Consider the following 72,089-nt stretch of genomic DNA (forward strand, 5'->3'; position numbering starts at 1 on the left):
TTTTTTTCTTCTTTTTAATGTTGTTACCCTAAAAACAACCATGCGATGTTTTGGTGAGCATTTTCATCGTTTTTTGGCTGGCTAGCATATTTCCTGACTCTTTAATTACGTTTTCTTATTTCTCTTCAGGAATGCGGCCATTTTGACTAGCTTTGCTCACCATTACATTATACTTTTTTTGAATATTTGACTTTCTCTTTTGCGCAAGCCTGGTTTTTTATTTTTTGCTGTTTCGCTAACATATTTTTGGAGTTCCTGTGTCACTTGCTTCCTTATTGAAGGCTTTTTATTTTTATATGGGCAAACTGAAGAAAATAAAAGCTCTGTTGCATCAGTCCTCCTCAGCTGACAAACTTTCGCACTTTTTTCAATTGGACACTTCTGCTGCAGCGTCTTCTTCTTCCATCTCAAAGATGTCTTCCTCATCCTCTTCTTCGCATAAAGTTCCACAGCATATTTCTGCATCCACTCATAAGAGGGTCAAACAGGACCCACCTTCACCAGTAAAATCTCCCTGGCCGATCTCTCTTGAACTTGTGCTTGACGAAATACGTGCATTGCGTCCTTTTATTGAAGAAACTAATTCTCTGATACAAAATATTGATTCTAAGTGGTCTCAAATGGAAGTGAGAGTCTCTGCTTTGGAACAAAGAGTCAGCGACGTGCAGGATGAAACAAATACAATTATTAGTTTGGAGAAGGAAGTGGCAACCTTGAAGACTCTTACTGAGGATTTGGAAAACAGAAATAGGCGCAATAATCTTCGCCTTTATGGATTATCGGAGGGTCTTGAAGGGAGTGACCCAATTTAATTTTTCACCTCATTCTTTACACAGTTGGTGGATCTGCCATTAAACATCCAAAGAGTGCAGCGCATTGGTCATCGTTCTCTGCATTCTTCCACATCTAAACCAAGAGGTGTGATTATTTTCTTTCTCGAATTGACTGACTTATTGAGAATTCTTAACGCAGCGAAAACCAAAAAACAAATTTCTTGGCAGGGAAGTAAAATCTTAATTTCACAGGATGTGTCCAAAGCTACAGCAGACAGGAGGAAAGAGTTTTTGGATCTTCGTCAACAGCTTCATGTCTTGGGAGCTTGTTTTGGATTATTCCATCTATGTTTGCTCAAAGTGATATATAAAAACAAGACCACTTCATTTACCTCTCCTGCAGTTCTTCTTGATTTTCTACGAATACACTCTACAAATTCTGTGGAAACAGCTAGTCCTTCTACACGTTGACTATATACGTCTCTTAATTTATTATGCCCTTTCACTATTATTGCGTCAGAATTGATGGTCCTTTATATGCAGTTTATACAGTATACTATATTGACGTGACTACAGACCCTTTTTTGTTAATGTATTGTTTTCTTTTCACAGGTTCCTGGTGTTCTATAATCATTATTTTTGCTCGTAACCTTTGTCCGTTGATGCGTTCCGTTCCCTTGCTGTGCCGTCTTCAGTCTGTGCTGTCACCACTCCTCCCCTATTGTTCATTCATCTCAGGTATGTTTTTGCAGTCGTCTTTATTTGACATGTACTGTCTCTTCTTTTTTTCTTGACTACTTTCCATCCTTTTTCCTGCTGTTTTCCCTTTACTCTTCTCTCCTTTAGTTTTTTCTGTTTTCTTTTCCCCCATATGTATTTTCAGTTATTTATGGTACAAGGCCTTTTGTGTACATATAGGGTTATGTGAGGTAAATTCAGGGTTGTTTCTTGGAATCTCAAAGGTTTTATTAATCCAATCAAAAGGCGGAGAATTTTATCCCACTTATCTAAATATGACCCAGATTTGGTTCTTCTACAGGAGACCCATTTGACGGACTCTGAAGCTATGAAACTTAAAAAAGGCTGGGTGGGCAATGTTTTTACTTCACCTTCGTCTACAAAGAAAAATGGTGTAATTGTGCTTTGCCATAAAAAATTATCAGTTAATGTTATTTCACAAGACTCGGATTCTGATGGTAGGTGGATTTTTGTGAGGCTTAGTATTAATGGGATTACAATGACTATTGGTAATATTTATGGTCCAAATAATTCAGACTATCTTTTCAGGCCAACTATCACTAAACAATGTATGCATTATAATGATGATTTTATTCTTATTGGAGGGGATTGCACTCAAATTCTTGATCCCTTTATAGATAGGCAATCTGTAATTAAATTTTCTCCACATAAAATGCATAAACAATTTAAGGCATTTTTTTTCACAATGTAATTTAATTGACTCACGGAGAACTTGCAATCCTGATAATAGGGATTTTTCGTTTTATTCTCCACCACATGGCTCCTTATCTAGACTTGACCATATTTTCGTTTCTAAATCATTATCCCAAAATCTTATTAACTCCTCCATTGAACCTATGGTAATATCTGATCATGCCCCAGTCATTACAGATTTTTACTTACTCCCGGTGCATTCCAAATCCAATAGGTGGCGATTTAATAACTCTTTATTATTTGACTCTAAATTTTCCACTTCCATTGTTGCCTTTGCAGACAATTTTTTTCGATTTAATGAAAACTCTCACGTTTCTCCACAATTGTTATGGGATTCGTTTAAGGCTGAGGCTCGTGGTCATATAATAAATTTTGTCTCTAATAAAAAAAATCTTTCAATGCCCAGCATCAAGCACTGCTTCTCAAAATTAAACGCTTAGAACATCAGTACTATTCTTCCTCCTCCAACTTTAATATACAAGAACTTATTCAGGCAAAACTGCAATTTAACAAAATCTCAACGAATAATGCTTCCTCTTTTCTTCTACGTAGTAGTGCTCGTTATTATGGAGGTCGGAATAGAGCTTCTGGCTAATTATTTAAAAGTTCGAAAGCAGCGCCATAATGTGAAGTCTATAGTTTCAGATACTGGTGAATCCCTTTTTAAGGATGAAGATATTTTAGCTGAATTTATTAATTATTACCAGACACTTTATACTCCTGAGTCAGTCCCGACCCCCTTACAGATTGATGATTATTTAAAGAATATTCCAAGCCCTAATAAGACAGTGATTGATGCTACTTCACTTGAAGTAGATATTACTTCGTTAGAAATTTTTAAAGCCCTCCAATCTCAAAAAAAAAGGGAAAACTCCTCGTCTGGATAGATTTACAGTGGATTTTTTTTTACATTTTTCTGACCTGTTACTTCCTAAACTTTTTCAACTTTTCCAATTCTTCATAGATTCTGGTTTTACAGGGGGCACATTTCAGGAAGCTTCGATTTGCCTAATTCCAAAGGACGGTAGGGGACCAATCTCTCTTCTTAATACAGATTATAAAATCTTTGCTAAATTATTAGCCCTACGTCGCGATACCCTTTTACCTGCGATGATAAGTAAGGAACAAACAGGTTTTATCAAAGGTAGACTTGCTTCTGACAATTCTAGAACATTCTTTAATGTACTCAGCAAGGCTCCTGCTCCGTCGTATTCTCTAGCGGCAATTTCCATAGATGCTGAGAAAGCATTCGACCGGTTAGATTGGTCTTTTCTATTAAAAGCTTTAACCTGGCATGGTTTAGGGCCTCATTTCATTTCATTAATCTCTTTGCTTTATCAATCTCCAATGGCATCGATATCAGTAATGGGAAATTGTCTAGATATTTTGTATTATGCCGAGGTGTACGTCAAGGGTGTCCGCTCTCTCCACTCCTATTTATTCTAGCTCTCGAAACATTTAAAATTAACGGCATATGCAGATGATAGACTTTTATATATCTCAAACCCTGAGCTCTCAAATTCCGTCTCTACTTTGGGAAATTGAGGGTTTTTCCTTGATTTCAGGTTACAAGATAAATTCGGATAAAATTGAAATCCTCCCTTTAACAAAATTTTGTTTTAAAGCATCGTTTGATATCACTGGTTTTCACTGGAATTCTTCCAAAATTAAACAATTAGGTATTTGGTTCACTTCATCCATTAAAAAGTCCATTGAAGTAAATATTTCAGAGGGTTTAGAGAAAGTTGATAGATCGATTCTGGCTTGGAATCCCTTATTTATATCTTGGTGGGGTCGTCTTGATTCCATTAAAATGATGATTTTTCCTAACATATCATATATCCTATCCATGATTTCCGCTTCCTTTACCTGGTACCTTTTTTACACAATTGGACTCCAAATTGTCTAAATTCCTCTGGAACAATAAGAAATCTAGATTTTCTCTTGGTCATCTTCGCCATTCTAAACAGGAGGGAGGAGTCAATTTTCCTGATTTTAGATTGTATCACAAATCCTTTTGTTTGCGCCAAGCTTCCAGGTGGGTCTCCCTGTCAGACTCTAGGTTTACTCCATTATGGTTGGATATTGAGTGTTGTTTTCTTTTGCCTTTTTCCCCTAGTGAGGTGGTATCCTTTTCCTATAATATTTCACTTATCTCCTCTCTGCTTCTTAAACATACTTGATCTCTTCTGCGTTCTCACTATTTACCTCCTTCGGTTTCTCATTCCTCTTTTCTGAATTCCCCTATTTGGCATAATTGTCTTATCACTATTAATAAAAAACCCTTATTTTGGAAATCCTGGCGACAGAGAAATATAATTTGGGTCAAGGATTTATTCTCCAATAATATTCCACTTTCTTTTTCACAATTCCAACTTCTATTTCATTGTCCCATTTCATTTATGCCTAAATATCTTCTTTTTATTAATATTATTCTTGATGTACTTTTTTCCTTGCCTTCCTCTTCTTCTTCTTCGGAATTACCCTTTTCTTTTTCCTCCTTTCTTATCTCATATCCTAAGGCATCAAATATCTATAAACTTTTTCAGTCTCCTGTTTTGCCGCGCCCTAAATCAAAAATGTAATCTCAATGGGAATTGGATTTGGGATGTGCCTGGACTGCTTCCTTTTGGAATAAGGTGTGGCATCGATCTTATAAAATATCCAGATCAGCTTCTACCACACAGTCACTTTTCTTTCTTTATCACAGACTTTATTTTACCCCTTCTACTATAGCAACATTTTCTGTATCCTCCACTCCAAGTTGCTGGTCCTGCAATAGCCCAAAGGGAGATCTTATGCATATCCTTTTTCAATGTCCTCCTACTGTCTCCTTTTGGAGAAAAGTTTGGTGTCAGCTTACCTGCATTTTTCATTTGCAATCCCAATTATCTTCGCTGGTGCTTTTTTTAGGTAGTCTCTCTGCTGAGATGATGATAATTTAAAATTGTTGGATCTCATGTTAGCTTTGGCTTTTCAACAAGTTACTCTCAATTGGAAAAATTCATCCAATATTTCCTATAAAGCTTGGTGGAATAATGTTTGTCACTACCATCAATTAGATATTGCTTTTACCTCTTTATGCTGCCCTTCCATAAATAGAGATTTGTACTGGTTACCTTTGACTGATTATCTTAATGCTTTTGCTTGTAATTCTACTAATTGTACATTATCTGAGAATTTTAAGCCACCATGAATTCTTTTTTTTCTTTGTTCTTGAGTGAATTTTAACTTAGCTTACATATATGCTTTTTTGATTATTACTTTCTTATATTTAACTGTTGAAGTTCCTATGCATTTTTCACATTGTAAATGGTCTTGTCCCCTTTTCCATGTTTCCTCCCCTTCTTTTATACTTTAAAATGTCAAACAGCTTTTACAACTCGTTTTAAAATGATATCATTATCATTATGATAGATATCTTGTATTGTTACTATATAACCCATATGTATTTTGATTTTAATAAAGCTGATTTACCTTAAAAAAAAACAATTAGAAAAACTGATGAGAAGAGACTTGTCTAAGTGGTGGGAGATCGAATCACTCCAACAATATATCGACATTGAACGGGTTCCTAGGAGCCTACGGATCTATACAATTCCATCTTATGAAGAGCCAGACCCTGTCTTATTAGAAGAATGGGCTGAAAATGGGAAAGTGAGCTCGTTGAATATGATGAGGCTTCTAATTAAATATGCGTCCAAAGAAAGGGTCAACATTCTTGAGGAAATTGACCAGATAACTAAACTAAAGAAATCCTTACAATGGTTACACAAGTGAATTTTGATGAGGTGAAAACAAACCTTGATACAAAATGTATTAAATACAAAGAAGAAATTAAGCTAAAAAACAGAGAAAATTTCTGAGGGATTTAAAAGATTATCAGTCTGGCAGAATCCTGACTTTTCACCGGAAGTACGACTATATATATACTGAAGAGTACAGGGAACCAGTATCTGACATCGGGAAAGGTACTACTGGAACTGGCGTTCATGAATCAGAGGAAAGTGATGTTTCAGACAGCAACTTATCAGATATGACAGTTGCCTTTCATTCTTGAAAGATTGTGTGGTCTGACAAAAGTACTGATTTTTTAAAACAATTTCAGCTACTCAATCAGGGGAGGACAGACCAAAAGAAGGATTCATTTCAATCATGCGGCAGAGGCCGTGGCTCGAGAGGCAGAGGAAGAGGAATCGCACAGCGAAAACACAAAGAAGAAAAAGAAGGGTCCATGCCAGGAAGAATGACTACAAGGGCACGAACAGACACTTAAGAACTGTAGTTAATTTATCTAGGAGACACCTGACGGACGAGGAAAATAGCCTATTGGCTTTGGGCTTATCTTTTTGTCCGACCAGATGTTTAGATTATGTACAGACCAGAATTGATCTTTTTCAGTTTGTGAGAAAGCTAAAACTGAAAAAATGGTTTCAAACCAAGGTGACAACACATCCAGCGATAGTGGAGAGGGCCCAAATTAGCAGACTTCTGATTTCTGATATTGACATGTTACATACATTATCCATATTGGATCGGAACACACAGGCACATGATGACCCCATTATGAATTTGAGGGTCTTAGGTTTAGATGTAGATGTTACATGTCCCAGTCCCTTTAAACCTAACTCTACCTTTTTACCAGCAATACAAAATGATGCCATTGATGTGTTTGAAAGGGATGTGATTAGCCAGTTGAAGAAAATCAGGTTTGGCAACATTAGCTAAGGACTCTAATATTGTGATACGTGAATCTGATAAAGGTGGTAATGTAGTAGTCTTGGATAAGACTTACTACTTGAAGGAGAGAGTTAGACTATTGAGTGTAGCTGAATGTTATGTCAAAGCTGAACAATCTGATTTAAAGAGGTCCACTATGAGATATCATGACATGTTGATAGAATGGAGGGAGACAGGTCTGCTTGAATGGGAGGAATATTATTTCCTTAAATGTGATCATCCTAAAACACCAGTCCTGTACTTATTACCTAAGTTTCATAAGGATAGTCTCAATCCCCCTGGTAGACCCATTGTGTCTTATTGGAAAACACATCTAGATATATCGATTATTTCTTGCGACCTTTTGTTGAGTGTTTGTCCTCGTATGTTAAGGATACTAAACATTTTTTGAAATTGATAGATGTTCTACATTGGGAAAAGGATTTCCTATTATTAGCTATGGATGCTACCAGTTTGTATACCTGTATCCAACATGACTTGGGTCTTAAGGCTGTGAGGCATTACATGAGGGCTCGGTCCATTTCATATTTGGGGCACACAGAGATGATTTGTGATATAGTCTGGTATTGTCTCGCAAACAATTTTTTTCTGTTTGACAATACAATATACAAACAACTACAAGGGACAGCAATGGGTACTTGCTTCGCTCCCAGCTACGCAAATTTATTCATGGGCTGGTGGGAGGAGCAAGTATCCCAAGATTCAAAAGATTTTGGGGACAACGTGGTATTATGGTGTTGTTATATTGATGACATATTTGTAATATGGAGGGGAGATGAGAAGTCAGCTAGTGAATTTGTAACGTTATTGAATACGAATGAGTTTAACATACAGTTAAGTGCACAGTACAGTAAGACTGTAATACAATTCCTGGATGTTGAAGTGAGTATTGATAACGATCGGGTGGCAACTAAATTGTACAGAAAAGCAACAGCTGGGAACAGCTTGTTAAATGCAAGTAGTGCTCACCCTTCAAATCTTATCAGAAGTATTCCATATGGTGAGTTGCTACGTGCTGAAAGAATTTGCAGCACCAACGAAAGTTATCAACAGGAATGTAATGTAATGTGTCAAAGACTTTCAGAAAGGGGTTACAGTGACAGGATGATCAGGACAGCAGTTGGTAAGGTGGATCTCAAAACCAGATCAGACCTCTTATACTCCTCTAATACAATGAAGGATGATGAACAGAAAATAAGATTTATTACCACTTATTCAAATCAAGCTTTTCAGCTGAGACAAATCTTAAGAAAAAGTTGGCATATCCTGCAAACGGACTCCCATTTGAGAAGCGTTGTGCAGGATCTGCCTTCTATTGCATTTCGGAAAGGGAGATCTGTACGTGATGATTTGAGCCACAATATGGTAATGAGTTCTGGCAGCATGATACAGACTGGGGTTCCTATTAAGGGATTTTACTGCTGACAGCGTTGCAAAGCATGTAGATACAGTGTTAACTGCACGGATGTCATTTGGGGGGATGGACAAATCAAACATAAGATTACAGGTCACTACAATTGCAATACTGAATTCTGCGTGTACTGTTTAAGATGCCCATGTGATAGATTGTATGTGGGCAGTGCAATTCATAAGGCCAAAAAGAGAATTCTTGAACACATGAGAGCTATTCGGAATAATGATTGTAATTATCGTGTAGAGAGACATTTTCAAGAGGTACATCAAGGAAATGAGAAACTACTTAGGTACTTGGTATGTGATCATCTCAAGAGTAATATGCAGGGTGGTGACAGACAAAAAGCCTTGCGTATCCTGGAGTCCAACTATTTCATTAGGTTTATGACACTCTCACCTGGAGGGTAAAACTTCAGCGAGGAGATGAGTAGCCATCTTGGATAGTTACTTCTGTGTAAAAGTTGGGTAAGAAATGTGGAGTATTCAATTCAAATACATTTTAGGTATATAATAATGTATATTTATTGACATTATTAGTAACAGGTTTTTATGCACAGGGTTTTTTTGTCATTTAAGTATGGGGTTATGAGCACATGTTTATTTTTAATGTATTATAGTGGATTCAATTTGAGCACTAATATGGTACATATTAAAGATAATAGGATATAAAAGTATTATAAAATACAATCGTAATAATTAGGATAACATTAAATATGAATTCAGCTAATATGTTTTGCTATATAGTCAGAGTAATATTAAGATAAAGAGCAATGTCAATTTGTGAAAGGTATCCTATGTATCAGTGACTAGCTTAATATGGCCATTTCGTTTTTTACAGCAAATTGTTGTATGTGTTGCAGTTGTCTGTCTTTAGTTTTGTTGCATTAGGGTATTTGTATGCTAATGTGCTGAGTTCCCCCATCTGTGAACAAGACTACAGCTGAAACGCGTTGGGAGGAAGAATCTGAATGATAGTAAAAGCTTCAATTTCACTGGAAGTGTCCTGACCTTTCTTGTTGTGACAAGAATCTTGCTTGATTTATTTCTGGCTTTTTCCGAAACCATGGTCGGACCGCCACTTTTTTGAGCCTCAGTATCTCGGGTTTCCTTGGTGAAAATATATATATATATATATATATATATTTTTATATATATATATTTATATATATATGTATATGTATAAATCTAAACAAAAATGTAAAATAAATACTGCTATTAATTATGTTGCAGTATATATATATATATATATATATATATATATATATATATATATATATCCATCCAACGTTAGCCTGAACACCACAAGATATTTACCCCACAATGAAAAGCAACAAGCCAGGACTCAGTGCAGCATAACGTGCTTTACTAAACAAAAGAAAAGAGAAATCTAACGTGTTTCGGAGAACTCGCTCCTTGTTCACAGATCCAAATCACCCCTGTTTTTACATGTATTTAAATAGCCAAATGCAAGAATCAGAGAATTAACAGAGAAAAGGGACTTAAACCCTAATTCATCATACAAATATTCTAAAAGGTGTCGGCCATTTTAAAATAGGCAAATATCTACTTATAATCAAACACACAGATTAAACTTATGCATGATGATACACAATCAAACTTAATATCAAGTATAGTATATATAAATATATATACTATTCTTTAAACTCATTAGTTTTCTAATAAGCACAATGCACTGTTATAGCACACCCTTATTTTTATACTATCACTTATCTGAATGTAAGATGTCAATCCTCATAGATATAATAGCTCCTTGCATTTCACTGACACCCCACTAATATTTTTCTGATATACCTATTTAGAAGTGGTTGGATTAGGTTAAGCGTCTACACAACACAAGGCCTTAATAATGATGTTGATGGGGCAGGTGTGGAATATTATATAAGGTCATACAGTCAGTTGGTGTCGCTTTCACCACATCCACCCTAGCAAGTGTGTGATTCCTTCATGGTGTAAAACTAATTAAGTCACATCTCAATAAATCACATTATTCCCGCGCTGTTCTTCTCAAAACATGAGATCCATTTCCTCGCTCCATCCAGCAATTGCGGTAACTATGTCCGTAACCCTTCTTTATCTACTGGAGCCATTGGCACATAGATCATCCCTGATGTGCCCTTCTGTAGTAATGGGTACATCTTTACTTTGTGAAGCTCTACTGGTTTCTTCTCAACATGGCTTTCCAATGTTTTAGGCATTCCTGCATGTAAAAGAGGTTTCGCTTGGGATCGCCTCTCCCATGTTGAGTGCAATCTTCCACTGTAGCGATATCCTCTGGTTCGAAGGATCCTTCCTCAGGCCAAGATCTATCGTACTGGTCTTTTCCCTCAGTCCAGTGGGCTAGCAGTTGGCATAATGGCTGCACAAAGATCTCTCCTTAGTCTCTGGCTACTATCTCCCTTGGGGTCAGTCTATCTATCTTTTGTGTTCTGGTGGAGCAGCGTATGTCTTCGTCTACCTTAGGAATGATATATATATTAAAAGGGAAGGTTTAGGACTGGCAAAAGGTTATTTTGCCAGAACCACATGGCAGTGTAAACCTCACATACAAGCTCTGTAACTGCAGGCCTGAGCTATGGTTAGAGGACTACTTAAGTGGGTGGCACAATCAGTGTTGTAGGCCCTCTAGTAACATTTAATTTAAAAGCTCAGGGTGCTATGCACTGGTTTAATGTACTTTTTTTTACAAAGTAACAATAAGCCACATAATTAGGATTTACAATGATTCATAAATACCAAATAGATTTTGAGTTGGTCTGAGCCAAAAAAAGTGATGCAACCCTGATTCAAAATCTTATTAAATCATTATTTATTCTTCATCTGCCTCCTTGGAGTCGGGGTAGAAAGTGAAAGGCATTTGGAGAAGAGTAGGGCTGTTGGAATTAAAGATAGATACTTATCAACTACAGCTGCCCCAGTTGCAAACAGTAGCAGCATACCTGAAATGCTGGCTAGCATGCCTCCATCAATTTAGCAGCACAACAACTCGTACTCCATAGTGCATAATGCCTTACTCATAAATGAAAGGAAGTTTATTTTTGTTGAACCAAGGCTCAGCACAAACTTTATCCAAAAAGTGAACAATGGAAGACCTCCTTGGACATCTTTTTGTCCTTGGAAAGTATTAAGGGAAATACCCGAGTGCTAAGCTCAAAGTTCAGATGTACTGTGGGACATTTTAAGCAGCAGGTGCTAGTAAGTAATGTCTCTGAAGGCAAAACCAATCAAGGTTTTGTCAGGCAAAGAAAGAGACTTTTGTTCAGGAGTTAAACTCTATGAGCAGGGCAAAGTGAGTAGAGGGTCCCATGAAAGAATAAGGCATCTGTCTTCGAAAGAGTAGATAGCAGTCGTGGCTCGTGGGAGGAAAAAGGGGTGGGACGGGGTGGCGCAGTGCATGGCAGGGAGGGCGGGGGAAACAAATCCTTCTCAACAAACATACATGGTGAAAATCATTTATAATACTAGCTTACTGGGTCCTGCAATCTTCACAGTAGACAGCAGAGAACTAAAAATCTGTTTTTAGTCTTACAGTACACAAAATATATAGGGGAGAGGAAAAGATTTCCAACAAAGTAGATGGAATCTACAGACTAGTACAGACCGGCAAAAGTCTGCTACGAAAAAGAAACATGAAAAAAGGGGAAAAAATAATTTTGGAATAACAGGAATTAAACACAATTTGGATAGTGGAGCTGAAAAAAGAGACAGTATAAAAAGATAAACAAGGCAAAATGTAGAGAATTATAGAAGTGTGCAGAGGCAAAAGTTAGGCAAATAATAATAATAAATAATAGGAAGTGCTGTGATAAGCAGAGCCTTCAGCACTGGGGCGTCCTCCCCGCCCTTGGGTGCTCATGTAAAAAATAAAGAAGATAAAAAACTAGATTAGTTATACAGTTAATCTCAACATAATTATTATAACAGGCAAATGCAGTTCCAATGTACTTATCTAAATCAGATCACCAATGGTACCAGTATTGACTGCCCTTGGGTGCTCATGTAAGAAATAAAGAAGATAAAAGAATAGATTAATGGTACAATTAATCTCCCAAAAATTATTATAACTGGGAAACACAGTTATATTGCATTTATGTAAATCAGATCGCCTATGGTACTAGTATTTAATATTGTTGAGTTGGCCTTACTTCTCAAATCCCTATTTCAAATTTCCTTAACCAAAACTTCATTTAGAATTAATGCATTGCAATGAGTGATCTAAGATTTGTTACTCATTTTAAACCCAACTCCCTTGATGGACCAACTCAGTCTCTATTTTTTGCAATGCATAGATGCATAAAAGTACTACATAGTGTAATATTGCTTGGGACTGTACGAGCTACATAAAGAAAGTCACAAAGAACACTAACTCACTGATATCACAGGTGACAGGACAGAGGAGTCTGCATTGAAAAGGTTTCTTAAATAATCAGCCAAAGCGAGTTCTGGCGAGTACGATGAGGTAGAGCCCACAACCTGCCTAGCTCAAACTGGATAACTGTAGGAGGCTGGCTTTGTTTGAAGTGGGTACCAAAGGTACTTACACCTTATACCAGGTCCAGTTATCCCTTATTAGTGAAATGTAGTCATTGTCTAGAAGCCAGGCTCACTAGGGGTAGTGTGGGCGAGTCATGCAAAGCTCATGCAATACCACTGTAGTCACACAGTACTTGAACACATGAAAGACAATATTCAGTGTTACCAAAAATAAAGAGACTATGCTCCCTTAGGAGGTAAGTAATATACACAGTATGTACACACTAGAACAGTGGTTCCCAACCTGTGTGCCGGGGACCCCTGGGGGTCCACGAAGACTCTTCAGGGGTCCGCGACTGTTAAAAAAATTAAATGATCTTACTAGAGTAGGCCCCTAACTTTCAGTAATGGCTCAGTGGGGGGTCCCCAGATTCGAATTATGATTCAGTGGGGGTCCTCGGGTTCCATTAATGATAAAGTGGGGGTCCACAAAAGTCAAAATGTTGGGAACCACTGCACTAGAATGCAGTAATAGTTGTAAAAACAGTTAGAAAACAGTGCAAATAGTGAAAATCACAATAGATAGCAATGAGCCAGGGGGAACGCAAACCATATACTAAAATAGTGTACTGTGAAAGTCGGTTTCCCATCTAGGCAAGTGTAATGTGAAGAGGGGCACTGGGAGTGTAGGAAAACACCAACGGTAAGTAATAGACCCCATCCCAGAGCCCAGGAAAGCAGAAGTAACTCACAGTAAGTTTCCTAGAACACACAAGAACATGTGATAGAAAATTATGCAAGAACCAGAAGAGACTACAAGACACCAACAATGGATTCCTGGGCCTGAAGATCTGTGGAAGAAGGGGAACCAAGGGGACTTGCGGTTAGTGTAAAATGGTGCTGCCAGGGACCAGGAGGGACCTGGTAACCTGTACGCTGGAGGGGGAGACATAGGGGGCTTTCAGAAACTCAGAGAGCCCTCAGAAGACCAGTAAGCACGCACAGGAGTCCCACAGCACGGGGACAAAGAAGGTGCAAAAGGAGGCCCATGCAGCACTACACAAAGGGATCCCACGTCGCAGAAGAACCACTCAGGAAGTTGTGCATCACAGGACAGAGTGCTGGGGGCTGTAGCTGCACAGTGCACAAAGAACTTTGTGGAAGGATGCCAAGAAGCATTGGCAACTGCAAAACACATGTACTGGGGTACTGTCTTGAATGGGGAGGCAAGCTCTACCTCCACCAAAGTTGAACAGCTGGACCTTAGGACCATCAGGACCACTTCAGTCCACCACTCATGTTGCTGGATCCATGCACTTCTTCAGGAGAGGGGGCCCATGCCACCGGTCGTTGCTGCAGAGAGGTGCCTGCTGAAGTAGGGAAGTGGCTCCTTCACTTCAAGGGAGATTCCTTCATTCTTTTGCAGGCTGAAGACTGGCTGTCCTCGGAGGATGTACAACCTGGAAACCGTTACAGTTGGGAGCAGGAGCTGAAGATGCAATGTTGCAAAAGTAGTCTTTTCTTTTTTGTTGCAATTTGTAGAGTTCCTGGAGGGTCCAGATGCAGTTTTGTAGTAGGAGGTGAAGTAAAGGATACTGACGATTCCTGCTCGAGTCTTTCAATCTGAATTTGAGGAAACACCCAGAGTAGAGACCCTATGTAGCCCTGACAGGGGGATTGGTTAGCTCCACAAAGGTAAGCACCTATCAGGGGAGGGCTCTGACATCATCTTCTGGTACTGGCCACTCAGATGCTCCCTGAGTGCCCCACCACCTTGGAAACCAAGATGGAAAAACCCAGGGACACTCTGGAGGAGCTCTGGTCACCACCCCTGGGGTGGGGATGGACAGGAAAGTGGTCACTCCCCTTTCCTTTGTCCAGTTTTGTGCCAGAGCAGGGACTGGGAGTCCCTGAACCAGTGTAGACTGGATTATGCAAGGAGGGCACCATCTGTGCCCTACAAAGCATTTCCAGAGGCTCTGAGAGGCTACTCCTCCCATGCCTGTAACACCTATTTCCAAAGGGAGAGGGTGTAACACCCCTCTCCCAAATGAAATGCTTTGTTCTGCCCTCCTGGACTTGAGCTGCTTGAGCAACAGGAGGGCAGAAACCTGTCTGTGAGGTGACAGCAGCTTGGGCTGCCTGGAAAACCTCAGAAAGCTGGTATGGCAGTACTGGGGGTCCACTGTGGAGCCCCCAGAGTGCGTGGAATTATAGAACCAATGTTAGACTCAACATTGGGGTATAATTCCATGATATTAGACACCTTACATGGCCATATTCAGAGTTACCATTGTGAAGCTGGACATAGGTATTGACCTACGTCCGGTGCACACGTAAAATGGCATACTCACACTCACCAAGTCTGGGAAAGTGGTCTTGGATGATGTGGTAGCACCTCTGCTAGTTCAGGGGTGCCCTCACACACAAGTACTCTGCACTCAGCCTTAGGGGTTGGAAGGCCTGACATGTAGGTGACTTATAAGTGACCAGGTGCAGTGAAAATGACAGTGACAATGAAAGGGTGCTTGCACCTTTTCACGCAGGCTGCAACGTAACTTACCTCTGAGTTTGAGCAGCATGCTATTCGGAAAAAAAGTTAGCACTGTAGAACACAAACACAAAAAATATAGGTGATACTCACAGAGCCCCGGAATCTCAATGCCTATCAAGTCAAGCAGGGCTTGCTCCCGGTCGAGGATATTTACCCAGCGATGTGTCAGCTGCTGGGTAATGTGCTGGACCTGACTGGTTCACTGCACACACCTGCACACCCTCCCGCAATACAGCTGATTCTCCCACAGAGGGTAAACACTGCCAGGCCTGCTGAAGGCTTGGAGGGAAGGTGGTGCTGCAATTACAAGAAACAGTGTTGCCACATCCATCTCACATAAAATAGTCCGGACTGTACAACTTGGCGGCACTGCCATCCACAAGGTAGGCGTCTGCTGTTGGCTGTTCAGGGGGGGTGGGCGGCTCCGCTGCTTTCCTGTTCGCTGCCCTGCCCTGGTACTGGGAAGGGTGAAGAAAAGAAACAGGAGAAAGAAGGAAGGAAGAAAGAAATAAGAAAGTAGAGGGAACAAAACAACAATACAAAAAGACACAAAAAAACATGAAAACAATAAAAAAAACATAAAAATACACAGAGACAAAAACACACATTAATACAGTAAAGAAGCGCGTTTTCGGAAGGAGGCAGGAGGCGGACCATAGGGCAGGAGCCCTTTAAACTCGGATCGCGCTCCCGCTGTCGCGGGAAGCGCGTTTTCAGAAGGAGGCGGACCATAGGGCAGGAGCCCCTTAAACTCGGATCGTGCTCCCGCTGTCGCGGGAAGCGCGTTTCCGGAAGGAGGCAGGAGGCGGACCATAGGGCAGGAGCCCTTTAAATTCGGATTGCGCTCCCGCTGTCGCGGGAAGCGCGTTTTCGGAAGGAGGCAGGAGGCGGACCATAGGGCAGGAGCCCTTTAAACTTGGATCGCGCTCCCGCTGTCGCGGGATGCGCGCGGGCGAAGCCCGGGCCAAGGGCGGGCCCGTCCTTCGCCCATCAGCGCCCGGAAGAGGCTGGGCTGAGCCACCCCCATGAGAACTCACTTGGGACTTCCGGATCAGGCTCATCGGACTCTTAAGAGGTACTGCATTTTTCTCTCCTTTGATTGCTCTTCCATAACCCCCCTTATTTGGGTTTCACGGCTCAGGAGGTCCTAAGTAATTGGCATCTAAGCAAGATCCGCTAAGAGAGCAGTTCCACTTATCTATTTACTATTTTCACACTGCCATTACTTCCCTGTATTTTACTCATATCGGCTTAGATTGGCATTTTGCCCCATTATTACTTGCAAGACGATGGGTAAAAGAAAGACCACCACACCTGGGGCCGATGGAGCACATGCTATGCCCGTCCAATCATCAATAACTAGCTACTTATCTTCAGTTATTGGGGCCATTGAAACTGAAATTGTCCAAGTGGAAGAAAGAATTGGGGTGGCAAACAATTTGACCCAAAGAACCTCTTTAGAACCTACGACTTATATACAGTCCGCAGTCTTTCCAATTGCTCCCCGTGAGTTTATTTTGCCTCTGCCTGAAGATGACGTTAATGCTTCACATTCTTTACAGCCCTTTAACATAGCTAACAACGAACATTTAGCTGACACTCCCCCTCACCCAAAAAAAAGGAAAGCTGGAGGATTCCGTAAGTGTAGTAAGTTACTCAAACACCCAACGAAGGTTAAGGAACGTATTTCCACACCAACGGATATCACGGCCGACCCTTTTCCAAAGGAAACCTCAATATTGGGCGATCTAGGCTCAGACCGCAGGATTCTAAGAGATAATCATTCGACCAACTTAGACTCAATCCTCAAACCTTTTTTTTCGGCTTTAGAGGAGAAGCTAACATTACTTATTGATTCCAAATTTGAGCAGTTATAAGAAACTATTTTTAAATATCTGCCTCAGCAGCGCACTCTAAAATCTAGTTCAAACTCCCCTCCCTCTACTCCGAAATTGGTGTCTGATCTCAATGCTTCTCAGCAGGCTAACCGTCTAATGAACTGCAACCAACTCCCGTCCCATCGCATACCTACACGCAATCCCCATGATGACTTATTAACTGATTCCCTGTCTACTCTGGCTGGTGGCGCGATTGACTTGCCGAGGCCTGAAACTGCTTCTAAACCTAGATCTTCCACTAGCACAAAGGAGGTTCTACAGCTTCCTCCGGATAGCTTGCCATATGTTTTAGTTTTAGCAAACGTTCCACCTCTTGATTGCGCTCAGAAGGAAGATACTCATGCGCTAATAAGGAAATGTGCACATTGGATGAGTCAAATACTTAGACATCAAGACGATTTAAATAATAGAATAATTATGGCTAGAAGGGTGAAGTGGTTAGGCTTGTCTAAAAAAGCATATGAAGGCGATTGCATAGTGATTAATTTTGCAAATTCTCATTGTGTTAATCATTTGTTGGCGTCTCTACCATCGAGTCCAAAAGGGGAAGGTGGAATTAAAGTCTATCCATTAAGCTTTTTCTACAGGCCGCCCACTTTACCACTTCCTCCTACGAGGGCTTCCCATGGTAAAAATATTCTAACAAAGGCACCTGTACAGAACCCCACTCTTGACTCTGGGGTTACTCAAAATCACTCTTCCCTTGACGCAATTGATTGACAATTGCAATCACCCATAGGGCCTGACGAGTTAGTTAGCTTTCCACATCTTACAACAGACACGGCCATAATCGAGGAGTCTGGGAAAAAGCCCCAGCAAAGTAACGCATTGGTATCCTTAATTAGTTGGAATATTGCTGGGTTGCGTTCTAAAGTTGAACATTTGGAATGGCTGGAATTTATATCCACATTTGACATCATTTGTTTTCAAGAAACTTGGCTTACGGCACCCTTCCATTTAGACGGGTACTACTCCGTATCTCAGCCAGCTACTCCATCTAGAGCAGGCAGAGCAAGTGGCAGCCTTCTGGTACTTGTGTCATTATTACTCCCAAAAATTGAGGTTTCATTGATTTGGTCTTCTGCTTTTTTTTTTGGTAGTTTTATTATCAATATCCGGAAGAAAATAAATTTTACTCTTAAACTTTTATAATAACATTCGAAGTGCTGCTCTGCCAGGAATTCTCGAAGAGCTTACAGACCAACTAGACTCAGCCGGGAAACTTCAGGACAGGGAATTTGATACGATCTGGGTTGGAGATTTTAATGCTCAGTTATGCAAGTATGAATTACCTCATTTATGTGGTGCCGCTATAGAAGGCAGAGAGTCACTCACTCATTTTATTCACTCTAATTTAGGAAATGCCTTGAACACTCTTATCTATAAATTTGATCTTGCTTTTGCAAGGGATATGGCAAATAGTCAGATAAGAGAAACACCCACCTATACTGGAAGTATTGACTGTAGCATTATTGATTTTATTCTGATTAATTCCTCACTTTCACGTTCAATAGTGGATTTTAAAATTAAATCTCACTGTGCTAGTGACCATAACCCTTTGAGTATAAAATTATCCTTTAAAACTAGAGTAATCTTACCTAGGATTGCATATAAAGGGAAAGAGGTGTTCAAAAGAAATTCTGGCCCTCGCATAAGGTGGGAGAGAGTAAACTCTAGCACTTTCCATACAAACCTTATTACTCAAAACAAGGCTGACATAAACACTTGCTTGTCCCTGCAACCCACTCCATTCCACCTTATAAATGCCTTTGAATCTTTAAGCTGTGCTATTTCTCAGGCATTGTTGTGTGCCCAACTTCCCAAAGGTGTAAAACCTCAACGGTGGTTCAACTCTGCCTGTACGGCTACCCATAGAGATCTAAAGTCAGCGATCAAAACCATTCCATGTAATCGGGTTTAATTAAACAGGCCAGGGGCTGATATAAATCAGTCCTAGAAGAGAGAAAGAATGAAATACGCACTAGCGCTTGGGAAGACCTTATGGCAGCGATGGAACTACGGGATCCCTCTCAATTTTGGAAGGTGGTTAATCACCCATATTTTTCAGGAAAGGAAAACAGGGAAGATGACTGTTTGATACCAGAGGGGGTTTGGGTAGACCATTTTTCATCTGTATTTCAATCTGCAAATAATCCCAATGACGGAGGGGAGGTATGTGGCCCCCCACGTTTGGCTACTCCTATTCCAGTTAAGAGCGGCATTTTACTTGAGGCACATGAGATCAGTGCAGCAATAACTAAAATGAAACTAAGGAAAGCTCCTGGCCCTGATGGGATACCGGTGGATCTATTTAAATCTCTACCTGATCTGTGGGTTCCATTAATCACAAACGTTCTGAACAGTGCTATTCAAAGCGCTATTCCCTCCTCATGGTTAATGGCAATTATCGTTCCGATTTTCAAAAAGGGTAACAGGCTTGACCCCTTCTGCTATAGACCCATTTATTTAATACACTCCACGGCAAAGATAATGGGGAGTGTCATCCTGACCCGGCTCGAGGATTGGGTTGTAAGGTCAAACATTTTATCACCAATTCAATATGGGTTTAGGCCTGGATTAGGCACAGTGGACCAGGGCCTAAATTTACATCTTATCCTCAGTAAATATGTAATTGCCAAAAGGGAACCTATCCATTTAGCATTTATAGATCTGTCTAGTGCATTTGATATGGTGAACAGAGCAAAACTGTGGGACATAATGGATACAATGGGGATTGAGCAAGATTTGTTAATTTTGATCAAACTCTTATACTCTGACCTCCATATTTTAATTCAGTTTGGACAACACGGTGAAAGGTCCCATCCCCTTGTTTCCATTCGAGGTGTTAGACAGGGCTGCACACTGGCACCTTTCCTGTTTTTACTGTACATAAATGGCTTGCATAATTGTTTGGTCCAAAATGGTAAGGATTTCCCAAGGATGAGTTTTAGACAATTGCCAATTTTATTATATGCCGATGATGCTGTTTTAATTACCGGCACGGCCAATGGTCTACAGACTCTCTTGGATCTTTTTTTAACACACACACGAGAGCTGGATTTGGAAGTCAATTTAAAAAAAATCACATGTTATGACCTGCGGTCCTAAAAATACTCGTACCAGATGTTTTAGAATGGGGGGGAATACCCTGACAAAGGTAAAAGACTTTTGCTATCTAGGTCTGTATCTAAGTTCTACTCTGTCTTGGAAATCCCATTTGAATTTTAAGCTTCAACAACTGGCAAGAAATGTTGAGGCAATCTTTCGCTTTGCCCGCAGATTAGGGCATAGACCGGTCCACCAGATCCTCACGCTCTACAACTCTAAATGTGTTTCGGCGGCGATTTATGGGGGTGGCCTTTGGGGATATACCAGTCCAAGCACTTTACAGCTTGCAGAGAATAAATTCCTTCATCGGTTACTTATGGTACCTAAGAACACAGCGAACATTTTATGCCATGAGGAACTGGGAATCCGCTACATTACAGATTTGATAGATATTGCCCCACTTTTGCTATGGATAAAAGTATGGTCAAATCCGGCCGTTACTTCAACACACGATTGTGTAAAAGATTGTTTCTCATTATCAAACTGTAACAAAATTCCATGGCTAAATTTTGTTCACAGTGGCTTCCGAAACTTGGATTTGGAGTATATGTATTTTAAACCAGAGCTCCTGCCAGCTAATGCGAAATAAATTGTTAAACTTCGACATAAAGAGCATGTTATGAATCTTAGATACCAATTGGCAGAGAAATTGAGCTCTTTTAATTCATATATACAAATTCTATCATCAGACTTGTTAGAACCTTATTTTGTTTGGTTCCCGACCCCTTCTTTATACTCTTTACTTGTATCTTTTAGATTTAATCTGATCCATTTTAGAGTGGCGTTCCCGATGTGTGTGGGAAAAAACACTACCCCCATGCCCTTGTGATAACTTTTCAAAACAAAGCACTTGCCACTTTATTTTATTTTGTAAACTTTATTCAGTTCCCAGGAAATCCTTTTTATTACCCATTTTGCGCAACTTGCACACTTCTTCCTACAAAGAAGGATTGATTGGCATCCAAAGCCTCTCATCCAAACAAATCTGCATTTCTATTCTTAGTTTTATTAAATCCGCTATCACCATTAGAAATCGATATGAACTGGTAATGTGACTATTTATTAAGAGAAATTAGGCATTGTCCTATTACTATATTGTCTTATTATTATATACGTTTTTATAAGTATTTATTATCTTACTGTTTTAGTAAGCTTGGGTGGTAAGCTTAGATTTAATAGACTTACTTTTAATGAATGTCATAAGTACTGTATTTTATGATGATTTTTATGTATGCATGTATACTTTTATGGCTAATCACCGAATAAAGTTATTTTGACTGACTGACTGACAGTAAATAAAAATGAGGGGTAAATTAATTAGGAGGACAGAGGATTGTAAAGATACGAAAGAGATTTAAAAAAATTAAGAAATAGGCCCAGCACTATAAACAGAGTAAGAAAACAAGACGGCCATGCCCATGCGAACCACGTGATGCCGTTTGCGTGAGATTTTGAACACAAGGACATTTTCCGTGTTGCTTTTGACATAAAACTCAATGCGAACAGACGAAACAGGAAACTCCACCCACCTGCAGAACACCGCGTAGCATGGCAGAGCTTTTAGACTACTTCATGAGTCCCACATATCATGACTCCACAAACTTAGCCCAGGGCTATGAAGGACTGCCACTCTGCTGCACTGCTGCCTTGCTGACTCCTGCCTTCCTGTGCTGCCCTGCTGCCTGCTGCTCTCTTGCCCGGGTGAGAAGGACTGGACCTTCATCATGTGAAATCAGAGTGACTCCTAGGGCTGGATGACTGGCCTCCTGATCCAAAGTCTCAGGTACATAAAAGCCTTCTACCCACCCTGCTTCTGCACCTGGACTCTGCCATCCTGGACCTATGGAAGTGAGCCTAAGATTTTTGCTTCAGTGGAACTGACACATCCCCTACTGCGAGAGTAGAACCGATTCATCTCCCTGCTGCGTGGAACAGAACCATTGCATCATCTCTACACCATGGGTCAGAACCAATGCAACCGCTTTGCCTCTCCAGCACTCTGATAGAGCAGAAATGCACCATACCATAGTAGATTTGTTTCAACACAGCACAGCAACTTCCCTTGCTACATTGCATTCCCTTGAAGTTTAGGAAATCTTCCTCCCACTATGAGAAGCCAAAGAACATGTAGAGCAGCATTCTATGTACAAACACCTGTGGCACAACTGGGGGGGGGCTGCAAAAAGAACTGATGATGGACGGAATGTCAAAAAATATCAAACATTCACCCCCATCACAGACCATACCAGTTTGAACCCAGCAATATGCAAATCAGTCTTGACACTGCTCCCCTTAGGAACAGTGCAGGCCGAACTGCCAGGCCAGGTCCTCCTTGGACCAGAATCAAGCATCCTGGGCCTTGTTTTGGATCACCACCCCCATCAGCCAGGCTAGCTTGAATCAGGAGACATAACGAGCACTAGATCCACGTCTGGGCAAATCCCTCCCACTTAAGTGATAAATGCAAAAAGAACAGATGATGAATAGAATGTTTCACAATGTCAAACATTCACCTCCAGTCAGAGATCTGGTCCTCAATCCATTGTGGACTGGCAGTTTGGGCTGGACTGCCCTCATGGGGAGCAGGGAAAGACTCATTTGCATATGGATAGGCCCTAACTGGGGTGCCATGATGAAAACAAAATGATGGATTACAATGCAGCCCGAGTGAGGGCCAGTGGCTGAGATTAATTCATGCATTCCATCCATCACCTTGCTGTTTTTATAACTGTGTAGCTGAGCACAAACTAATTACAACTTATAACATGAAGGGAGTTAGAAAAGCACCCTTGTTAACCAAGGAATGGGTGGCGGGGCAAGTGAGCCAGTCATAGCAATGTCATCGTTGTGTATTTTCTCTTTTTAAGGGTAATTCTAGCTGGTATTGAGGAGAGCAAATCATTTTTTTAAAGCTGTTGGAAGTAAATGTCTAAGCTGAGATAGGAAACTCGGTGAAGAGGCAAAGCCCCCTGCAAAGAGACAGATTATTCTAAAAGGGCATGCAGAGCTTAAAGGTGAGCGTCAAGGAGAAATTGTGGAGCAGAATGTGAAATGACAAGAAGAGTGAAGATGAACTGGAAAAGAAAGTCCATGGATGTTTCAAAACAAGAAAGGAGCTGAAAAGAAAAAGGCAGGCAGTGTACAACAATGGGAAAAGAGGGATGATGTTTTGAACGAGCATCTAATGGGTGATGTAAATAAAGGGGAGTTGGGTGCTGGAACTCATTTGAGGGAACAGATATATACAAAGAGAAAGAAACTTCAAAGGATAGTTTTTGTGCAGGAAGTTATTGTTCTATGGCACAAGGGCACTTTCATTGGCGATAGACATTCCAGCGTGTGACAGTACTGCAAGAGAGAGAACTGTGCCATATCTTTGTAAATACGGCACAGTTCTGCCCTATCCTTTCCACGTAGAGTAGTGCAGCAACTGCTCTTGCTGCATTGTACGAGGGAAAATCTTAGTAAATCTTCCCCACTGTCCTCATTCCATTGTGCTCAAAGCACTGAAGAGCTTTCTTTTATCCTGATCTTGACATCAACTGTTCTATGTTGCTGTGTATTTACGTTTATTTATTTTACAATGTCTCTGTCATTCAATAACAACACTTAGTTAGAAATAAAAGACAAAGGGCCAGATGTAGCAACCCGTTTGCGAGTCGCAAACGGCGAAAATCGCCGTTTGCGAGTCGCAAACGTGGGTTTGGCATGCAGAAATGCATATTGCGAGTCGTTACCGACTCGCAATATGCATTTCCAACTCGCAAATAGGAAGGGGTGTTCCCTTCCTATTTGCGAGTCGCTGTGGGATGCAATACCATTTGCGACCGCGTACGCGGTCGCAAATGGCATCGCAGTTACCATCCACTTCAAGTGGATGGTAACCCACTCACAAATTGGAAGGGGTCCCCATGGGATCCCTTCCAGTTTGTGACTGGACCCCAAAATATTTTTTCAGGGCAGGGAGTGGTCCAAAGGACCACTCCATGCCCTGAAAAAATACCGAAACAAAAGGTTTTGTTTTTTTTGCAGTGCAGCTCGTTTTCCTGTCAGGAAAACGGACTACACTTAAAAAAAAAAAAAATGCTTTATTTAAAAGCAGGTCGCGAACATGGAGGTCTGCTGACGTCAGCAGTCCTCCATGTTAGCGAACGCCCATACTCGCTATGGGGCCGCAATTTGCGACCCACCTCATGAATATTCATGAGGTGGGTCATTGCGACCCCATAGCGAGTTGCAGTCGGTGTCTGAGACACCGTACTGCATTGGGAATTGCGACTTGCAATTTGCGAGTCGCTCCGACTCGCAAATTGCAAGTCGCAATTCCCAAATTTCGTACATCTGGCCCATAGATCCATCACAGAAGTAGCTGCATAAGCAAACGTGTATTTATTTTTTAAACATGAAGTATAAAAGAGTTCTATGCTGTATTTCTATTATGGGTTTTGCTACAGCACATCACCTACTGGTTGCTGGATTACAGAGCACATTAAAATTTAGGATATGAAAAAATAATCCTGTGTTCTAATCTTTTGAGATCACCAACAAAGGGAGAGATATTTCTCTTTATTTGATGTTAGAATATGTATTCCTCTCTAATTTCAAGGAACACCTCGTAATGTCTCACTGATAGAACCTGATTCTCCAGAGAGTGATCACTGATTGGAAGAATGAAGCACACAAGCTCAGACCCCAGTGGCTGATTATCCACAATTCTGCTTCAAAGCGTCCAGCTGCATCCCAGATGAAAGAATAAACCTTTTTTTGGATGGCTCTGGGCTGTATCTATTCATATTTAAATTGTGCTTAGTGGTGGAAAGGAAACCATAAAAATGATGGGGTCAGAAGTAAAATAGTTAACTAGTGTTTGATGATGCTGCAGTTGTTACAGTGCATACGTCTCCTATGACAACATAAAAACTTGATATGTAATTTGTATGTATATTTATTGCCAGGATATACATTGATTGTATGGACACGTATATGTAAAGCAGTCATACCCTTAGGTGGTGTTAGAAGGGATTGTTATTTTAAATATTTAGGTAACCATTGATTTTTAATTTACTTCATAATTACTCAGAAGGAGCTCTATGTCTGATCACGAGCCAATATCTCCGGGTGGTTACAGGGCCTGGGCTAGCATCACTCAATAAATTAGGCAGAGGAACCCTCTGAGGTGCCAAGGTACCAAAGATGTCTGAATAGAGATGCCAATAGTCTGCAAAGAACATGGTGGCCTTAACAATACATTATCTTCTTGGATTATGTGTACGAGGGAGTCTGTCAGGCATTTATCTGCCTCATTCTTACAATGTTGTGCATCGGAAGATCAGACTCTGAAGTCCGGGTACTTGTATTGTATTGTATTGTATTGTGGTATGGTGCTGCTGTCAGCTACTTGGGTAGGTGTGCATCGAAGATGTGACCGATGGTCTCAAAGCTTCTCCGCAGGAAAACACATTAAACCATAACTGTCAGCAAGTTGGAAAGTCCACATTTGCAGAAATCTGGAGTAGTGCATGCTTTCCCGATATACTGTCTCAAGGGTTCACCTACAGCAAAAACACACAACAATTAAATATTAATGATGATACATTAATATTATTTGCATTTAGGAGGGAATGGATTCCCATCCCAATCCCCACAGTCTCAGATTGTCCACTAAGAAACACAGTGCTGATTATTGGAATCCACCAGATTTAGGTTTGAGGGCCTGGGATTATGAGTGTCTCAGAAGGCCCCTGGGTGTCTGTGGTATGAGAAATAAGAGTACTCCATGGGACAAGGACAGTGACATTCTGACTGCTAAATTGTAATTTCAGCTTTTTATTGTCAACAATAAATGTAATCATCCATTTTATTATTATATGATTAGCCAATAATCCATGTTAGTGTGTACCGTCTTAGGAGTCCATGTTTACCTTGTTCTTTTACAATGAATTCTGAACACTTTACTCTTTTAAATCAACTGAATACCAATACCCAAGTGAGCTCAATTGTTTTTATGTAAGTGCAATCATAACCTGTACTAACGTCATTTCAGAAAATGCATTTTATTGCAATTTTTTATGTCTTTGTATAATCTCTGCGGTTGGAGTTAGGCATCCTGCCATAGTATTTAATATGCTATTTCACCTCAATAGTGTGTCTAGGAGTGTGAGTTCATAGCACATAATCCATCACTATGATTATTTCTACCACTATCCTCTAGGCTACCGCTGTTGCAAAGTGAGGATATATATGAGCCATCTCTCTTTTTGCAGAGGCTACAGCAGCATCAAGTGAACCCATGGTGCCTGCTGGCTCTAACATAAAATTTGAAAGAAGCTGTCTGGGCTTTGCCACCTTAGAGGAGTTGCAATCTGACCTGCATTTAGGAGATGGTCTGGGGGAACCTGTCCTCTCAAATAGCTGAAACATGCACACATGCCCGAAATGTAGGTACTGTATCCTTGGTGCTGTTGGCCGTGAGGTGTGCTATTGCTGCGTCTCTCACCAGTAGTGAAGTGCAGAACCTGATATGGTGAGAATGTAGCTCACTGTGCTTCCATAGAGTAAACTGTCATGATGAGCACCACCACTGTTAGGAAATCTGGATCATCTTCATCCTGCTCTATTGCCACTCATTCCCATCTGTAGTACTTAACCTTTTTAGTGCGGGCGTCGGCCAGCCCTCCCTGGTGCGGGTCACGACCAGTGGCCGACACCAGGGAGGGGGTTAAAAATCCTCCGGTGCACTGCACCGGAGGATTTTGTATTTTTTTTTCCCGTCGGAGGCGTGGAAGAACTTCCGCGTCTCCATCCCGCCCCCCTCCCGCCCCCTTATGACGTCACAGTTTTTCCCCACCGGAGAAGAAGCGAAGCAGGTAAGCGTTCTCTTTTTCTCCGGTGGGGAAAAAAAGGCCAATACGGCCTCCTCAGATGACAGGGAGGCATCGATGGAAAGGGGAGGCTCTCCCCTTTCCATCGATGCCTCCCTGGCACGTTTCCTGGCCATGGATCGCAGCGCGGCTGCGATCCATGGCCAGGAAACGCCCCTATGCACCAGGGATCTTCTTTGGGGGGGTCGGCCCCCTTGTAAAAGGGCGGCCTCCCCCCCGGGGGCAATATTTTTTTATTCCCACTGTTTTGGGGGGTGATCGCGCCCCCCACAATGAAAAAATATATATAAAATAAAAATAAAAAAAGAAAACAAAATGGCGAGGTCGGCCCTTAGAACATGGGCCGACCCCAGGGGCAAAAAAAAATCTGTTGTTTTGCCTGGGGGGGCAAGGGCAAGCACACATGTATAAAAAAAAAAAGGTTTGTGACATGAGTGTCTTGTTTTCTCTCTCTCTCTCTCTCGCATATATATGTGTATATATGTATATATATATATCTATATCTATATCTATATATATATAGATATAAATATATATATATTTCTTTAAAAAAAAAAAAAAATACGACAAGCATTGCAGCGCCCATGCGCTGCTTTTCTGACTTGTTGGTGTGTATCTGGGCTTCTAACAACGCCCACCTCACGCCCATCACTACCACTCGTTTGTGGGCTTGCCATTCAAAAATCCTTTGATTACATTGGAAAATGGTTTACCTTTGTCCCTCCTTGGGGAGGTTTTGTTACCGCCTTGGCCATCGCCCCTGGTACATGGCTAATTGCACTTTTGCTGTTATGTTTAACTGCGAGCGAACTTCTTTTCCTTTTGTGTATCTCTTCACATGATGCTCATGGTGGCCGTGGCGCTGTGAATCGGCTCTCTTATGTGAAAGAGTTTAACTTTCAATTATCAATTTATGTGGCAACAAAAGTTGGGTTAGGAGTTTATAACGCTAATAGCTCTAACTCGAGCAGATGCGAGACCCATTGCATTGTAAATGCTTGTTTTTCTTTTGTGTGTTGTTTTATAATGGTGAACAATTTCACTGCACTCCACGAGGACCGTGATCAAGACTCCTTGGTGAGTTGAAACAGGTTGGTGGTTATTGACTGCAATAAAATACACGTTTATTTGTACCTCGTGGAGTGCAGTGAAATTTTTCGGCATTACATAATTTCTAGATTGGTCTTCTCTGTCACTGGGCACCGGCAGTGGAGTGTGCCGCCCAGCAACCGTTCAACCACTTTGTTTCTAAATATATATATATATATATATATATATATATATATATATATATATATATATATGCAACACAAATTGGTTAAAAGATTGTTGCGCAGCGCACTCCACTGCCGGTGCTCAGTGATGGAGGAGAGCAACCTCGAAAATATTTTGTGAACAAGAATCTCACCGCACTCCACGAGGTTCAAATTGACATGTTTTTTTGCAAGTATAAACAATGAAAGAAAAGAGGGACTCATTTACTGTGATCAAGACTCCTTGAGAGTCGAAACGCGTACGTGGCTGTTGCTTGCAATAAAAGATGCCAATTTGAACCTCGTGGAGTGGGGTGAGATTCTTGTTGACACAACATATATATATGCATGCATGCATGTCTTTTCTGTAGTGGCAGTTGTCATAAAGTAGCTGAGTGGATTAGTAAAGGCAAACGTTACCTGCGCTTTAAAACAAATGTAATGCCAGGGGGACTATGGAGATATGAGTGGCACTTTTGCTGGGTAGTACTGAGAGAATTAGAAGAGGAGGTAATGGGAGGCAGAGCACCAAAAATGACTGTTGCACAGGGTGTGTGGTAAGGTGAAGTAATACATTATTTTTTTGTATTTTTCAGTGTTTTCAGAGAATCTGCAGAATTGGAGAGGAAGCGAAGGTAAGGTGACGACATTTCCTGTTGTACACAACAAACATACCCACAAGCAATTTTGTGACTATCTGCCTTCTACATAGGCTAGTAATTTAGAGGGACAGTTTAGCCAGTTGCAGAGATGGCGTCTCATTGGATGACTGCTGATCAAGCAAGGGTTATGGAGGACAGTTCTGATGTAGGCTCAGAGACTGAGACAGCAAACACTGAGACAGCATCTGAGGGAGAGGACAATGGGGCAGATTCTGGGAGTGATTTTTCAGTCGCCGGAGTCCCATCCGACGACAACTCTTCCAGTGAGTCTGAAGGAGACAATGACGACATCTGTGCTGTCCCATCGCAAGCACATTCTGGGCAGCAGGACCACATTGGGTTAGGCGAACCCAGAGAGCACGTGCTTGCTGCCGCAAGCACAGAGAGAGTGCTCTTTTGGCAGCCCCCCTGTTCCGTTCAGCCCCAAATTCCACCTTTTACTGGTGACGCTGGATGTAAAGTCGATACAGCTAACTTTTTGCCAGTCGACTACATCTATCTATTTTTGGATGTTGACTTTCTTCAGAAAGTTGTGCAGCAAACAAATTTGCGTGCAGACCAATTTCTGAGGGAGTGCGGAGGCACTCTAGGGCCCCGTTCTAGGGCACGCCAGTGGACTCCCACTTCGCTGGCGGAGTTGAAGATATTTTTGGGCCTTACGCTCAAAATGGGGTTAGTGCAGAAACCCACCTTGCAGTCCTACTGGACGACTCGCACGGTTTGGGTAACTCCCATCTTCGCACCATACATGAGCAGAGATCGTTTTATGCTTCTGCAGCGCATGCTGCATTTCAATGACAATTCTGCTGCATTGCCCCGGGACCATCCAGATCATGACAGGTTGTTCAAAATTCGGCCTGTCGTGGAACATTTGTCTGCCAGGTTTCCAGAGATCTATACTCCTGGAAAGAATATAGCAGTCGATGAGTCCTTGATCCTGTACAAAGGATGGCTGCTTTTCAGACAGTACATTGCGAGCAAAAGAGCTCGCTATGGCATAAAGGTGTACATGCTGTGTGAGAGCTCTACTGGCTATGTGTACAGCTTGAGAGTGTATACAGGGAAGGATTCTACCCTAAACCCTGTAGGTTGCCCTCCCGCGTTAGGGGTCACAGGTAAGATTGTATGGGAACTTGTCCAGCCACTTCTTCACAAAGGTTATAACCTTTATGTGGACAATTTCTATACAGGAGTAGAGCTGTTCAGTGAGCTCTACAAAGCTGGCACTGTGGCCTGCGGTACAGTTTGTTGTAACCGCAAAGGATTCCCGCAGGAGCTTGTTTGCAAGAAGCTCCAGAAATCACAGAGTACTGCATTGCGTTCTAACGAACTGCTCGCAGTCAAGTTCCTAGATAGGCGTGATGTATACGTGCTCACTACAATTCACGATGAGAGCACTTCTCCCATCACGGTTTGGGGTCAGATGGCTGAAGTCCACAAGCCCATCTGTATACTCGATTACAATAAGTACATGGGTGGAGTGGACAAGAACGACCAGGTTCTTAAACCATACAATGCGTGTCGTAAAACTCACACTTGGTGCAAGAAACTGTTTACCCACTTGATTCAGATGACAACATATAATGTGTATGTTGTTTACCGTCAGACAACCACAGGAAGACTCATGACTTTCCTTGACTTCCAGTTGTCTGTAATTGAAAGCCTCACTGCTGTTACAGAAGAAGCAGCAGCCTCCACCTCATATGTTCTGGAGGATGTGGCAAGGCTGCAGGAGCTACACTTTGCTGATCGCATACCTAAAACACCCAAAAAGGATCGTCCATGTCATCGCTGTAAAGTGTGCTCAAAGCATGGAAAGCGGCAGGAGAGTCGGTATTACTGTCCCCAGTGTCCATCACAACCAGGCCTCTGTATCCCTACTTGCTTTATGTTGTATCATACTAAAGAAAAGTTCTGGGAAATCGACTGAGGTTGAGCTGCTGTTGGGTAATCCTTTCAGTGGCAGTGCATGGATACCGAACGTCCATGGGCCACTGCTTCGTTAGGCAAGGAGCCACAGAATTTTACTTCATCATGGACTTCCTTTTGGCGTGGTCGGTGTTCTGTTAAATTAACATGCATTATATTTCCCCTACTGCATATACTAGTGGACAGAACATATGCCACATTGCCACGGAGTACCCTTTCTTCACCTGCATGTCTACCTTACTTTCAACTGTAGATATGCTCTCTCAGTTCGAGGAATCACTTTGTACGGCATACTTGGAAACCCCCAACTTGCTTCCACAAACTAGTATAGGTTCACTTGGCTATTATACAGGATTAGCCAGGACTCTGATGAGAACAGAGACATGGATGGGTAAGGAAAGCTTATGGTAGGAGTGCCTTCACAGGGTTATTGCACAGGTAGAAGGCAGATAGTAAAGGTAGTACAGATGTACATCATCTACACCTATGGATTCAAACCCATTGGTGCCATCACAGCACTGAAGAAGAATGACTTGTATAGGTCAGTGTTTGACCTGCTTTTCATGTTCATCCTCCATCAGAACTTAGTAGATGTTCAGTTTGCTGTATAAGTGCATTATAGTCAGATCACTGCACATAATGTTGGCTGGGACATATGCTACGTTCTCATGGACTCCCCTATGTACCAAACACTACCCTTTTTCATAGCCTATGACCTTCTCTTTAGGGAACATCATGAGAAATCCCCAGCATGTCTCCCTTAGTTTCAAAGGTAGATATGCTCACTCAGTTTGAGGAATCGCTTTGTACGGCATACTCGGACACCCCCAACTTGCATCCACAAACTGGAAGGAGTTGGATTTAGCACAGAGAGTGCGTTAAAGGCGCATGAAAAACATGTCTTCCTGAGCCTCAGGTGGCTGTCACAGGAGTCATTAGTAAAGGTTGTTACGCATGCATTTGGTAATGTTAAGGAAGAAGGAGGCAGTTAGCCTATGACCTTCTCTTTAGGTAACAGCATGAGAAATCCCCAGCATGTCTTCCTTAGTTTCAAAGGTAGATATGCTCACTCAGTTCGAGGAATCGCTTTGTACGGCATACTCGGACACCCCCAACTTGCATCCACAAACTGGAAGGAGTTGGATTTAGCACAAAGAGTGCGTTAAAGGCGCATGAAAAACATGTCTTCCTGAGCCTAAGGTGGCTGTCACAGGAGTCATTAGTAAAGGTTTGTTACGCATGCATTTGGTTATGTTAAGGAAGAAGGAGGCAGTTACTTGACAGGTGGTAAAATGTAGTCAAACTTATTCCGTTCTGTGGCGTGTGAATGTGATGGGCCCTTGTCTGGCAGCGGTAAGTTAATGTGAGTGCAGTGATTGGTTGGATTGGGCCCGTGGCTGGCGATATGAAAGGGTTGTTTGTTGTGCGTGGATGGCGTGTGAATAGATCATAAAGAGGTTGGTGTCTGCACGTGGCTTTATGGCCTACCTTCAGAAGGCTTGGTTTCAATATTCAGATACTTTGATAAGTAATCATGCTTTGAAACCATAATTTCTGGAGGTGCTAAAACCAACCAGTGTGAGTGGTGGATTAACTTTAACAAACTAGTACCAGGGGAGTCCAAGGGTGCAGGACTTGCGTGGCTCTCACCAGTTTTCCTACACCCAGAATCCCCTTGAAATCACAAAATGTGCTTAAAAAACACATTTTCCTTACATTCCAATGAGCAGAAGTCCAGGGATCTGCAGGGATCCTCAAAATTCCTACCACCCAGTGTTTCCCCACTTGTCCTGATAAAAACACAACCCCTCTTGTGTGCCTGCGCCTAGTGCCTGCTTCAGGAATGAATCACTCCACGGTTAACAGTAGACCTCAAGCAAGGACTACCATTGACCCTTGTGTGATCCATTCCTGTCGCGGGCGCTAGGCCTACCCACACAAGTGAGGTATCATTTTTATCGGGAGACTTGGGGGAACGCTGGGTGGAAGGAAATTTGTGGCTCCTCTCAGATTCCAGAACTTTCTGTCACCGAAATTTGAGGAAAACTTGTTTTTTAGCCACTTTTTAAGGTTTGCAAAGGATTCTGGGTAACAGAACCTGGTCAGAGCCCCGCAAGTCACCCCATCTTGGATTGCTCTAGGTCTCTAGTTTTCAAAAATGCACAGGTTTGGTAGGTTTCCCTAGGTGCCGACTGAGCTAGAGGCCCAAATGTACAGGCAGGCACTTTGTAAAAAACAGCTGTTTTTTTTGTCAAAAAATGGGATGTGTCCACGTTGTGTTTTGGGGCATTTCCTGTTACGGGCGCTAGGCCTACCCACACAAGTGAGGTATCATTTTTATCGGGAGACCTGGGGGAACATAGAATAGCAAAACAATTGTTATTGCCCCTTATCTCTCTCTGCATTTTTTCATTCCAAATATAAGAGAGTGTGTAAAAAAATGTCTATTTGAGAAATGCCCTGCAAGTCACATGCAAGTATGGGCACCCCGGAATTCAGAGATGTGCAAAAAACCACTGCTCCTCAAAACCTTATCTTGAGCCAATTTTGGAAATGCAAAGGTTTTCTTGATACCTATTTTTCAATCTTCATATTTCAGCAAATGAATTGCTGTATACCCAGTATAGAATGAAAACCAACTGCAGGGTGCAGCTCATTTATTGGCTCTGGGTACCTAGGGTTCTTGATGAACCTACAAGCCCTTTATATCCCCACAACCAGAAGAGTCCAGCAGACATAACGGTATATTGCTTTAAAAAATCTGACATCGCAGGACAAAATTACAGAGTAAAACAGAAAGAAAAATGGCTGTTGTTTTCAGCTCAATTTCAATATTCTTTTATTTCAGCTGTTATTTTCTGTAGGAAAACCTTGTAGGATCTACACAAATGACCCCTTGCTGAATTCAGAATGTTGTCTAGTTTTCAGAAATGTTTAGCTTTCTGGGATCCAGTATTGGTTTCATACCCATTCCTGTCACTTACTGGAAGAAGGCTGAAAGCACCAAAAATAGTAAAAATGGGGTATGTCCCAGTAAAATGCCAAATTTGTGTTGAAAAATGTGGTTTTCTGATTCAAGTCTGCCCGTTCCTGAAAGGTAGGAAGATGGTGATTTCAGCACCAGAAACCCTTTGTTGATGGCATTTTCAGGGAAAAAACCACAAACCTTCTTCGGCAGCCCTTTCTTCCCATTTTTTTGGAAAAAACGATATTTTCACTGTATTTTGGCTAATTTCTTGGTCTCCTCCAGGGCAAACCACAAACTCTGGGTACCATTAGAATCCCTAGGATGTTGGAAAAAAAGGACGCAAATTTGGCGTGGATAGCTTATGTGCACAAAAGGTTATAAAGGCCTAAGCGCGAACTACCCCAAATAGCCAAAAAAGGGCTCAGCACTGGGGGGGGGGGGAAACGGCCCAGCAGCTAAGGGGTTAATTATTTCAGATGGTATTATTCTTGTATGCCTTCTCTTGTGATGTCCTCTATGATGGGTATGTAGCCATAGCAGAAAAGTAAGGACTTTAGAAGATGAGGGATTAATATAGTTTGACATCAATTTACATATCCTTTAATTTCTTCTACCAATATGCAGGACATACACAAATAAGATGAAAAACAGTACTCTGGATTTATCACACTTAGGTGCAGTTTTTAGGCTTGGAGTTGACTGGCATTTGATAGTTTTGGCAAATAATAAAATGTAACATGACATATTATAATCTTTATCAAAGACATTATTGGGTTGCTTCACCTGATGAAGCTTTGACCTCTATTCCTAAATTTAGTATGGATTTGACACCCTTTCACCCAGCAAAAAAAACATCCCTCAGGGTTTCGGACATTTTGGCAGCTATACATAATCAATATTTCAATCACCTTTAATTCTCTGGATGATTAGGCTAAATGGACACCTTATGAGTAGGGTTCAGTGAATGTATTTTCTCAAATCAGGAAGATTGGGTGTTCAGTGCCTGATTCACAGACGTAAGCTTACACTTTAGTGTAGGTTTAAAAATGTTTGGAAATTCACAAACTACAATTCAATAGTAACTTTATGGCTTCAGAGAACACCGTGATATGGGGGGAGGAGACAGTGCACACAAAAAGATGGGTCTAATATAACCTCTTATGTATGGAGTTCTCCTCCCCAAATGTGGAGTCAATGCAATCATTAAATTATTATTAAATCATAGGTTGTGAATACAAATAAAAATAAACAACTTAAACAAAACTGTAAAGTTAACTTTGTGAAACAGGCCCTATTTTCTAATATCCCTACTTGTCATTCAACGTACTTAATGGTTGATATGCCCTTCCTTGAAATTCACTTGTGGAGTGAGATCTGACCCAGAAAAAAATAAGTAAATTGATTCTGCCTTTTAAAAGGTCACCAAAATATTTTAACCATCCCTACTTATGAAAACACATTATAGTAATGAGTTGATGTCCACTGGATACCCTCCTTGGATTGATGAGCTTAGTTGTTTGAGCAGTATTAATGCAACCTTGAACAATTGCTTGACTCACCCTAGTTGAGTTAGTCATATTCCTATATCTGCTGATTTAGATTATCTAAAATTGTCGGCATGCATCCTCAGCATAGTTATGTATTGAAGTTTGCCAACTAGCTTCAGGAATACGAACCACCTTTCTACCTACCATTTCTTCATGCAAGCAAAACAGGCCCTGGGGCACATAGTGCACTTTACTAGGGACTTATCAGCACATTAAATATGCCAATTTGGTATATTCCAATTCAAACCATGTTTTAGGGAGAGAGCACATGTACTTTAGTACTTGTCAGTAGTGGTGAAGTGCTCCGAGTCTTAATACCAACAAAAGAAATCAACAAAAAATGTGAGACAAATAGGCAAAAAGTTTGGGGGAAGTCAACCTTAAGGCTGTCAGGTATAACACATTCCCCCCAGCTTAAAGTAGGGAGAACTACCCAACCTCCTGGGAGTTCTCATCATTGAGGTGGAAGAGCTTAGAGAGACCATTAGCACTGGTATGGTCTGACACAATTCTGTGCTTCTCTGTAAAGTTCATTCCCTTTAGAGAGATGGACCACCACAACAATTTTAGATTCTCACACCTCATTTGCCTTAGTCACCTGAGGGGCCTTTGGTCTATCTGAATCCTGAAGTGAGTTCCAAACAGGCATGTTATCATCTTCTTCAGTGCCCAGGCACAGGAAAGGCTTTTTTTTCAATAGCACTCCACCTCTATTACCGTGGCAATAACCTCCTGGAGATTAAAGCTACAGGCTGGTCCTGCCCCTAATCATTTAGCTGTGACAGCACTGCCTCTATGCCATGCGGCATCTGTTTGAACAATACATTCCTGAGAAAAGTCAAGGACCCTGAGCACAGTGGCTGTGCACATAGATTGTTTTTAGGAGACAAACGCTTTGTGGCATGCCTCAGTCCAAATCACATTTCTGGGCTGCTTCTTGGAAGTTAGCTCAGTAAAGGGAGCAGAAATTGTCCCAAATCCCTTGACAAACCTCCTATAGTGCACTGTCAGGCTGAGGAAGGCTCTTACTACTGTTTGGGTTTTATGGGGGGAACTAGGCCATGATAGTCTCTATCTTGTCCTGAAGGGGCTACATCTTACCCCTCTCATCAGGTGTCTGAAGTAAACCATACACCCCTGCCCTATCTGACACATGCTGGCCTTAATGGTCAGGCCTGTATTCCACAGAGCCTGAAGCACTTCCTACATGTTAAACAGGTAGTCCTTCCAGCTGCTACTGAAGACAGATATGTCATCCAAGTATGCAGCACTGAAGGCCTCCATACTAATCAAAGACTTGGTTCACTAGCCACTGGAAGATGGTAGGCACATTCTTGAGTCCAAAGGTCATCACTTTGAACTGTTAGTTGCCCTCTGGAGTGGAGAAGGCTGACCTCTCCTTGGCTCCTTCAGTTAGGGCAATCAACAAGTATCCTGAAAAAAGATCAAATATACTCAGGAACTGGGCAGCCTTTGACTGGTCAATTAGCTCATCAGCCTGAGTGATAGGATTACTGCCCTAAGTGGGAAGGGGTATGCCCAGACGTGGGTCCCTTGCTCACTGTGCCACTGGATTCAAGCTAGCCTGGCTGATGAAAGGTGAAACCCTGAAACCGGTCCCAGGAAGCGAAAACATCACACAAAAAGATATCACACCTGGCCAGAAGACTAGGACTTAATTTATTGAACATAACAAGATTAAAACAACAAAAATCCAATAAGTACCTAAAGACTTATGAATTTTAAACAAAAATAAAGAGTGGACTAGTGCTTAAAAGCAATAAGCACTTACTTTAGGTATCTTGTCATGCTGGACAGGTACAAAGTCAAGAGTTCAGGCAGACCTCTTTGGAGTGCAGGGTAGCTACAAGGACCAGTGAGGGCTGCTGAACAAAAGTGTCCTGATCCCGGTTGCATTGATGGAGATGCGGGAAGCAAAGGAGGCGATGCGCATGTGTTGATCCCCACAGCAGAGGAAATGTGTTGATTTTCTCCACCCAGGCAAGGAGATGTAGGGATTTTCCCCGTACATCAGAGATGTGGTTGTACCAAGGTGCGGTGGCTCAGAAGGCAATTCACCTGAGTCAACCCATACAATAGAGCAGATGTGTCAGTTTTCCCCATGCAGAGGCAGATATGCGGTGACTCCGAGGTTTAGCAGTTCTAAAGGCGATGTGCCAGTTCTGACCTTGCAGTGGCAGTGATACAAAATAATTGACCCTTGCAGTAGTGGTAATGCACTGGTTCTGATCCATGCAACAGTTGGCAAAGTTCAGGTGAGGTAGCAGGTGAGTTAGAAGTCTTTTGTGTCCCTGATACTTCAGCAGGACAGGCGGCAAGCGAGCAAGCCCTTGGAGTCACTCTTGTTCCCAGTTGGAAAGATGCAGGTCCATTCCTCACTACCAGGCAAGAGGGGTAACAGACAGCAGGTCAGCGCAGCACAGCGGGAGTCCAGGAGAGTCCAGCAGTGTGATGGTCCTTTCAGCAGCACAGCAGTCCTTCTTCCAGGCAGAGTATCTGCAGGTCCAGAATTGTACTGAGTTGGTAGGGTCAGAAGTCCAGTTCCTATATGTAGAAGTCCAGTTCTTATACAAACAGGTCACAGACTCAGCCCTCCATGTGCTGCTGCATCACTCTTGCACTTGTCTTGTTCATGCTTTTTCCCCTGTTTTTTTTGTTGCCTTCTCCTTGCTTTTGCCCTGATTTCCCTGGTTTCTCCTTGCTGTTTCCCCAATTTTTGAGTGCCTTCTCCTTGCTTTTCCCTCAATTTCACTGCTTTCTTCTTGCTTTTTCCTGAGTGCCTTTTCCTTGATATTTCCTTGTTTTCACTGCTTTCTCCTTGCTCTTCTCTTGTTTTCACTACTTTCTTCTTGCTTTTCCCCCTGTTTTTGAGTGCCTTATCCTTGCTTTTCTTTCATTTTACTTCTTTCTCATTCCTTGTTTCCCTGATTTTGAGTGCCTTCTCCTTGCTCTTCCCTCATTTTCGCTGCTTCCTCCATACTTTCGTCCCATCTTTTGAGTGCCTTCTTGCTCTTTTATCATTTTCAATGCTTTCTCCTTGCTTTTCCCCCAGTGTTTTGAGTACCTTCTCCTTGCTTTTACCTTGTTTTCACTGCTACCTCTTTGCTTTCCCCCCATTTTTTGGGTGCCTTCTTATTTCTCTTTCCTCGTTTTCACTCCTTTCTCCTTGCTTTCTTCCCCATTTTCTGAGGGCATTCTTCTTGCTTTTCCATTGTTTTCTATGCTTTCTCTGTGCTGTCTCCCCTGTTTTTTTGAGTGCCTTCTCCTTGCTTCCCCTCATTTTCACTTCTTTATCCTTGCCTTTTTCCACATTTTTGACTGCCTTCTCCTTCTGAAAGCCCCTCAAGACCTTGCTGTTAGTATGAGCCTCCGGGACCTGCAAGTGCCTGGATACCCTGTTGAGTGATTAGCCACGCTTTACAAATCCTGATTGATTGAACAATTGCTAACCTTTGAATTGGGGGAGAGTTCAAAAAAGGGCTTTGAAGTGCACAACAGTCCTCCCTTCCTGCCCTGGCTCCAGACTCATTACAGGGGGCTATGCTACCCTTTGTGGGGGACAGGGTATAGCCTATTCAGGTGTGTCAGCCCCTCCCTGTTGAGGATGGCCCATCAGGATGTTGATGTCCCATCAGTCACACCTAAGCTCCAATGTGTGTGGCTGTCTAGAGGGAATGCACATGTCCATCTCCCACCCCATCCCAGATATATATTGGCTGCAGGCTGCAGGCACACGGGACTAAGAGCAGGAAAATGCCAACTTTCTAAAAGTGTCATTTACAAAATTGTAATGATAAATTCAACTTTGCCATTAAAGGTACTAAACATGATAGGTTTACACCTTCCATTTCAGGAATTACAACTCCTTAAATATAATAAGGAATCTCCAAAGTTATCTTATGGGAGGGGCAGGCCTCACAGTAGTAAAAACTGACTTTGAGAGTTTTTCACTATCAGGACAAGTACAACTTGAAAGTAAGAGTCCTGCCGTTTTACTACAAAGCACCCTGCCCTCTGGGCTACCGAGGCCCTACCTTAGGGGTGGTGTACATGCAATAAAAGGGGAGTGTAAGGCTTGGCAAGAGGGCTTAAATGCCAAGGTGACATGACGGTATAATACTGTATTCAGGCTGCAATGGCAGGCCTGGTGCATGTTTTAAAGTGCTACTTAAGTGGGCGGCACAAGGAGTGCTGCAGGCCTACTAGAGCATAAAACAAACCTTCACATGAAAGTCTGTTAGTTAAAATATGAGGTCAGGCAGGAAGTTCTGCATTTGAACCAATCAAGAGCAAATATCCTGAATTTCAATGAAGATGGTGTAAAAATCTGTGTAATAAGTGCCCCCAATCTGTATGTATATTTATATATATAGTTAGAAAGTGCACCCCAAGTGAAAAAAAAACACCAAATTTAACAATTAGGATATCCATTTAGTACACAGTCATTAGTGTATTGTTACAAAAAGTAAGACAGTCACATCTAATAGTTAGACTGGTACAGCCACAGGACAATTACCCTTGTGAGATAAGCACTAGGAGGGTCTGTCTTTTAAATGTCAATGGCATTTCGACCCCACCCTGAATGCAGAGCAGGGTTCTCATCAGGACACAAGATGACCTGGGGGATGGTTGCCCAAGGTAAGACTGTAATTTTTCAAAGTAATTACAGAAGTACAATCTCATCCAACTGGGATCTTAATCCTCAGTGTTATTGGTGAGTCAGTGAATCAGTCAAAATGAAGGTACTCATGGGGCAGGTAGATAAGGCCAACGGCTGCAGACGTCAATTTACAGAATGCTGAATCTATGATTAGGTAAAGCTTCTAGTGCATGCAGTTGCATCATCTTCAATGAGAAATCCATGGTCCATGGATTACCCGCTGTTGACACTGGTCATCATTTGTCCTGATGAGACCCCTGTATTCAGGGTGGGTTTGAAATGCCTTTGACATATAAAAAGACAGATAGCAAAAATGTGAGGAAATAAGGCAATCAAGTTTGTTTTAACAGTGCCCTAAGGGTGTCAGGCCTAACATATGGACGTATCAAACATAAGAGCCACCCTTCTACACACCATCTTCATGCAAGCAAGGTACACCTGCCATTTGGGTCAGCAATGGGATCCCTGGTTTTGATTATTCTTTCAACCAGTCTCAGGTTTCAAGTGACATTCATTTCAACAGGCAGATTCTGGTTTGCTGCAATTGTGAGAGTAGGTGCAGCCAAGCATATCTACTTAACAATTTGAGTGAAGTGGTAATAAAGGTATGAAGGGTCAAGGATTTCATGCTATCCCTAAGTGGATATGATTGTTAATACTGCATATTTGAGGAGGAATTATCTATTAGAAATTAGCTAAGTGGATAATGGTGAAGATGGGTTTGCCAGAATGTTTTTTTTAATGGGAAGTACAGTCACTGGTTCAGCTACCCTCAAGCTATAGCTCTTGCTTGGTAATATACGAGTGGTTTCTGCTGATGGAAACATGATCTATTATAATGGACTGTTCTGTGAGCTACACATGTGGCATTGAAAAGTGACCTGTTAAGCTATTACAAGCCAATTACTTGAAACAAGACTTGGTGTGACTAAGGTCAGCTGTTTGACAGCCGCAGTTTTACGTTCAAGGCAGTTTCTGAACTATTAAAAGGGAAGCATCAAGATATAACCCACTGACATCATCAAGGTGGGAGATTGCTAATGACAGGGTTGCTTGGGCTTTTTGAAGAATCCATGTGAAAACTTTATTCGCTTTTTGCTCACTTAAGTTGCTCATGGTGTAAAGGTTAGATCGAAGTCTATGATCACATCTAAGTTTTTCACTTGATTGAGTGGGGTGGTGTTTAGCATACTTTCAGAGATCAATTGTCTGTAGGCTCATCCCCAATGTTTTCAAGTCAGTGAAAAATTCAAATGAACCTTTGAACATTAGAATGATATGTGCATCTTTTGCATCACTATAGCTGGTTAAATTAACAGGGGTATTCACAATGGAAACTTACAGCCATGAGAAAGATATGTGCAACACTACTCTCACTCTTTAAAGTAACTTTCTACACACACACCCTAATGGGGTACAATAGAGTGGTGTAGAGGATAGTGGAGTATGCTACAGTGGTGTACAGTGAAGTGGGTAGGATGAAGTGGCATAGAGTGGAGTTGGGTAGAGTGGTGTGGTGTACATTGGAGTGGCATACAGTAGAGTGGTGAACTTTATAGTGGCATACAGTGAACTAGCGTACAGTGTCTTGGCATTGAGTGGAGTGTGTACATCGGAGTTACATAGAGTGGAGTGGAGTAGATTGGAGTGGCATACAGTACAGTGGTGTAGAGTGTAGTGGTATTCTGTTGAGTGGCATGGAATGGAGCAGCATAGAGTGGAACAGCATAGAGTGGTGTGGTGTAGAGTGGAGTGGGACAGAGTGAATTGGTATAGAATGGAGTGACATAAAGTCGAGTGGTGTAGAGTGGAACATAGAGTGGCATAGAGTGGATTAGCATAGACAGGAATAGTAGAGTGGAGTGGCATAAAGAGAAGTGGTGTAGAGTGTAGTGGCATAGAATAGAGTGACGTAGAGTGGAATAGCAAAGAGTAGAGAGGTGCAGAATGATTTGGTGTATAGCCGAGTGGCATAGAGTGGCATGACGGAGAATGGAGTGGCATGTAGTGGAGTGCAGTATAGTAGAGTGGTGTTGAGATGAATAACATGCAGTGCTGTGAAGCACAGTGGAGTGGCACAGAGTAGAGTTGAATAGTATTGTGTGGAGTGGGGCACAGCGGACTGGCATGGCGTGGCATAGAGTGAATTAGCACACAATGAAGTGGCATAGAGTAGGGTGTGATAGAATAAAGTAGGATAGAGTTGAGTATCATACAGTAGATTTGCACTATGGAGCAGTGTAGAAGGGAATGGCATGGAGTGGAGTGGCATAGAGTGGAATAGCGTAGAGTGGAGAGGGTTAGAGTGGAGTGGCATACAGAGGAGTGGTATAAAGTGGACTGGTGTAAAGTTGAGTGGGGAGATTGGAGTGACATGGAGTGGAACAGCATTAGAGAAGAGTGGTATAGCATAGAGTGGAGTGTCATATATCAGAGTGGCATAGAGTGGAGTGGCATAGAGTTGAATACTGTGGAGTGGAGAGGTGTGGAGTTGAGTGGCATAGAGTTTAGTGGCATAGAGTGGAATAGCATAGTGTGGAGTGGCATAGAATGGAGTGGCATAAAGTGAAGTAGCGCAGAGATGAATGTTGTAGAGTAGAATAGTGTAGAACGGAGCAGCATAAAATGGAGAGGTATAGAGTGGAGTGGTGTAGAATGGAATAACAGAGTGGAGTGGCATAAAGTGGAGTAAAGTAGATTGGAGTGACATAGAGTGGAGTAGTGTAGAGTAGAATAGCATAGAGGGGAATAGTGTTCAGTGTCATGGAGTCCAGTAGCATAGAACAGAGTGGTGTGCAGCTGAGTGCTATAGAGTGGAGTGGCATTAAGTCAAATATCATTGCGTGTAGTGGTTTAAACAAGAGTAGCCTAGAGTAGAGTGGCACAGAATGAAGTGGCATTAAGTGGAGTGAAGTAAAGTGGAATAATGTACAGTGTTGTGGCATGCAGTGTTGTGGTGTATAGTGGAGTAGTGTTCAGTGGAATGGTTTAGAATGGAATGGCATACAGTGGATTGGCACTACCATACACATTACCTTAGTTACAGATGCCAGAGTCATATACTATATCTACCCTGCACATTTCCTCCATTACTGATTATTGAGATGCACACTGTACCGCCACAGCACATTCCCTGCACTTATCTTCTCTTAAAGATGTTGGAGTCATAGACCATACGTACCCTGCAGATTCCTTCAGTTATAGATGTGACAGCCACAGACTGCACATACTCTGCGCATCTTGTATGATATACATGTCAGAGTCACAAACTGTACATACCTTGCACATCCCCTCCATTGCAGAAGTCAGAGTTGCATCATGTTCTGCTGATCTGGAAGGAGACCATTGAGTTTTGAATTGACAACTCTCTATCACAGGCTATGTTTTTTAGGAGGGATTCAGACAGTCCTTGAATGCAGTCAGAACAGCATTGCTCCCTGTTGGCAAAAATGCATATTTTGGTTTAACATAAAACAGATCTCAGCATTATTTCCAGAGCAGACATTGTTCTGCAGAAGAAGGAGTTGGGCAAACTGGTACACACAGAAGAAACAAGGGCTCAGTGTGTTAACATAGCTTTACATAAATGTTTTTCATCAAATGCCATTTTTAAGTAGAAAGAAAACTTCCATTTGAAGATTTAATGAATGGGTTGTCACACCTATCCAATCCCACCATGATGCCTACTCAATGATATTCTGCCAATGATTTTTAACTCGCATGCTCTGTATGCCCTTTTACAATTGATTTGCATATATGTTCTATTATGTGTTTTTAAAAACCAAGTTGTCCCTCTCCGAAGGGTATTCTAGCATTTACCAGGTGTGTGTGCTTGCCCCTGCCCATGGTAAGTTGTTTAATTGAAAAGCTAGGTCTTCAGCTACTTGTAAAGATTTCGGTTCTGATAAGGAGTAGGAGACTGCACGCTGTAGGAGTTATGTAAGAAAAGGCCCATCTTCTTAATCTCGTTCTGTGTATTTCTGGGATGTGTTGTAGGATTCCTGTTGAGGTGTCTGTGTGGTTAGTGGAAAGAAATGGGACTACTCAGGCATGTGTGGCCTGAGGTTGTAGTGCCTTAAATATGTGTGTGTGGAGCCTGAAATGAGTGTGTCTGTGTATCGGGATCCAGTGAAGCTCCCTGAGGCGTGGTTTGATATGAGTTCTGTATGGAAGGTTGAAGAAGAGTCTGGCTGCTGAGTTCTGGAAGATTTCTAGTCTTCTAGTGAGTTGCTAGGTGATCCCAGCATTACGGGTGTTGCTGTAGTCCACCTTGCTGGTGACATGGTCATGAGCGACAGTTTTTCTAGGGTTTCTTGGGACCGATTTGAAGATCTTCCTCTGCATCTTCAGATGTGGAAGCAGGATGCAGTGATGGTGCTGACTTGCCCCATCATGTGCTCTTTGCTGTTGATATTCCAAGCTTCCCGGCTTGGGTGCTGTGTATAGGTCCTAGTCCATCCACCAGCTAAAGTCCCATGGTGGGGTGTTCTTGCCAAATATCACTACTTCTGTTTTGTCAGTTTTGAGCTTGAGGCAGTTGGCTTTGATACAGTTAGCCACTTTGGTCATGCAGACGGGAAACATGTTTCTTATATTGGGGATCTTGTTCAAGAGGGAAAGTATGAATTACATGACATCAGTTTTGGAGACCATGTTTATGTTGTGTGAGTTGATCAGATGGATCATGTATGCATTGAAGAGGGTGGACTTGTGCAATCAAATTTGAGGCACTCAGCAGATGAGTTTGCAGGCTTCCAAAGAGTAGGACTCCAGGTTGACAGCATGTGTTAAATTTTTTCAAAAGGAACAGACCCTGCAGAGAGCTGGTCCTTAGATGTTGATCGTGTGCAGGTGCCTCATGAGGATGGGATCTGAGACTATGTGTAATCCTTTAGAGAGGTCCAACAGGATGAGGGCTGACATGTCTTCTTTCTTAAGGATCATGTGGATGTTATCTGTGGTGGCCATGATTGCTGTTTCAGTGCTGTGGTTGGACATAAATCTGGATTCCATGGCATCAAGGTACTGGTGGTTGCTGAGGGGTCAGTAAGGCAGTGGTTGATTATTTTCTCTAAGACCTTTGGTGGGTATGGTAAGAGGGAGATGAGTTAATAGTTTGGACCCATGGCTGGGTAGGTAGATGGTTTCTTGAGCAAGAGCATGACAGTGGCATGTTTCCAGGTGTCCAGGAACGTGGCTGGGCCAATGGAAGCATAAAGGATGTGTGTTAGTGCTTCACTGACCAGTAGGGCTCCTTTGGTAAAAGTACTTTGGGTGCAAGAGTCAGATGTGGACACTGAGAGGGTGGTTTTAATGGTTGCAGTTCTTTCTTCGGTCATGACGTTTAGTAGCAATGGTGAGAGGGTTTGTTGAAGAATTGAGGTTGCTATATATGAAGGTGATTCTGTTAGAGCAGAATTCTGAGCTCTTGTTGCAAATGTCTTGTGAGGGGGCATGCTTATGGGATAGCAGGAAGGGCAGTGAAATCTTTGAATTTGATGAGCATTTCCTTGCTGATGTTCCATTGGCCTGAGATCCTTTATGTACCAACCTGGCTGTCGTTGGGCTCCTGCTGTTGGGTTCCACTTGAGGGGTGCTAGGGTGTCTGTGCATGCAGCAACACAGCTGTTGAGGTTCTTGATGCTTTCATAAAGTTACTGATGTGCTCAGGCTGGAGTGTGGATGGGGACGAAGGTGACTCTTCTTCTATGTTATATTTCTGTCTGTTGTGGGTAGTTCCAGTGGTGGTAGGTCTGTGGTGGTATGAGATCGGTATGATGAATTTGAAAAGAGCATGGTCTGTCCAGCTCTTAGTTGCGGCCTTACCAACTAATATATTGATGATTGGGAAGAAAATAGGGTACAATAGGTGTCTGGTAGTGTGGGTGGGTTTGTTAAAGTTCTAAGTGAGGCCAAAGATTCTGATGTTTTCTAAAAAGGTCTATAGAGTTTGGGTTAGTGTGGTTTTACTTCTACCACAATTTCACCCTCCCTTTGTTTCTTTCCTGTTATAGATTGTTTGCAAATTATCACTTTAAAAACCTGCAGGCAATAGAATTGGGGTTGGCAGGTTAAGGTATTTGTACTGTTGTGTAGACATTTTAGTTACAACTCCATGCACATTATTTTAACATACTAGGCCTGTCGCTGTGCACTTTATTGTAGATATATTTTATTCGGCTTTGCTTTATTATTGTTACAGTAGCTGCTTTTATGGTCTTGTTTTATTTTCTATCTATCTAACTGTTTTTACCTCGGCCAGCACTCTGTTCTCAAACAAGACATTCTTGCTCACTCTATGCTTATTCAAAGGCTGCAGCAAGATAGGTTGCCGGTGAACGTGGTATAAGTTTAGTCTCTGACATTCGTAGAAAACATATATCCTTACGTAGGGACATTTTCTCAGAACATCAACTGTTTTATTATAAAAACACTTCCCTGTCCCTTACACGTTAGAGGGAGAGTCCTCCTAGAGAACCACGACCATATGTTGATTGCTGATTGCTTCGCTACAGCTGCTTTTGCAGATTCCAGGGCTTTGCTCAGGTATGGGGGATGATGTCTTCCCAGGAGAACCTGAAGGGCAGATTAGAGTTTAACATGCTGTGTTCTATTATAGCTTAGGTAGGAATTAGTGCATTGACTGTAGTGGCAATATGGTAGCGTTATTTCTTTGCTTCACTCTCCTTGTCATGATATTAATCTTGTCATGCTGTATCATTCTGGTTATTGCAGCTCACACTTTGCTATCTAAGATGCAGTCGCTTTATTAAAAACTTATTGAAACACTCACTGCCTCTGTTTGTCATTGTAAAAATGAGACTAATGTAACTGAGAGAAGCAGATGAGACCTGAGTGACCACGGCTTCCCTGAGAAACCAGTTATGTCATGAGCTCGGCTGCCCAATCATCCCTGCCCTTGGGAAGAGATGAGGCACTGCTAGTTACCCGGAGCAGAACCTGGATTGGAGCGACAGGTGTCACCTATAGTGGGTCAGACTCAGTTTCCCACACTCGACATCCAGTAGTCTCATTATAATAATGAGAGCCTACACGACAGTACCAGACAGCACATATTAGCCAGTCACATTTGTACCATGTAGAGAAGGTCATTCTGGAGATCAGCCAGGAAGCTTACAGCCAACCCATAAATGGCTGAAATTTTGGCAATGGGAATCACATGTTACAGGTATGTGGGAAGTAACACTTACCAACTGTGTTGTTCTCTAGGCCTTTGGCACAGTGAGTGGCATCAGGAGGACATTGCTTGAAGATACCTGAGCAACTACTGTCGTGGACAGTGACACAATGCTCACAAAGTAGGCAATCTGCAGAAAAAAAATAATACAATGTAGATTTCTATGTGTAATTTATTTTTCATTTCAAAAGAGCAGAACAAATGTAAAGAACAGACACAAGTCTGGTTTTCGACTTAGACTCTTAAATTTAAATTGTTTTAGGAATGAGGAGAAGGAAAGATAGTCTTAGTGCTCAATGATGCAAAATACAACGCAAAATAATAGGTGGACAGAGGATGGGATTTAATGTGGCAGAGAATTCCATTTTTTGGAGAGCAGAAAAATTGGGTAATCTAAACATGTAAGGAGGCATGGAGGAGAGCGGAGTACCAAAGATAAGCTGAAACGGAAGCAGAATGAAGATTGCAACTGACAGACAGAGATACTTAGAGACAAGTGAAAACAACAGTGCAAAGTTAATAACATTTGATGCAACATAGAGGAACAACCAAAGTCATGCTCTGCTTTTTGTTAAAGTGAGAGAGCAGAACATTGTCAGAGCTACTAAGATGTGGCACTGTTTCACTCTTTTCCCTCTACTGGAGCACTTTGGACTGCCTTTTGCCAGGCACACTTCACTTGCACCATAGTGCTATGTTACGTAATTGTTATTTGCAGTGCGCACAATACCCTGGAAGGGTATCCTGGCACATGTGAAGGAGAGAGTACTGGCCTGCCTGGGACCTAATAGAAAAGAAATAACTATTTATTTTTGCATTTAAGGACAGAGCTGGAAGCTCTGATGTGGTGGGGGAGATCTTTCTAATTTTTGGACAAAGGTAGGAGAAAGGCCTGACCTCCCACTCTGGTTAAGCAGCTACATTTGTGAACAGGAGGCTGGAAAAGCGAAGGTATCTGGCTGGGGAGACGAAGTGGATGTGTCTGTTGAGGTAAGCTGGGAATTGGTGGTAAAGTACATTGGAGTTGTGTGAGGTGCTTGAAAAGGGCATGTTTGTGGATTGAAAGCCAGTGGAGGTCTTTGATGTGGTTAGATAGATAAGGGTACGTGATATGGGCTTTCGTGAGTGTATTACTATTATTACAATAATCTATTACTTGGAGATTATTGGTGAGTTGGGCTTTAATGCTGACGTATTGCATAGTTGAGCCTTCTGGTGACAAGGGCTTGCATGACAGATCTTTTAGTGTTGACAGGAGCATGTGAAGACTTTTCTGGGCATTTTAAGGGTGCAGAAGCAGGCGATAGAGCTGACTATGGGAATTTGGCTGTCAATCATTTGACCCAGGTTTCTGGTAGCATTTAATAAATGGGGAGTAAGATAAAGAATGATCAGTGAACAACCGGAGAGAAATGTCTTAGCCAACTAGGATCACTTCTGTTTTGAGACTGAGGTGAGTTTTATTTCACCCAGTGTGCTACAATGCATGTGCAGCTAATGAAGTTTATTTGGGTGGTAGCAGCATCTTTTGTTAGGGAAAGGATGAGCTGAGTGTTAGCTGCATAGGAGATGTTGTTGAATTCATGGGAGCTATTGATGCTGGTGAAGGAGGGTCTCTAGGTGCTGAAGAGAGTAGAGTTCAGGGAGGAGGCTTGAGGGATGCTGCAGATCAGTTTAGAGACATCAGGCAAGTAGAAGGGTATGCTTATCATTTGAGAGCACCCTGCGAAGAAAATGTTGATCCATAGAAATGCTAGGCCAGAAAGTGCAGCCTCATAGAGGCATTAGATGAGTATTGGGTGAGAGACAATGTTGAATGATGCAATCATATCTGACTGCTGCTAACTCTCTTTTGTCCATGATGAGGGGAATGTTGTTGGTGGCAGCAATGAGGCCAGCTAGTGTGATATATTTTGGATTGGGTCCAGGTAGCTGTTTGAGTTGAGGTAGTTGTCTAGTCTTGTGTTGTTCAGCTTCTCCACAACCTTGGCTGTGTAGGGGGGGGGAGGAGAAGGGCCTGTCGATGGTCAAGTTTACAGGGCCCATTTATGGTTTTTTGAGGAGCAATAGGATGGTGGGTTGTTTCCAGGAGTCTGGACAAGTGGGAAAGGAGAGTGAGGTGTTAAGGAGGGGTATGAGGACTATGCAGATGGAGTCAAGTCCTTTGGAAAATATGTAGTATGGATACGGGTCCAATGGGTCTCCTGGTTGACTGAAGTGCATGGTGTTAGCGGTTTTCATTTCTGAGATGTCTGGCAAACAAGCTAGTGCTGTTTCTGAGGTGATTCTCTCTGCAGAGTTATGGGCTTCAAGAGTAGAGTGGTCTTACTGGGAGCTAAAGAAATGCAATGAAAATAATATTTCTAAAGCACACTACTATCCTAAGGTGCTCTAGGTGCTAAACTCAGCAAAAGGGCGGCCACAAAGACACAGAGAAAGTAAAGATAGAAATATTGTTTACAAAGCCAGGCTTTTGGGGCATTTGTAAAATCTAACACTTGAGTCTCTTTCTTGAGGTAGGGTGGGGAGGGAGTTCCATAGTCTGGTAATAAATGTCACAAAACTCCTCCCACTCCAAGAGGATTTTCGTAAATTTAGGGACTATTGGGTTGAAGGTCACAGAATAGTGCAGTGATCTAGGTGAAATATGCCAGTGAAAGCTTTGTCTGAGATATTTGTGGCCTATGGCTTGGAGTGCCTTAAAGGTGATACAAAGAGACTTGAATTCATTGTGCTTATGGACCGTAAGCTTTTGAAGGTGAGTGAGTGCGGAGGACACCGGCTTGTGTCTAAGAATGCCAAGAAGAAGGTGAGCAGCAGCATTTTTTAGAATATGTATTTTGCTAAGGCATCTTTTTTGAACGTTTGTAAAAATGGTGTTACATTAATCGATTCTTGACAGAGAGATAAGCTGGTACAATATCCATTCACCTGGAATGAAATTAACAACGCAGGTATATAGTCCCAAAGATCTCAAAGTTACGGTCATCAAATATCGGTTATGTATAACATCCTAATATTCTCCTCAAAGGCCTATTCAAACTAATGCTGTGCAAACAATAAGCTTGCATTATAGGAGCTCACCTAATAGCCAGTCAAATGTATGTGCCTGATTATGACCTTGGCGGATGAGATGCTCTGTCCCAAACATGACGGATATCCTGTCAGCCGTTTTACAAGTTCCACAGAATATAATGAAACTTGTAATACGTGGTGGAATATCAATCACATTTGTGATGGAGTATCCCATCTGCCAAGGTCGTAATCAGACCCTAATGTGTCTTGCTAGAAATATCATACCAGCTTATCTGCCTTACATTTACGGATCTTGATCGTTCCTTATCATTAATATCCTTTACTCTTTTTATACTTTTTTTCTTCTTTTCTTTTGGGAAATATAGTGGTGAGTGTCAATCATCAATTAATTACCAAACTCCAATCTATGTTTGTATTTTTCTTTTGACACAAGTTTGATCCTCTTGGAATTTTACAGTGTTTAAATGTTTTCAATTGTGGTGATTAGGTCAGCCTGACCTAGGTGATGGTTTTGCTATATGCCTGACTTGGGAGTAAATAAAAGCTAGTGTAACTGTATTGTAGCCCTGATGAAGTCTGCTGGTGTACTTCCAGCATAAATGAAATTCAAATTGGCTAGAAAACGTCAAAGACTTCTGAAAAGTTATATGAAAATAAAGTATTTTGGTGGAACTTTCAAAACGGAACTATTATTATTTTATGAGTGCTTGAAATTTTGTTTATGTTCTGGACTTGTTCCTACAGAAGAAGAATTAGTGGCTGTTAGACCTGCAGGATTAGGGTGGTCATCCCTCAACATTTTGCCTGCCTGCCTCCCTCCATTTTTCTGATACTGTTTTTGCTGGTTTTAGGACTTTGCACACTTTACAAGTGCTAACCAGTGATTAAGTGCATGTGCTGTCTCCCATCAACATGGTAACATTGGTTCCTATCCGATTGGCATATTTAATTTACTCGTAAGTCCCTAGTAAAGTGCACTACATCTGCCCAGAGCCGGTAAATTAAATGTTACTAGTGGGGCTGCAGCACTGATTGTGCCACCCACATACGTAGCCCCTTAACTTTGTCTCAGGCCTGCCATTGCAAGGCCTGTGTGTGCCGTTTCACTGCCACTTCGACTTAGCATTTAAAACAACTTGCCAAGCCTTAAATTCCCCTTTTACTACATATAAGTCACCCCTAAGGTAGGCCCTAGGTAACCCATAGGGCAGGGTAGAGTGTAAGGAAAAGGCAGGACATGTACATATGTGTTTTACATGTCCTAGTAGTAAAATAATCACACATTTGTATTCAATTACTGTGAGGCCTGCTCCTCTTATAGACTAGCATTATCACTGCCCTCATATACTTTTTAGTGGTAGATTCTGATCTGGAAGGGGTGGCCATGTCATATTTAGTATGGCCAAAATGGTAAAAGAAAAATCCTACTTACTGGTGAAGTTGGATTTAATATTACTGTTTTAAAAAATGCCACTTTAAGAAAGTGGGCATTTCTCAGCACCTACTACCATCTGTGCCTGGTCTGTGCTTGTTGACAGCTTCCCTTGTGCGTTCCACACAGAAAGCCATAAAAACAGGACACTCAGTCACATCTGCATTCAGATGCATCCTGAATTGATCTCCCTGGGCAGGAAGGGCTGAGGGCCTTTCTCTTACATTTCAAAAGCCAGTGGACTGCCCTAATGCAAAGAACGTATAACACCCCACAGGGATTTTGGCAGATAGGACTGGGTTGAAAGGGAAACTTATGCACTTCAAAACCACTCTTTGAAGTCTTCCCCACTTCAAACACATTTTTGGGTATATGAAATGGGCTACTAACTCCACCAAATCAGACATTTCTGGATCTACACCTGAACTCTGTCAGAGGAGCTGCCTGGCTGCCCAAAGATTGCATCTGGACAGCTTTGTTGAGAAGGACTGCTGCTCTGCTGTTGCCCTGCTGCCCTGCTGGCCACCGACTTTACTGGAAGTACTTTGCCTTCCCCAAAAGTGCTCTCCAAGGGCTTGGATTGAGCTTGCCTCCTGTTCTGAAATCTCAGGGCCAACAAAGACTTCACCAGCTAGCTTTTATCTAGTTTTCTGACTTTAGCTACACCAGGAATTACTTCAGTGACGCCATCACCGACGCCGCAGCCTGCTCTCACTCCCGAGGACATCGCTTCATGCAACAACCGGAACCTGCAACGCAAGTTCAACATTGCCACCACACCACTGACTTCATGCAGAGTCATTGCAACACTGCGAAATCGACATATCACATCTTGGCCGAGTGGCTACATCGACGGGTCACAAAGAGCCAACGCATCATCTGTGACACTGCACCAGCTCCCCCTGCAACCAGAAGGAACTGACCTTCGCCTCCCCCTGCCTCCAATGCAGAACCAATGCCGCATCTCTCTGAATGCCGAAAGGGACTGACACCGCCGTGGCCCCAGCGACGCCCCATCTCCACAACTCTATGTGACGTCTTTTCTTCTTCATTTTCAAAAGGTACTGCACCTGGGGATCCATGCAACTCTTTGACCGGCACCTGTGGTGTCAGATTATTGGGAACTAATCTTTCAACAGTGCCACAATGGCCCCAGTTGGAGCTATTGTATTTCTAAACGGTTTGGTGGGATTTAATTTAGCTTGTGTATGTTGGAATTTCATTGTTTTGACCTTATTTTATTCAGATAAATATCATCTACTTTTGTAAACCTGTGTGGTGTATTTTTTGTGGTGTTTTCACTGTGTTACTGTATGAATTATTGCACAAATACTTTTCACATTGCCTTCGGAGTGAAGCCTGCCTGCTCTGTGCCAAGTTACCAGAGGGTGAGCACAGGATCATTTAGGTTGTGTTGGGACTTACCCTGACTAGGATTGTGGTCCTTCCATGGACAAAAGTGTATACCTCTACCAATAGGAGACCCAATTTCTAACAGTGGCTCTCATCCATTTTGAACGCCCCTTGCTAATTGCATTTAATTGATTGTGTTCTCAGAATACTTAGTGTGTGTGCCGCACCACCCAGCCACCTTCATTTGTTTAATTCATTCCTCTGAGTATTTGGTATAGGAGTTTAGGTTTAGATAATTAGGTGAATTTGTCAGTAACAACAATAACGTTTTGAATTTAAAAATCACAGAAATTTACCAGTTACAATTAGCAGCGCTAACTATAACTTGGCTCCCACCATGCACTGCCTATGATCTCACATATGACATCACTGATGGCATGTTCCATGTTCTATGTTCCATGACATAATATATGACATCACTGATGATATCTGATGATACCTCTTGGATGAGGACATCATCTAAAGTTTGTTTTCCAGTATGTTGCTACATAAATTGCTATGGCATTACAATAGCACAGTTCACATCAACCAGAAATACATGGGAAGCCCTCTTTAAGTACGTTGTTCACTCTGTATACAACTATTGAGAAAAAGACAAAATAGCGAATTCTAATCCCAAACCAAATGTCCTACTGTAGATACTGCATGAAACCCCTGACACCGACTGAACGGTCACCCACGCCCTCATTAGTAGCAGACTGGACTACTGCAATGATCTCTACGTGGGAACAACAGCTAAGCTCCAGAGGAAACAACAGCGCATCCAGAACGCCTCAGCACGACTCATCCTCAACCTCTCTCGCCACAAACACATCTCAGCCCACCTCAGAGATCTACACTGGCTCCCTGTCAACAAAAGGATCACCTCCAAACTCCTGATACACGCTCACAAGGCTCTCCATGACACCAGACCTGCCTACCTCAACGAGCGTCTCAACTTCCACATCCCGACACGCCAGCCCCACTCCACCACACTCGCGACCGTCCCCTGCATCCACCGTACCACAACGGCAGATCCTTCTCCCACTTTGCCGCCAAAACCTGGAACTCCCTCCCTATTGACTTACGTCTGACCCAGGACCTCCTAACCTTCAGGAAGCGCCTCAAGACCTGGCTCTTCAAGCAGTAGCATCCCCCCAGCGCCTTGAGACCCTACAGAGTGAGAAGCGCACTCAACAAATTACTGATTGATTGATTGATTGATTGGACCTATATTAGTAAAGTTAGTACTGTATATGTAGTGTTTACTCAATTGAGAGAATTCATTCTTAGCACACTGTTTGTAAACAGTGTAACATTCATGAGAAATGCACTACTGCTTATTAAAATATATCTGCTAAGCGCAGTGTACACTCTATGCAACAATTGTCAAAAAAGACACTATTTACTTACAATAACCGCATTTGACGATGGTAAAGATCGAACTACCTGTGCACTTCCTACTATGGTGAAAGCTTTACAAATAGCCCATCGTCTAAAGCAAAAGGAGTGCATGTACATACATTAGTAGTTAATGCAATCAGTCCTGTATCTTATGCAGAAAATGTCATGCTGACACACTCCTGTCTAATAACTGGTCTGTTTACAAATGCTACTATCTACTACAAAGAATCTTACTCCTATTGAAAACGTTTTGCTAAACCAAAGATTTGTGTAGAACATAATGAACACAACTCAACAGTAACCTGCACACAGAGTTACTCTTCAGTAGAAACATTTATAATGTGGTCAATACCTCCACACACCTATGGTGCACTAGGAACAGTTGTGTTTTGTAAACCCTTACACCCATCAACTGGCCCCAAGCTGTAAAAAGGTATATAGAAAAGTAATATTGAAGTTACACACTACTACGTAAACTATAAAACAAACTAACATTCATTAGGTGACATTTTCAGTGATGTCATCAGTGCTGTCATGTATGATGTCATAGAATATGTCATGAGTGATGTCATATGTTAGGTTGGAAGCAGTGCATGGCAGGGCACAAGCTATAGTTAGTGCTGCTAACTTTCTGTGTTTTTTAGTTCAAACTTTTAATATGGTCACTGACAAATTCACCTAAGTATAATGTTACTCTAGCCTTTGGTTATTTAAGTGATTTCCTAAGAGTTTTGTTTAAAAAAAAACATAGATCTTTTAAACACACCTAACAATAATGATACTTTAACTTTTGTTTTTTTCAGTGAATTTCTAGTTTTTTTTTTAACATAAAGTAATACTTAATTACCATACATAAATGTAACCCCTCACAGAGCATACACTTTTAGGTTGAGTTGGGCCACAAGCCTCATGTTCCTTGAAGCGTAAGAATATATAGGTCCAGGTATTGGTATGGATTTTCTTTCATACTTCACAAGAGTAACTCAGCCATCTTAGCGAATAGCTTTTTTAATTGAAGAGCTCAACTCAGGAAAATAATTATACCACTAGGCTAAATGAGGCAATGGTATAGATTTTACAGCAAAGGCAATCCGTATAATCTGGTTCATGTTTCAGAAACGTCCAATATGTATAGTTCATCTCCATTAAAGATTATTAGCAACAGTTCAGTGCTAACTGCCTGATATAGTATTGTGGAACCAGCTGTTTCCGGGTGTGTCTTGACACTGCAGGCACAGATGGCCTATCCAATGGCTAGTTACAATAGCTGCTTGCTAGCACTCAAATATACATGTCTCTAGGTCCTGCAATGAAGTCTGCTTACACCCATGTCATTTCAAGATAGAGCTGGCAAAAGTTCCTTGAAAGCGTGCAAGCTGTGGCCACCCAGCAGAAAACTACTGGACCAGTTGAAACTAGATGTCTTACCAGCTTGATACTTTGAAACATCTGTGCTATGTCTGAAAAGTACAGAAAGCCAATTGAACAAAGGTAGCATATGCTGCATTAGAGAAGCCCGACAACAATTTGATCTGGCGATTTTTTATTTTACTCATGGAGAAAAAAGACAAATAGTGAAAAAAAGTATTTCTCATGAACATATGTAGGTGTGTATATCTTCTTATTTTAAGTTGGAACTCAAAAACTGATTTCCTGGAATAGTGACATTGTCACAGGTTTCCAGCAGTATTCTTGGATACTTTTGTGAGTGCTTAAAATTCAAATCCTAAAAAAAAGAAACTGCACAAATGCAGCTTCTAAATGTACTCCTACATATATATAATTTCTAAGTTAATTGGGCTCACTGTTTTAAAGCGAAAATGTGCTAACAGAATGTTTCAAGAATGGGAAAAAAATATTAAATGAAGACAAGAAAGTTCCTTATTCAGAGATGGCAGTGTGGAAAGACAGCATCTCTTTTGTTTCGACCACTTGCTAATCAGTTTAGGTACATTCCAATAGTGCAAATATCCAACACTTTATGTTGTGCAGATTTTCCTTCTACAGAGAAACTGCTAATTATACATGTTTACTGCACTGTAAATCTAAAGTAAGACAAGTGTATTTCCTTCTGTGATACACTGAGGACAATGGAGCACAAAGTAGGATGAGGGTTCTGTCAACTTACCGAATTTGTTCTTTTTATGTGGGCAGCAGCCGACTTCCATCCTACGGTCAACTTTTATGCAAAAATAAGTTAGTGATCATCTTATGGTAACCATGACAACAGGTACGCTGAGTCTTCCATTGCACTTGGTACAATGTTTGAGATCATTATTGAAAACACAATCCTGATAATGTTAATAAAGATTTGCATTCATTAATAAACTGGTACTTGATTTCAATGAGGTTGTTAGACTGCCTTGTCACAGTGAACTAGCAGGAATGGTCCCTGGGTACAGTTACTGCAACTCAAAATCTTAGCAAGAGTAATATGGCAGTCCCTCAGTAAAGTGTGACATCCTCTGAAGACTACAAGTCATTGAGGCAAGTTTAGGGTATAGCTTACTCTAGAGTACAATGGTGAACCTAGAGAGCACTATATGTTACGTTATGGGAAACATCCATAGCAATTGAAGGGTGTTTAAAACTGAGCTAAAGAAGGAAACATACAGGAAACGACAGAGACAAAGGAAACATGGCAATGATCTGAAAGTAGGAACAGACAGCTGAGGATATTTCTCCTCACAGCAGATTTCCGACAGAATTAAGCATCATCCCGATCACTACTTTTTTAATATCTATGTACACCTTTGCGTGTTGACAAAATTCAAGCCTATAGAAGGTTCTGGCAATCTTACCTCCAGTTATCAGTGTCTGGAACATGACAGCAGCTGCAGGGATGGCCCGCATGGTGCTAACAGATTAAGAAGTAGGGTGATGGAGTCTCTGCACCGGAGCACTTGCTAGGGTCGTTGATACATCTCGTGCTCAGGACATACCTTTTTTGCTATCACAGAAGGGGTGGGCCCATACACATGAGCTCTGTACACTGTAAGCAAACAACGTGATGTGGCTGAACCTTTCATTTGTAACTGTCCTTCTCTGGTTGCTGGGATCAGCCCTAAAACGTGCTGATATAAATGGTAGGATATGATGTAATGCAAATGTATTGAGTAAATACCAAAGTGTCCTGAGAAATGATTATGAGTGCAGGGCTAAATTCCAATTCATTAGCATAATTATGATTCCTTAGCATAATCATAATAATGAATCATATGTAAGTTATTCCTGAAATAATTACCTTAGGGAGAGGTACTTATAGGGTAAGTACCACACCTCTGACACATTTTGGCTTATGAATGCTTAAATGTGTGGAGAAGAAGCATGAAGGATTTGGTGGGGTAAATATTGCATTTTCATGCTTTTCCACAGTACTTAGGGCTAAAACCTAGATAAGGTATATTTACCACACCCAGGAAAAACTTCACTTTGGAGAATTACCTTTTACAGGGTGCAGTAAATACGACATCCCAGTCCATTCCACATGTGATTGGGGCCTACGTTTTATGCTGATGTGCTGCATATGTTAATTTATATTTGTATATTATCTCATTCATACATAGATAATTTTTGCTGTATCACTACAGAAAGCTTAAGCTGTCTGATGCAGACAGTATTGCAACCATTACTTTAGTATATACTTAGGGTAAGCTTTGGGCTTGGTCTTGCTCATGATTGGATGGCTTTCTTATTTATTTCAATTCCCCAGTCCTGAACCATTGGCTTTTGCTGTAATCATTACATATCAATAAAATAATTGCTCATGACTCATTTTTTATATTTTACCCTCTCCCGTTCATCCCTCACCCCCGGCCCTTAAATTAACCTTAAAAAAGAGGTTGTCAGACAGTGAGTGTGTTCCCTGGTTGTCAATGGCTGCAGTCCCAGGGGGGCTAAAATGCTTCAGCAAAGAAGTTTAAATGAAGATCGCATGGAAGGGCTGCTTTCTTTCTTTGTAACATTTCCAGGTTGTCTTCAATTACAACAGACTTGAAGTTCATACAAAACTATAGGAACGTAATCCGAAGTGTTATTGGGGCTGGGGTTGAGTGTGGTGGCAGGGTCAAAGAAGTAGCTAAGAAGACAAGTTAAACATCCTGTGATTCTGGGCAAATCACTTATTCTCCTTTGTTTAACAAACTGAAGGTGACCTTGAGTAATGTTATTGGTGCTCATGTAACATGGAGAGGTGCCGGTATCCACTTTCCATCTCACCCCCAAGGTGGTGCCTGGTAAGAATCTAAACCTCTCTTTCCCTCCCACTAAAAGCAAATCTACAAAAATTCATCCATAGCTAGCTGTCCTTCACCCATAGCTACATTGTTCGGCAGATAGTGCTGCATGCTTCATGTGTGGTGGGCCCGGACCTACGGTCAGACATTGCCCGCCTGTGTGTGTAGATCTTGCCTTGTACTGGGGGTACTGCCTGCCTCCCATACTATACATACTTACTAATCTTCTAGGCTTGTGAATGCCTATAACGAATATCCAGATTAGAAAACGAATTTCCCATTAGTATGTGAATGTCACCTAGAGACAAAAACTGAGGGTGCGAGGAGATGGCACAGTGATGACAGCATACATATGCACCACAGTGGACCTCGTGGTTATGGAGCTTTGGCATGACTAAAGAAATTTGAGTTAAGGAAAACCAAAAACAACATTGCAATTGACATTTGGACACACCTTGCAGGCAGCCATAGGCAAACTGTCCTTTGAACAGCACAGGGGCATATTGGATTGCCTAAGTGAACCAGACCCTGAACTAGCTGGTGTACTGATGACAGACTGGAGGAAATGGTACTGATCCTTAGAGAAAAAGGAACTGTCTGATATCAGGATTCAGACAATGTCTTGCACACTGATTTAACTGCCATGGTACAGGATGCTGCAAGGATGATTCTGGAGACCAAAAACTCTTGCACGCCATGGGAATCAGATTGCGCTGTGCAATACCTGCAAGGTTGCATGTGGAGCTCAGGCGAAAACCAAAATACTTCATAGACCTCACAACTGCATTGAACTTTGCTAAGGGGCGTCACTGAGCAGGAGATGAGGCAACCTGCCAGGTCTCATAATTGCTGGCCAGGAATATAAAACCAGGCAAAATGCAACAATTGTCATTGAATAAAGCTTCCAATACACTGCACTCCATTGATTAAAGCTTCCAATACACTGCAATACATATAGGACTAAATCAGACATCTAGGTGAAATGTTTAAGTTGATAATATAGCAGTTATTGAGTTCTGGCATGTGCTATTTTAAGAACATATAAATATAAAGGTGTGTGAACTTTGTGTTTTTGCTTTTGCATAATTATGTGAAATTACATCTAAATGACTCAACATTATATGTAATTCTGCGAAATGTAAATCCGTAATTTCCTGATACATTTTAGCGTGAAATTGATCCTCCATCAATTTTTGATGCAAGGGTAAATTTCATTTTGTGTTCCCTAAGTGGCTAGGGTATGCCCAGATGTGGGTCCCTTGCTTGCTGCCCCACTGGATTCAAGCTAGCCTGGCTGATGAAAGGTGATACCCTGAAACCGGTCTCAGGATGTTTGTTTCCTGTCCAGGAAGGACCTGGCCTGGCAATTCAGGCTGAACTGTTCCCATGGGGAACAGGGTCAAGGCTAATTTGCATATGGTTCGGTCCAAACTGAGGTGATGTAGTGAGCTAAATAACGATGATTAATTCCAGATCTGTGACTGGGGGTGAGTGTTTGAAAAGTTTCAACACTCCGTCCATCATTTTATTTTGTTTTGTGATGTTGCCTTGTGAACCATAAATTTAAACTACAGTAAAGCACAATGGAAACAAAGTAGCTGCTTGTGTGCTGTAGTGTGTTTGCATTTGTGGTAAATTTGTACTGCGAATTGCAAGTTTACAACACATTTTTAACCCAAATTCTGAGTAGTTAAAGTGGTGTAACAACCTAATTTTGAGAATCTCACGTACCAAACGTAATGCAAATTTACAGAAATTATGCAAATTATTTTACGTTTCACCTGATCATATCTCCCTTTGGTGGGCTAGTGTCCTGCTCCCTGGATTGTGGAACTCAATAAGCTGCTGAATGAGTGCTTGGTATACTAGGGTTTTTTGGGGCATATTCTATAATAGTTGAGGTTATCAGTATGGGATGGACAGTGAATGCTGGGAATGTGGGTGACTTAGTGCTGGGAGGAATGGATTGTTTGGGAAGGAATTGGATGCTGTTCCATATGCATGTGCAGTCAAGATAATCAACATGCATACTTGGAATGATTTGATCGTCGTGGTAATGAATGTACATTGGGAATCCCGTTGTCTTATGGTCATACATAGCAGTTCACTATTCAAAGGGGGGGTTAAATGATGATTTTGTGATATTGACATGGTGTTACAGTATGACAATGGTTAATATGCATTCAAATTCACTTCCACCCCTGCATCATACAACTCATAATAAGCCTCAAGTGTGGTCTTGAGAGGCAAAGAATACTGATAGCAGCAATCTGAGTCACATGGTAAGGTCTGATTACTTTTTTGAAAAACCATTGGAAAAATCAGCCAGACAACTACCCAAAACAAAGGTACACATTTATCAAAGATTTACACCAGTGCAGAGTCCTGCAAAGTGATGCAAACAAGTGCTAAGTCTTCATAAACTTTTCCGTTACTAGCAGAAAACTTGTTTTGCACTGGAAAGTATCCTTTTAGGTAATGCAACTAGTACTTTGCACTGATTTGCATTACTATGCGTTAAGAAGGCATCCCAGGGATGTTGCATTACAAGCCCACCCTACTTCCCATTGCTAAGCTCCATCTCTTAACATCAGTAGACATTGCTTGGGCCATAAAATTATACGTACTGGAGATAGGCATTAGCTATGATAAAAGTATTAATTTCTCCTACGTTTTCATAATCTACTTGCAAGATTCATTCTACTTCCCACATCTAATGTTTGAAAATGTTTACCTGCTTCGTGGCAGAGGCTTTTCCACCCCCTGTGCAAAGCCGTCTTTGATGATTGCAGCACTTCATGCTTAGGCCTTTATAATATTATCCGCAAAAGGTATCCAGTGCCTTTGGCCTTGAAGTGACACAGCAAACCAGAAAAGGGAGCCCAGGGTATTTCACCCCATGTTCCGCCTGAGATAGATCTGGCCAGAACTTCTTCACCCAGCCAACACTAATTGTAATTTTGCACAGTCCTTATTTTGACCTTACATTTTGTACAGTTCACACAGTAAGGGGACCTTGTTGTATCATTTGAGTCTTACCCAAAAATTGTCAATTCATGTATAATGGATCCTTCAAAAGAGGCAATTGCCCTTAGTTCTGTTTTTCTTTTATTTATTTTATTGTACTAGTATTTTAAGTGTTCTCAATGTGTTAGTTGGGTACCGGCCAAATACAATCCGTCACTGCAAATAGAAGTGAATGAAAAAAAGTATGTAAAGAACATGTTACCACCCACAGCTGGTCCATGACGCACATTCCCTCAGGTGTAAACTTTCAAGCAGGTACTGTACCTACAAGTACAAGAAGCCCCAGCTAAAAGAATGTTACTATGAATCACTATTCACAACAACATTGCCTTGGAAGAAAGATTGGCAAGCCCCTCACAGGCTGAGTGTTTGATGTCTAGAAGCCACTCTCCAGTTTCTGCAATGCCGAATTTTCAGACACTCAGCCCACCATTCACTATGTGCTGTGTTTTTCTGCAAGACACACCACAACAGAGTCAAACACACAAGTTAACTTCATAAGAATGTTTATTTATGATTGAGTGACATTAAGGCCCTCATTATGAGTCTAGAGGTTGCATGACCACCAGACTCGCGGTGACAGTCCACTGCCAACAGGCTAGCGGTGGGATCTCCTGATTATGACCGCCATGGTCATACCACCGACACCTCCAGGGTGCCGCAAACCTGCAGCCTGGCGGTCTCAGTGGTTTTCATCCTCCAGGGCAGCACTCCTTGCAGTGCCACCCTGGGGATTATGAGTCCCCATACCACCAGCCTTTCCATGATGGTTTATACCATCACAGAAAATCTGGCAGAGGGGGGGGTCGGGGGTCCCCATGCACAGCCCCATCACGCATTCCACTGCCTTAATTACGGTCAGTGGAATGCACGACGGGTGCTGCTGCACCCACTGCACCTCCACATTTGCGCCGGCTCCATTAGGAGCCAGCATCAATATTAAGGCCCGCTGGCCCTGCTGTGAACTCCTACTGGAGCCGGCGGAGTTCAGGCTGCACAGGCGGCCTGAAGGCAGCATAAGTTTAGTGGGCAGCCTCCTGATAATGAGGGCCTAAATGTCATTAGCTGTTGTTTTACCACACCTTTCAGCCCTTAAAAGAGATAAAAAATGGGGAAGTGTGTTCTTGAAAAGCTGGGGTTAAGCTTCTGACAATAAAAAACAGTGTTTATTTAACACTTTAAAAGTATTTACCATTTGGGAAAAAACATTAAGGGCCTGATTTACAGGTGGAGGATGGGGTTACTCAGTCACAAACTTGATGGATATCCTGTCCGCCGTATTATGATTCCCATATATACTATGGAAATTATAATATGGACTATGGGATTTCCATTACGTTTGTGACAGAGTAACCCTTCCGCCAAACTCTAAATTAGGTCCTTAGTAATTGCAAGGGGTAAAATGGAGATGCTTCTCTTGTCAAAGATGAGGAAATGCATTTCTTTAAGCTGTTGAGGCTAGAATTTAGCCAAATATTCTAGAATGTCTCCTTTCTACAACAAATTAAAAATATAAAGCTAAACTTTGGATAAAAATACTGCTTCAGTAAACTTGAGCATCCCTCTTTGGCTCCAAAGTCATGTAATAAATAGTATTTAACTGGCCTGGTTGATATCTTCATGATCAGACAGGTAACAGATTCTAAACATCATTAAAATCTGGAGCTTTGTTCATCAAATAGCAGAACAGCAACACTTGTAAGATAAAAACAGGTGAAAGAAATGTTAATGCTGTCAAGGCTTTATTCCTAAATAATAATCAAGCAAATAGAGATAGGAATGTTTTGTTAAGAATAATGACAATGTCACTGTGCTTCAGAATAAAGCAAAACTTGTCAATGATGGGCTTATATAAAGCAAACAAATGGTAGAACCTCTGTTCCAGCTGGGGACTGATGGGTCATACAAGGAAACAAGCATTTACAACGCATCGGGTCTCGCGTTTGCTCATGTTAGAGCTGATCGCGTTCTAAACTCCTAACCCGACTTTTCACCTATCGGGAAAAAGTGCATTAATGTACATAAACAGAAAAAGTGAAATTAACTATGTAAAGCGCTCGACTTCTGCCAAGCGAGATCGGGCTCGTAAATTAGAGAAAAAGAAGTCCATGAGCCCGATGGAAAATAGAGAGCCTCGCATGTTTTCTGTACTTGGTCGCTGCGCTGGAGGAGGGCTAGCCACCGGAAAAGGCATGACATATGCCTGCTTTCGACTAATGAAAGCAAGCAGATTTTTTTAGGCAAGCCCACAAACCAATAAAAAACACTGACGTCATATTGACAGGGTTCGGAGCCTTTTTCTGAACACTAAAGAGTCTCCCTGCTTTACGCATGCGCGAGCGCATGCAACGCAGGCTCGACCCTAAAAACTATTTAATTCTCACTCATAGTCACATTTTTTATGAGGGTCAATTGTAGTGCTATTTATAGTGCTAATGACTTAGGGAGAGGGCACCCACTTTCCAGTTCTCATTCCACTTTACAAGGGGATGGGCAATGGAAAGTAAGAGATAATGTGAGCCTCCAGGTTCATAAAATGTAGTGTAGTTATTGATAGAAGAAATCTCAATTCTAGGGTCAAACAAGTGCACATCATCTGTATAGGCACAGTTGAAGAATTTGCAATAAAAGTTTGAAAAGAAATGTGTCTGAGATCGTCTGAATAAGGTAAATTAGTCAATACTGGTCCTTGTATTGGGAAATGTATCTTGCATGCTTAAATCTCTAATCTCACCAGTGTTTTGATGACCAAAAGTTTTCACTCACTAGTGATTGGTCATCAAGCAGCAGAGTTCATTAGATGATACCAGAAACAAGAAATGCCACAAAAAGGGAGTGAAATACATCTCAGAACAGCCGGAGAAAAACTTAATTGGTTAATTGTTATTGTGATAGTGGGAGATGAAGTCAAGCATAACAGTGCATCAACTGTAAGCTAATATCACTCCAGAGGCAAGTATTATTCATTGAACTACTGAGAAAGCACCCTAAATTGACAAATGAATCTAATGTCAACATAACATGATGAATTAAATATATATATATGAGATTATGGCCCTCATTTGGACCTCGGCGGTCTTTTACAAAGACTGCTGAGGTACCACCGTGCTGAAGACCACCAGTGCAGGCAGTTTTCCGCACAGCGTATTATGACTGCTGCAGCCCTCCACCCTTTTCCGGATGGAGAGCCGCGCTCGGCAGTGAAGTGGAGGCTGCTCCACCTCCACGGCCACGTCATCAGAACACCGCTCACCTAATCACGTCCCAGGATGCGGCGTGGTGGTGTTCTGGTGATGGGGTGCTGGCGGCGGAGCAGCCCCTATGGATCCCGTTCCCTCCTGGAGGATCACCGTGCCAGGTAAGGTGATTGACCTTTAGGGGAGGGGGGTGTTGTGTGTTGTGTGCGTGCATGGGGGTGTACATGTGAGTGTGTAGGAGGGTGTGTGAGTGCGTGTACGCATGCAGGGTGTGTGTTGTGTGTATGGGAAATGTGTGCGTCTATGTCTGTGTGCATGTGTGCGTGTAAGTGTAGTAGTTGTGTGCGTGTAGGGGCGGGGGTGTGTGTCAATGTTTTGGGGGTGGGGAGGGAGGTCCTGCCACCTTTGGGAGGTGGTAGGGGGGTCATGGGTTTGGGGGGAGGACTCTGGGGAGGAGAAGGGCGGTGGCAGAGACCGCTATCAGTGCCAGGGAACGAATTCCCTGGCACTGATAGTGCCTACCGCCATTGATTTTGTGGCAGTACAGAACCCCATGAAACCATGGCGGTCTGTTGGCGGTATTACTGCCACTTCTGCTCCGACCGCCAGGGTTGTAATGAGGGCCTTTATGGGCATGGAGAATCATGGTGTCACTAGAAAGGCCCAGATATGTAGCAATATTACCCAAAACCAACCACAGGTTCTTGCAATCCATCCTGTCAACATATATCAATGCCACAGCTCTGGGATACACCCGTGCTGCCTTGGACATGATGACTACTCAGTTTTTAACTGGGTTCACAAATGGGTATGCAGTTCTGTAATGACTAGGCAGTGGACCAAGTTCTTATCACTTGTCCAGTTCAGTTCAGCAAAGGCATCCTTTGCATGAAGCACAGTCCTTTATCCACCAAGGTGGCATGCTTCATCATCAGGATAGTCAATCCAATAAAATGAGAACAAGAAGCTACCCCAAGAACATAATCCAAAAAAGTAATAAGAGGGCAAGGAGAACAGAGAATCCCTTCTACAAGTTATCTCTAAGAATGAACAATAGAAATTGACTTGTGTATCTACATTAATTCCTTTACTCAACAACATTAAGAAAAATATAAATAAGAGTTGAGGGATTTTGAATACTGGTGTCATTCCAAAATATCTCTTTTTGTTTTGTACATTCAAGAAAAACAAAGGACATTCATGAGAATACAAGACCAAAAGTAGAAACACAGGAAAGGAAAATTACAACACCTTGTGCTGCCCCTCCTGTAACTGTACTCTGTGCCTGCAGAAATTACAACATTTGTCACTTCATAATACAAACTAAAGGGACGGACATCGGTCTCCCAAAAGCTGATGCCTTCTAAAACCCACAAATTGTAAAACAAAGACTTGTATATGTATCATTGCATGTCCATGAAATCTTCAATACATAAGGATGACCACACGGCCTGTGAAGACATGCATAAACAAAAACAGGAGCACTATTCAGTACAAGTGTTCTATTAGAATGATGATGAATCATTTCTTTTAAATGAATCACATCCCAAACACATGACCTTGGTCGTTTTGGAAAACATTTTTTAGAGTAAAAGATTGTTCCATAGAGAACAAAGGTGGATTTTTAAATTAAACACACAATGATGAACTCCCTGTTACCTAATAAAGATAAATATTAACAGACAGTTCAGCTAAATATTTCGCACAACAGTCCAGCTCAATATTTGACACCATACAACCTCTTCTTGGTCAGATCACCAGCACCACCAGATCATGACTTTTCCTCCAAGTCAGCTAAGCGAGCAGCACTGCCCGGGAGACTACGAATCCCTTCTCCACCTGCGACTACATGGCAGTAGACTAGCCATGTAAAGGCTGACAGAGACAGGGTGCCGGAGGCCCCTGCACAGCCCAAGCACCCTAAGCACTACAGATTTGCTGACTTATGAGCTGGTGTCAAAGTTGTAGGACATATCCCGCTGGGCCAGCAGGCAGAAACTCTGGTTCAGTCCCAAGAGGAAATTCTTAATGGTGCCTGTGGCAAGGGAACTGCACTGGTGGTAACCTGACCACAGGAGTTTGGCGGACAGCCTTTTTCATCTGCCAAACTCATAATGACGCCCCTATATGCCTTGACTAATAATATCGACTTGGGAACTTTTTTAATTTGGAAGATGGCACCTTCATGGTGACTCTAATTATCACCCATGCATGTGCGCTCTCAACACATGCTTATTTATACTCCCCAAAATGACATTCACTGGTGCTCACTGTAGCCTTCCTATTTGATTCAATAGACCCTATAGACCCTATATACAAGATGGCATCTCTATTGTGCTTTAAACTCCTACCAGGGCCTCTTCAAATAGACAAATGTGGCCTCCATGTCTTACATTTGGCATCTTGGGGACAGGTAGACACACAGAAGAAACTTCATTACGGGTGAGTAAGTGCTACAGCACAGATGACAAGTAGGAGTTGTCCTTAGCAAAATCTCTGGTAACCTTATATAGTTCTATGACAGAATATTGTGGAGAACTATGTAGACTCACCAAAGCATTGTCAGAATAATATAAATGACTAAAAGATCACCATCCTATAATAATCAGTTACAAAAATATTTTAAAAATATCTAACTTTACCAATATCGAACTCACAAATTTTTAAACAGTCTGACAGTTAAATATATAGACAATATCAAAAATATTAAAACATACAAAAACAACTGGAACAATATTACTGATAAGCAAAACATAATATTTTAAATCATAAGCTCCTTTTGATAAACATAAAAAATATAAATAAACTACTAAAAAATGATGCATCAGAACAGGAGACATAAAATTATTGTGACATAAAAGAAAATCCATTAGTCATACATTTACTACTAGAAATACACACATTTAAAAAAGACAAACATTAATGCAAGAAAAATACTATTACAATACATAATAAACATAAATACAATGCATTAAACTTTATATATAATAAATAATAGTGCAACAATATAACAAAAATACAAGTGAAACAGAGGGTATAACTGGAAAAAAACAATTTGTAAAAGGAAGATAATATGTTAAATCATAAAATCTCCTGTTTAAAATATAATAAACATAGAATTATAAAAAAATAAACAAACTACACAAAAATGATATATTAAAAGAAGAAACATAAAATGATTCTGACATAAAACCAAAACTTTTCACCCTAAATTTACTATTAAATGTAAAAGTAAAAAAATCACAAACACCATTTAGCATCCACCAAGAAAGGAAATGCCAGTTAGAAAAATCATTCTGGACACAAAAGAGCCAATAAACCTTTCCATAAAAAACAACAACTGAAAACATAAACATAATTGACAGACCAGTGTAAAAACATCACAAAACCTTCGGAGACTAAACTTAACAACTGCAAGAAAACAATATTCTGTCTGTCTGCATGAAGAAAAAGCAAGAAGGAAGTATTGAAAAACAAGGCACCTTTACAAGTAAGTTTAAAAATGTCAGTGCATACAATGTAACTCCCTATACACTAAAGAACCATTTAATCAACAACAGCACACTGAGCACTCAAAAATCCAAATTTTACATCTGGACAAATGCACTTTCAAATCAATTAAAATAAACAAAGTTATAAAAATGAAACAGCATTAAACACAAAACTCAGACCCCACCACCCTCAAAACTAACCAAACCTGTGCTTTTAACACGTAACTTAAACAAATGTTTTCCCAGCAACTGAAAAGAAAAGCCCACCTGACACAAATCTTGATAATAATAAATACAAAAGGAAGAAAACCAAGCTCAGATTACAAGGATGGAGGCCGGACAACCAAAAGAACACCACAAAGGCCAGTATCTTGAATCCCACGGTAGCTGCAGTGGGAAAAGCCACAGTCAATTGTGGCAGTGCCGATGCCGGCATTGCTGTGCTGATCACGATCTGCCTTTCTGCCAAGCTTTTCATGGCCAGGAACCCGGGGAAGCTTGGTGGAAAGGTAGGCAAGGGGCCCCTAACAGGGCCCAAACAGACTTTGCCCATTGGACAGTGTGACTGGGGGCACATGTTGTGCCACTCATGCCTGCACTGTCGATGCACACTGTAGCCATGCAAAACATTATGCAAGGCAACAATGCCTCTGAGATGCATCTGACGCTGCACTGTGGTGGCATGTGCTTCGTGCTCACTTTCTGAGCCAAAGCATGCCACCACAGTGACACCGCCACAGACACTAACGCAAGCCCAACAGTAGTGTCATAATATGGCGGTCTACTATGAGCCGGCAAAAATGCTGTAGGCCATTTCCCGCTGAGTCAGCAGGCGGAAACTCTGTTTCCACCTGCTGACCTAGCAGGAAACTTGTAGTAGGGCCGGTGGGAAGGTGGCCGCACTGCTGGCAACCTGCCCATCTGGACTTCGGCGGATGGGCTTTTCCGTCCCCTGAAGTCATAATGACCCCTAGAGTGTGTTCTGTAGTCCAGTTGACTGGTGACAAGGGCTTGTGTGATGGTGCATCTCACCTCTTGTGGAAGCCACATGAAAAATGTATGTAACATGTGCAAGAGAAAGACAGTGTGTTAACCTGGGATCCCATGGTGAATTTGCCATGCAGATCAAATGAACAATACTTCTCATGCACTGGTGAAAGCTGGTTCTAGTGGTGGTGGAGTTTTTGGACTGGGAGAGGATGAGTTGAGTTTTGTCGGCATAGGATGTAATGTTGAGTTTGTGGGATCTGACTATCTTGGCAATGGGGGCTGTAGATATTGAAGAGTGTGGGGATGATTGATGAGCCTTGAGGGACTCCGCAGATAGTTGGTTTGGGTTTATAGGTGGAGGGTGGAAGGTGGACGCATTGTGTTCTGTCAGTGAGGAAGGAGTTGATCCATCTGAGAGCAGCTCCTCAGATGCCTATGTTGTGAAGTCTGCTTATGAGTGTGTGGTAGGAGAAAGTGTTGATTGCTGTTGAGAAATTGAAGAGTATAAGGGTGACAGTACCTCATTTGGCAAAGTGGCCCCCACATGTTATCTGTGATCAGGGCTTTCTCTGTACTGTGCTTGCTGTGGAATCCAGATTGGGAGTCATCCAGGAGATGATTGTGTTCCACGTAGATGGTGAGTGGTTGGTTGATGGCTTTTTCCGTGACTTTGACAGAGAAAGGGAGCGGGGAGCTGGATCTGTAGTTGCTGAGTTTGGTGGGTTCGCTGAAGGATTCTTCAGCAAGGGTTTGATTTCTGCATGTTTCCAGTCTTCTAGGAAGGTGGCAGAAACCAGTAAGGTGTTGAGTAGGGTGGAAAATTTGAGGCCAATCCTGGATGCTCCCAGGATGAAAGTATGGTGGGGGCATGGGTCCGATGGGGCCGTGAGTGGAAGAATTTTGTGATGATGACAGTGTCCTTAGAGGTGAGTTGGTTCCAGGTTGTTAGTCGTAGGATGGTTGTGTGTGTGTAGGTATGGAAATTGAAAAGTCAAGCTTGAGTTGGGGGTTGAAGTTTGTGTAGATTTTGTCATGGAAGAAATCTGCAAGGCTGTCACATAGGTCCTGAGATGGAGAGATATTGCTTGTCGCAGTGTCACAGTTGCAGGGTTGGTGAATACTTTCACTATGCAGAAGAGCTCTTTAGTGTTGTTGGGTTTAGCTTTGATGTGAGATGTCCGGGCTCTTCTTATCTCACATAGTTGGCAGTGGTATAGGTTGGGTGCTGATGTAGGCGGTTCTGTTGGCTGAGTCTTTTTTGGTAAGACACCTTCTCTCAAGGTGCTTGCAATGGCACCTGGTTGTCCTGAGGTCCTCGATGAACCAGTTGGCTCTCTTGGTGAATTTTCTGTGTTTTTTGTTCTTGATGGAGGACAAGATGTCTGTGCAGACAGGGATCCGGGCTTCTGAGGTCCTTGTTCACATTGTTGTGGAGTATGGGCATGTTGAGGGCAAGGGTGTTGGTCCATTCAGTCTCTGTGGCCTTGTTTCAGCTGTGACTGGTGGCATTTAGTTGCATTGGGTGGGAGTGTATGGGGGTTATTATGATGAAGTGGACAATTGAGTCATCAATCCATGTGAGTTTGGTGGTGTGGCTGTATCTTATGCAGTTGCGGGATATAGGGTTGAGTGTGTGTCCAGCGATGTGTGTGGGATCATGTATGGGTGAGGCCGATGCTGTTCAAGTTGTCAAGGAAGTTGGCAGAGTTACTGTCCGTTATTTCATTGAGGTGGAAGTTGAAGTCACCCAGGAACATATACTCCATCGAGACAATGGCGAGAGGGGCAATGAAATTTGTGATAAGTTTGCAGAAGGTGGTCTGAGGTCTGGGTAGACAGTATGCAAGGGTTGTCCTAATGGGGGATTTCTCATCCGTTTGGATAGTGAAGTTGAGGTGTTCCATTGCTAGGATGGTGTTGTCCATGGCGGTGGTGCATTTAATGCATTCTCTGTGGATGATGGCGGTTCCTCCATCGGGCTTTTTGAAGAGGTCGTGGTGGGTCATTCAGCATTATGCTAGTATGATGGTTGTGATTTCAAGGGCTGAGGTGGGGTTGAGCTAGGTCTCGGTTAGGAGGATGATGCCAGGCTCTAGAGTGCTGATAAGGTCTCAGACCTCTTTGGCATGGTTGCTGAGTGAGCGAGTGTTGAGGAGGGTGCATGTGAGCTGGCGGTGGTTAGTTGCTTTTCCACGTCGAGTGAGCTGGATGTTGCTGAGATGGGTGGGGGCATGTGTGTTGTGATAGGTAAAGTGGCAAAGTTTCAGGTGAAAGGCCCTACCTTGGAGTGTGGTGCGGTGCAATGGCAGTGTTAATGGTGGCATCCAGGGATGAGGG

General features: G+C 41.9%; 1 long non-coding RNA gene across 2 annotated transcripts; it reads right to left on the minus strand.

Moving 5' to 3' along the window:
• Positions 1–43,633: 43,633 nt before the first annotated feature.
• Positions 43,634–57,842, minus strand: LOC138258824 (uncharacterized). Of its 2 annotated transcripts, none has more exons than XR_011198585.1 (3): positions 57,614–57,842; positions 47,562–47,678; positions 43,634–43,787 (listed from the first exon to the last, which is right to left on the minus strand). It is a non-coding gene; the product is annotated as an uncharacterized lncRNA (long non-coding RNA). The 2 variants fall into 2 exon arrangements; XR_011198586.1 differs by lacking the exon at positions 57,614–57,842 and adding an exon at positions 56,941–56,993.
• Positions 57,843–72,089: the final 14,247 nt, after the last annotated feature.

This window comes from Pleurodeles waltl, chromosome 2_1 (genome assembly GCF_031143425.1).
Source record: "Pleurodeles waltl isolate 20211129_DDA chromosome 2_1, aPleWal1.hap1.20221129, whole genome shotgun sequence".
Classification (NCBI taxonomy): domain Eukaryota; kingdom Metazoa; phylum Chordata; class Amphibia; order Caudata; family Salamandridae; genus Pleurodeles; species Pleurodeles waltl.